Source organism: Stylophora pistillata, chromosome 2 (assembly GCF_964205215.1).
Source record: "Stylophora pistillata chromosome 2, jaStyPist1.2, whole genome shotgun sequence".
NCBI lineage: Eukaryota > Metazoa > Cnidaria > Anthozoa > Scleractinia > Pocilloporidae > Stylophora > Stylophora pistillata.
This window is the reverse complement of record NC_142520.1, coordinates 18,345,478-18,417,566: the sequence shown is the minus strand read 5'-3', so window position 1 is coordinate 18,417,566 and position 72,089 is coordinate 18,345,478. Positions and strand designations below refer to the sequence as shown.

Genomic DNA, 72,089 nt, shown 5'->3' with positions numbered 1-72,089 from the left:
CACCAAAGAAAGCACGAACCCCTGTGGATTATCAAAAATAGGATTGGCCAATGGCTAATACATGTGGCATGGATGAATGTCTGATATATCGGCTCCGCGCGATCAACGAAGTGTAATAATGCAGTGGACTCGCTTGGCTCAAAATATGAATCTCTTGCAGTATCAGTAGCTTTGCCTCTTACCCAAAACATTTCTCACTACTTCAAGGTATTGATGATAACGATCATGCATTTATATCAGCATTGCAGCTGAACGCCCGTTACACAAACTAACTGCCATCATTTGTTGACAGGTACTTGGACAACAACCAGTTGGAGGACTTACCAAAAGAGATATTCATGAAGAATACCATACTAGGAACTCTGTAAGTCAAAAGTGAAGACTATTCTTCCTAATTTCAATCCTGCAGGCAATGTAAAAGGACAATGCACAGGGAAAACGAAAGCGTTGAAGAGATAGTTGTAGTAGTTACTACACTGAAATGATCAGACATTCACCAAAGTTAAAAAAAAATTACTATTGTTTAAAACAGAATATTGATAGATAGGGCCACACTTTGTAGTCGTCAATCCGACAATCGTTATGATATATGTATATCAACCCAGTCCACAGGTTCTTGGCCTAGTTACCTCTCGAGATTTAGGGTGGGAGGAAGAAGGCGGGATATGGAAAGTTGCGTAGCCACTGGAGGCTTATTTCTTGCATCCTAGGGGAGAGGAAACTCGTCCATTTCCGCTTGATTCTGCCGGCGTGAACTCCCTTGCGTCCTTTTCGCGGTAAAAAGCTTTAGGGGTTACAAGGACAAGACATGAAATTAACGATAATCTTCTTTCTGCTGCGAGTTCAAAGTATTTTGTACGGGGCATGGGCGAAGGTTGAAAGGGAAAGAGGCTGTAGCCCAACATCTCTACCAATAAAAAATAGATTACGCTAATCAATAACGCTTCAGATATATTGTGACGAAATATATACGTGAGAAGTAATTGAGTCTTTCAATTCTACAAGAAATCAGGTGACTATGGTAAGAGAATAAATTTGAATTGCATAAACTTATCTGAGACTCGCAGGAGAAGAATATAATTAGTAATATAAGAGATATTGTTTAATAATATTTTCATTTCTGAACTTAAAGTCAGCCCAAGCACATATAATCAGGGTCAATGACACTTACAGTGTATAAATCTGCTGGAATATCATCAAATGTTACAACTTTCATATTATATTAGAGCCGTGATACCGCGTGGGATATTTTTTTTGGTTACAATGGGAACAACTTTTTGAAATATGTTTCCTTACTTGCTAAAAAAAAAAGATATTTAAAGTGATGACCAAAAAACATACAGCGTGAGAAGATTAGTTGTTTTGATATCGGAGTTTTCTGAAGACACGGAAAAAAAGATGACCAATCATTTGGGCTCGACAAACTCGTAAGGGGTGGAAGAGAGGAGTTTTACGGTTGGCAGAGCATAAAAAAGGTAACTTGTTTTAAAAAATAGAATGCAATATAGAGGTCCCCGATAATGCTTGGGCAAAAGAAACGATAGTAGGCAAAAGGAAAACTTCTTGATTACATTTTTTTCACACTCTTCACTTACAGTGTAACAAGAACTTGGTTACCTTGTTTCCTATTATTATGAGTTATTTTGTTGTTTTCCAAGCCTTTTACTTTTAAGTTTTAATTTTGCGCGGGGCGGTGGAAACATTCAACCTATTAAAAGGGTGTTCAATATTAAACCAGAAATATTTTGTTAAGATTCAGGTGTAAACTTAAAGAAAATTGTTCAAAACCAATAGCGGAGAAAAAAAAAAAAGGATTGAACAGAATATGATTGCAGCCTTATTTAAAATATTCAAACTTTCTGCTTATTCTGATTTAGACAAATCCGTGTTCGAATAATCCTTCTTATCGACCCTTAGGAGCGAACATCACTAATCATAAAATATGCAAAGTTTGTGTAATACAGCTTGAATGCAATACTACTATGTCAGGTTTCTTTTGATTTTAAAAGCTTCAGCTGATTCCCAGCAGAGATACAAATTTTATTCCCTCCCTCTGTCTTGCGAAAAAAGCCTGATCGTATCATATGAATCTGTGCGTGCACAATAAAACAGGTTTTATCTAATCTTCAACAAACTATTTTCAGTATGCGTTTTATATGACTATTCCAATATTTTCCCGCTCCAAACCATAGCTGTTAATTTACTCACCCCTTAGCTTAGCATATTAAGCTTGGCTTACTATGAGAACTACAGTACATGACAGTGTGTAATGTAGAGCCTTGTTTAGTACAACAATAACTAATCAAGTTGCTTTCAGAGCTAAAAAAATCGATTTTATCTCAGTTCATATTGTCACAGATTATAGCTTCTTATTCTCTCTGGTGCCTTGAGATGTCAGAGTAAAATGTAAATATCAAATCAATGAGAATATTGGTTTAATGAGGAATAGATTCAAGCACATTTCTTTGCTGAACTTTGTTGTCAGATACTATGTAATTGACAATACATTTACTAAACTTTGACAGGCTGCTGAAAAACAACCATTTAAAGAAACTGCCGTCAGGCATTTTCAGTAACAATACCCAGCTGGAATGGCTGTAAGTCTGGAGACTATCTTAATATTGATGTAAGAGGAACACGTCAAATCCCACCTTCAAAACAGACATTTGAATGCCTGGGTTAAACTGCATATTTTATGTATATCTTTGGTCATGTCCCAATAAGGCGGCACTAAAACATAGACAAAGGGATTTCCTCTGAAACATGCATTGTATTCGTTCGCAAAAATGGATTATCGAAGAAGTATTTGTAATGGAATTTGTTGAGGGATCACTCTAGGGTCAAATGTACCGTTAGACCCTTCCCCTCTTTCTTAAATAGTTTCGTTATCAAGTCAAGAATGTTCTATGTACTTCAGTGTTCAAGGATGTGTTTCAGTGTTTTGTTCATTCTTCCTTGCGCGAACGAACGAATATAAAAAGAATTAAAACACAAAATAAAAACAAGAACAAAAATGAAAATAAAAAAAGCGTTTAGCGACACCTATAATGACAACCCAGTTTAAATGACGCCAGTCATTTAAACTTACAATGCAATAACTGTAAACGACCACTTGAAAATGTGTCAATTCCCTTAATTTCTCTCCAAGAGTCTACGAAACCTTATCACGGTATACGCAAAATTTACAAACTTTGTTGATCTGATAAAAATGTTCAAGACTTTGGAGGGGGGTAGGAATCCTGTGTACTATTCCTTCCTAAATCCAGACCCCACTTTCCTGTGTCTCCGAACCACGTTTCCTCAGCACAATCAAGTAACAAAATACCAGTGGTGAATACCTCAGCTCTTTTCTCTGCACATTATCACAAACTACTGGACGGTGTTAGATTTCTCACGAGCCTCCACGGATTCTTCAAGGCCTTTATAAAGACATCCGGTTTCTTATAACCGTACTTGAATTTGATTACGCAATAAACTGCGGGTTTATTGAGTCGTTCTCAACAGATGGGTTCAGTGAGAGATCCAGTCTTTCCCGACAGTTAATTTTCTTCTGGAGAACTCTAAGCCATTCTTTTGTTTGAAAAAAAAGCAGTCTCCTCTTCAAAAAAAAAAAAAAACAGAAGACACCGTTTTAAGGAGAGGAGAAGTTGCATCCTTTGACAAAAAACACGCCGATCTTTTGTTCTTTTCAAGTTGAAGGATGCATGAGTACGTTTCATCACCACTGCAACTTGTAGTGAAATTTAAAATAGGGAACGCACTGGATTCAAAGCAGATCTGTGAAAGATGGGTCAAGATATGGGGCATGGAAATCATGAATATGGAGCCGCATATCAGTCATTGTAGATAAACTCCTAGCAGCCAAGTAAATGATGGTCGGTTGCCTAGAAAATAGGGTTTTCCTCTCGCAACTCTGAAGCACGCTGGCGCAGAAATCGTCAGCGGCAGTTGGCTCGAAAAGTAAAGGCCCACCTAAAAATGGCAGCAATAAATGACAGCGCGAGCACATTAAACAAACTATGTTTATGGTAATTCGGCATGGAGGATGAAACAGATAGAGGTGACCGGTTTTGGAATACCAACTCCGTAGAGACTACGGGATGAGAGACCTTGATGATGAGATGAGACCACGGGATGAGAGTACGGGATGAGAGAGCTTGATGATCCCTGTAGTGTTTCACGGTCTGTGAAACATTTGGATTCAACTAAATTACGCGCACACAAAACAGATTGAACTCGACACTCGACCATATGCTTTTAACTCCTCTAATTCCTTTCGGCCGTACACAATTACATCATAGGTACTAGAGTCTCTCCTTTTTCCGAATACTTTGTCCAGTCCCGTTCCTTAAACAAAATAACAATACATATTATAACCCTTTCCAAATGGCTCTACTCAACAGAAAAACTCCAACTTCCGAACAAATGTCCTAACAAATGTCTAATATAAACACATAATGACATATTCATAAAGGTGAAATGTCCTTCTTAAGGCAATAAACAAAGTCTTAACCAAGGTTATAATCTTTTAGCCTCTCTGGTTGACGATTGCGCCTGAGCCGCAACACATAATGCTGAGCTGAGACTCTTGGTTCCTTTTCCAGCCTAGCTTTTGGGTCTTTTGGCAATGTCCATTAGGATTACTGCCTGCTGTTTCTTGTGATTTATCCTCCTCATACTTCTGCAGGTGAGCAACGCTTCTTTTTTAGTGGGCACCAGTTGGAGACTTAATTTCCACATAACCTCCTTTTTTGGTCACCACCTCATAGAGTGTGGCTTCAAATGATGGTGACAGCTTGTCTGACCACGGTTTCGGAAGAAGAACTTTGTCTCCTTCTTTCAGGTTAGACTCACAAGCACCTCTCAAATTATCAGTATAGTCTTTGCCCCTTTGCTTTCTTTCACGATCTCTGTCCAAGTCTTCACTGTCATTACTAGCTGAGTGCAACTCTTCTACACCTGGCAGCTTTGAAGGAATCTCTCTTCCAAATAACAATTTAGCAGGACTCACTCCAGTCGTTGTATGTGGCGTGCTTCTGTAACCGAGCAAGAATTTCTGCAATTCTTTCCGCCAATCAAGTCCCTTGCTGTGCGCAACCCGCATTGCTTTTAGCAAACTCCTATTTTGTCTCTTGACTTTACCATTGGCTTGTGGCTACAATGGAGTTGATGTTCTGTGTCCGATGTTGTCGTTTTCGAGGTAGACTTTGAATTCTTCTGCCACAAATTTTGGACCGTTGTCTGTTTTAATTCACAGCGGTAGTCTATGAGTAGCGAACATTGTACCCAGACAGCTAATAATTTTGCTGGATGTCACTGATTTGGTTACAGCTACTTCAACGAATCGGCTAAAGTAATCCACAATCAGCAGTAGATATTCACCCGTTGGAAGGGGTCCTTACAGATCTGCGGCTGGGTCTTGCTAGGGCTGTGTAGAGAGTTGTGTTCTCTTCAATGGTTCTAGGGGCAAGGGTTTACTAACAAGCTGGTAACCATGACATGTTCTGCACCTCTGTTCAGCTTGACGGTCTATGCCAGGCCACCATTGCTTGGTACGGAGTTTTTGCTTGGTGTTAACAATTCCTTGGTGGCCTTCGTGTGCTAGATCTAGTATTTACTTATTTACTTGCGAAGTTTCTTCGGGATTACTGACCTAGTTCCTCTCAACACTAACCTCCCTAGCACAGTAAGCTCGTTTCTTTCAGCTTTAAAGACTGGCTCGCCGACAGTCCAATCATTGGTCTGAACACATTTCCTTAACAGTGCAATTTCTCCATCCTCAGCAGATGTTTTTTTAATGTCCTGGATAGGTATGGCTCTAGGGGCTGCATTCTCCGCAGCGTACCGAATGTATTCTTCTGCCACATTCTTACTTTCATTTGAAACTTCTTGGGTTAGGCAAGACAAAGCCTTAGCTATGTTCTGTGGACCTGGACGATACATCACCGTAAACTCATATGGTTGGAGTCGTAAGACCCATCTTTCAACTCTAGCAGAAGGCTGAGATTTACTTGAATAGATCACTTCAAGTGGTTTGTGATCAGTTTCTAACTCAAAACGTTTTCCATATAGATAAACATGAAACCTTTCACAGGCCCAAACTAAAGCCAAAGCTTCTCTTTCCGTTTGAGAATATCTTCTTTCAACTGTTGTTAGACTTCTGCTTACATCATGGTAGATTGGTCTCCAATTGCCATTTTGTTCTTGAGCAAGAACAGCACCCAGTCGAACCGGACTTGCATCAGCAATGACTCTTGTTTTGGCATCCTTGTAAGCTAAGTTTAGTAAAAAATAGTAAGCTAATGTCTAAGCACTTGCTATTGTTTCCTTCAGAGCTTTGAATGCCTCTTGTTGCTTTCACACCCCACTTACACCTTTTCGTGTCAGCTGTCGAAGTGGCTCTGCAACTGTGGTCAGATTTGGAATGAATTTTGCGCTGAAATTCACAAGTCCCGTAAAACTTCTTACTTTAGCTACAGACTCGGGCTCTCTGGCATTGACTACTGCTTGAACTTTGGATTCTGTTGGTCCGATACCACGTATAGACAATAGGTACTCTATGAATTCAAATTGGGGCATCTGGAACTTGCATTTCTCACGATTCAGGGTCAAACCTCTTTGTTGCAATCTTTCTAACAGCTTCTCAAGCCTCTCATCATGTTGCTGGTCATCTTTAGCATGAAGAATGATATCAGATACAATAAATATATGAAGCTCGTATATTTTGAACTGCGGTATTAGATACGTATGATGCAGGATCCGCGCAGTAGATAGCGCTATTTATGCAATAGCGAAAATCAGACCTGAAAAAAATCAGGCCTGTACGGGACTCGAACCACAGACCTCTGCGATACTAGTGCAGCGCTCTACCAATTGAGCTAACAAGCCAACTGGTAGCAGGCCGTTAAGTTGATTCGTAATAAACCCGTGAAAATGATAAATCAGATACAATGAATATATGAAGCTCATATATTTTGAACTGCGGTATTAGATACGTAAGATGCACGATCCTCGCAGTAGATAGCGCTATTTATGCAATAGCGAAAATCAGTCCTGATTTTTTTCAGGTCTGATTTTCGCTATTGCTTAAATAGCGCTATTTACTGCGAGGATCGTGCATCATACGTATGTAATACCGCAGTTCAAAAATATATGATCTTCATATATTCATTGTATCTCATTTACCACTTTCACGGGTTTATTACGAATCAACTTAACGGCCTGCTCCCAGTTGGCTTCTTAGCTCAATTGGTAGAGCGCTGCACTAGTATCGCAGAGGTCAGTGGCTCGAGTTTCGTACAGGCCTGACTTTTTTTAGGTCTGATTTTCGCTATTGCATAAATAGCGCTATCAACTGCGAGGATCGTGCATCATACGTAAGAATAATATCATAAGATATGTTACACACTCCTTCACATCCATGTACAGCCTGCTGGATAGCATGCTGATATATCTCAGGGGCAGAGGTTATGCCAAACATTAATCTTTTGTACCGATAAAGTCCAGCATGTGTTGAAAATGTTGTGATGTCACGTGATTCTTCACTCAGTTCCAGTTGATGATAGCCCCATTTAAGGTCCAACTTAGAGAACACACTGCTTTGTGTCAGTCCTGGAGGACCGCATCAACAATGGGAATTGGGTGTCGTTCTCTCACAGTAGCTTCATTTTCTTTGCGCATATCAATGCATAATCTAATTTCACCAGAAGGTTTGGGAACTACTACTAATTGAACCTTTTATCTTCTCTATAATATCCAGCTGTTCTAACTCATGCAACTTGCTCTCTACTTTCTATCTCAGATGAAATGGCACTCGCCTGGGATGCTGAGCAACTGGGTTGACTTCTTTAATCACATGGATTTTAACTTGATAGTCAGTCAACTCGCCTACTCCTTCAGAACATGCTTTGTATTTATCAACAAGGTCTGGTGTACTGACAGCATTGACATGTGGTCCCAGTCTTAGTTTATCCATTTCCATCGCTGTCTTCCTGCCTTCTATTGGCCTGCCTTCATTGAAGATGACAATAAATTCAGCTGTGTTATATTTTCCAGCTAGGTTTACTAATGCCTCGAACTTTCCCAGCGTGTCAAGTGGTTCTGAAGTTCCATAAGGATACAATTTCTGATTTGTCTTTTCTGACTTGCACTTTACTCCTTTTTGCGTCAATTCTTCCCATGTCTTCTGATCAATAATATTACAAGATGAGAGTCGATGAGAACTCCACTTAGAGTGACGCCTCCAACTTGTAAGTTGACTATCTCTGATCTACTCCTATCCCATGATTTACCGAATCCCACAGTAAAAGCATATTCAACATCTTCACCATTTTACACAGTTAACTTTTCTCTGTCCACCTTGCTTCCATCTGTTTTTTTTCCTTCCGCTCTTATTTATTCTTTGTTCTGCAGACTGAGGAAAGATATCCTATCATATGACACTTTGTACAGGTTTTAGATCTTGCCGTACAATGCTTGTCACGTGCAAAATGTCCACTTTGTCCACATCGGTAACATTTTAGATTCTTCTGATCTCTTCTTCCATTTCCTTCGGGTTTGTTGTTATCCTTGATGGCATTAACAGACGCTCCCGCATCACCTTCGATCTGCTTGGCTTGGGTCTGAGATAGCTCCAGCGATAGAGCAATCTTCTGCGTTTCTGCCAATGTTAGCTAGTGTCCCTTTTCCAGAAGTTCTCGCCGAAGTTCTGTGGACTTGCACTTATCAATAATTTGATCACGTATTTGCTCATTCTTAGTACCACCAAATTCACAATTCGCAACTTGATTACTGAGCCTTACAACAAATCTATCGACTGTTTCATGCTCCTCTTGCTTCCATTGGCGAAAAATGTGTCGTTCATTTGGAGAAAAATGAGTGTTCGAAGTGCAGCCTTGTATACATCATTTTCTTCTCCTTCAGGTACACCTGTATCCGTTAGGGTTTCAAAGATTTCTTGGACTTCCGCTCCTGCACAATGTAAAAGTAATGCCCTTTTCCGAGCGGCTACTGTGATCCCACGACCATGTACGTAAAATTGAAATGACTTTCGCCATCGCCGTCATCTTGGCCCCACACTCGTGCTATCTCCTCTACAATCAAACCGCCTAATTCCGCGAATTTCATCATTTGTCGCCATAACTGTCCTTCAAACAGACGTGTCCTCTTCTCACTGTATCCTCGTCGCCAATTGTAGTGTTTCACGGTCTGTGAAACACTCGGATTCAACCAAATTACACGCACACAAAACAGATTCGACTCGACACTCGACCATGTGCTTTTAATTCCCCTAGTTCCCTTCGGCCGTACACATTTACATCATAGGTACTACAATCCCGTGTTAGAGGAACTCACAGGAAACAAACTGGAGATTGTGGGTCCATTAGTGGATGGCTTCCCAAAGGAAATCGTGTTCTCTTTTAATGCAAAACTCGCTCGCTCTAAAATGACCGATCTCGTGGCGCCCATCATTCTAGTTATGCCATTTCAAATCTTTAAGCATATCTGGGTTTTAGTACAAGGGTACGGGGGAAGCGCGGAAACAACCAAAAACGGTGGGAAAATCACGCTCAATTTGCAAAGGCTCGATCGACACGGCAGAGAAAATTTAGTCTCCAGCGAGATCTAAGGGAGAGAATTTTTTCAAGATGCGGCACTTAGAGAAAATTCCTTAGGATGGTCGCGTGCTTCAAAGTTACAGCGGCAAGTCAATTGTTGTTGTCACGCAAGCTACGCCGCTTCAAATGATTTCTTCAGTAAAACAACAAAGGTTATCGTCCATATTTTACATGCAGCGCTATGATTGGGGAATTGCAAAGGAATCAAATTTACAAAAGCTATTGAGTATGAAAACGATCTAGCTTGACAGTTAATTAGGTAAGAACAAGACTTGCTAATGTTTTGTAAGACCTTGTCACGAAACTTTCAAGTAGCAAAAGAATGACAACCCTGAATGTAATCTGAAACAGAGTTCTGAAGGAAATGTTTATTAGTATAAGCATATATTTTAAAATTTAATCTATATATCTTGTAGACAGAAATATACTTGAGTAAATAAATAGAAGTATGGTTTTATGTAAACATAACAGCTAAAAGCTTGTTTATTACTTCACTAACAATGATGTTTGAGTCATTTATGAAATTATCCTATCAGTATAGAGAATTAGTGTTAATTAGTGTTTATTCTCAGTGTAGAGAATTATGTGCCTCGATGACAGACTTTTACACCAAAGTGACCACACTCACACCAAACTTTGCCAAGTGCGACCCATGCCTTATTCTTCAACACTGGAACTTGCAACACTAGAAATGTCCTATTTTACCAAACACCGTCAATTTAAAATTACAAACATTGAACATAGTAAGCTTTCACATCATTGCAAAACCGCAATGGGAGTTGTTCTTCACCGCAATACAGCATTAAAAAAGGGTCAAGACCGCAACACCGCAAACCCCAATGTCTTGGCCCTCTTAAAGTGATTGGTTAATTTGTACAATCACACGCACCATGCATGAATACGGAAACTGAAATTTGAAATTTAAAAACAAAATAGATTGTTACCAAAAGGACGTAAAGACAGCAGAGTGACAATAACTCTCAAAAAAGAAACAAGTTTGAGTTTAAATCTACAAGACATGTTTCGACATTCTCATGTCATCTTCAGTTGCAAATGAGCATTTAACTGTTGTACGTTTGAATTTAAATTAAGGTACGTTACAAACTACGTGTCAGGGCTTACGTTACATTTAAATGTTAAAAACGCGAAAGATGTAAATAGCGCGCTTGACTAGATCAAAAAATAAATAGATAAATAAAATAAAATAAATGTAATAATAATAAAAATAAATTAAAAGACCAAGGAATAACATAATTAAAAGGAAAGACACAATTCTACATGTTTCAATTGCTGATTAAGGATAGGTTTTTCCCACTTAATATGCAATGCCTCTTTGATCTTAATTTGGTATTTTGAAGCGGCAGAATCTAAGACCGTGAAACATTCAGTATCACAAGAGTCAAGCCAGGCCCTTGATGATTGCGGGTGCTGGTAAATATGCGAAGTTTTGTCCGACAAGAGGTGCTCACCCACTCGTGTACAAATGTGGCGAGTGGTCTTACCAATATAACTGAAATTACAGCCAGCACATGAAAATTTATATATGACACGCGAACGTAGACCTAGCGGTAGTGAATCTTTCACACTGAACATGTTTCTGAGTTTAAACGTACTGAAGACTAACTTAATATCTAAATCAGCTCTACAATAACGTTTGAGTAGTTGTCTTAACTTAGTCTGAGCGATGTTCGAAAACCGACCAACATAGGGAAGTTTATAATAGTGCGCAGAGGGTTTACCGGAGTTAGAAGAGGCGTTCTACCCAGTAGGAGGATTCTTTTTCTTCGCTAGATACCTGTAAATGATCTTGTCTATGACCCAAGATGGAAAACAATTTTTCCGTAGCAAGAAAATAAGTTTCTTGACATCCAGATGAAAACCAACCCAGGAATTATTGATCTTGTATGCTCTGTCAATCAACGTTCTGACTAAACCTAGTTTGTAAATCAACGGGGCGAGGCTGAGATAATTAGTAAGAAGGCCAGTAAATGTCTTCTTGCGATATACACTAGTGACGATGGATGTATGATTGTTGTCTAACAATATGTCTAGAAACGATAATTTCTTATCAATTTCCTTTTCCATTGTGAAACGAATACTAGGATGCGTGGCGTTGATATAATCAAAGAACACGAGCGCGTCCTCCTCGCTATTGAACAAACAAAAGGTGTCATTAACATAGCGTCTGTAGAACAGAACTTCAGAGAGTGAATAGTTATCTAGCCAGTTTTTTTTCATGATGTCCCATAAAGAGGTTTGCAAGTACTGGAGCAGGTAGGGACCCCATGGCAGCCCCATCTATTTGATCATAAAACACACCTTTAAACAAGAAACCAGTCTCAGCTGTTGCGAAGGTAAAAAGCGTTTTTAGGTCAGCGGCGTTTATCTTAAGACCAGGGTTACCTTGATAAATGTATCTGATCGCCAGATCAATGCATTCATCAAGAGGTATACTAGTGAACAAATTCTCAACATCGAAAGATACCATGAACTTCCCTGAGGTTGATAACTGGTTGATTTCATGTACAAAGGAAAACGTGTCGCGGACGTTGTATTCATGCGGGACATGTGGCTCTAGAAGATTACAAAGAAACTTAGATAAATTGTAATTGTAGGTACCTATTGAAGATACTATGGGTCGAAAAGGAGGAGTTTCATTAGGCTGCCGAGCCTTGTGCATTTTAGGTAGCCCATAAAGATTGTCTACACCTGCCATGATCCAGCTCAAGAAAAGGATTGCGTGGAGCAGACCTACAAAGTTCATCAATTTTTTTTACAATGACGACCATTCAGAGTGCAAAAAAGGCGAAGAACAAAGAAACCATTAAACGACTCGCATGGGTTTATTGCGTTGCAAACACTGTTTGATTTCTTTTCCGACTCTCGAAGTAAACTAGTCATTGCTTATTCTTATTATGTCAAACAGTTTTTGCAACCTAATAAATCTGTTATTGACCAAATCTGTTCAGTCAAGATGGCTGGATATTGGCCTTACTCTTTTTTTTTTTGCGTTTTAATGCATTTCAATTTTGTCTCGGACCACAAAAACGCTTAAAAATAGAAAAGGACGAGGACAATATCCAGCCATCTTGAACGAACAGATTTGGTCACTAATGCATATTTATTGGAATGGTGAGGCAAGCATTCTTAAATTTGTTATTACAATAAGCAGCTACAGTTTTCAAAAACTAATTTGAAACCTTAAACACCGAAAACCCCAACGACAGTTAATTAGGTAAATATCGACAATGGTCTCTTAAACGGCGTCGTCTTTATTGACCTTACTAAGGCATTCGAAACCATTGATCATGAGATAATCTTGCGCAAGATGTCTTACTTGGGTGTCGATCTGGCAGCTATTAAGTGGTTCTCGTCGTACTTGAGTGGCCGAACTCAGAGATGTAGTGTCGGTGGCAAACTATAATCTGCCCGTACCCTAAGTTGCGGCGTGCCGCAAGATAGCATATTGGGTCCTTTGCTATTTTTTAATATACATTAATGATCTTCCCAACTCCCTGCGGGGCGCCGCACCCAAGAATGTTTGCCGATGACACCAATCTTACGATATCTGCTAGGACATCAACAGAGCTTGAGCTAGCTCTAACCTCTGAATTGAATAACCTTAGCTGTTGGCTGAAAGCTAACAAGCTAAGTCTAAATGTTGCTAAAACAGAGTTAATGATTATTGGATCAAGACAATGACTATCTGCCCAATGTAACGACTTCGAAATCAGAATTGATGACCAAATTATCAAGAGAGTCGACAAGACCAAATATTTGGGTCTTACTATAGATGCCCAACTCTCTTGGGGTAGCCACGTTGAAGAGATTTGCAAGAAAGTCTCTTCAGCTGTAGGCGCCCTAGAACGTGTACGGCCCTTTATATCCAAAGAAACTGCAATTCAAATTTATAACGCTTTGATTTGCCTCATTTTGATTACTGCATTCCCGTTTGGGACTGTTTACGTGGCTACTTAAGCGATAAGCTCCAAAAATTACAGAATCGAGCAGCCAGAATTATTACTAAATTACCCTTTGATACGAGCTTAAACCACCTTCTCTCCACCCTCGATTGGGAGAGGCTATCTCTTGGACGAGAGAAACAAAAAGCCCTAATGATGTATAAAATTATAAACAACCTTGCTCCCGATTATCTACAGAGTCTTTTCTCTCAGCGTCACTCTGTGTACGACATAAGAAACTCTGAGGGAAGGCTGGCCTTGTCCAAACCAAACACCAATTATTTGAAACGAAGCTTCTCTTACAGCGGGGCCATGTTATGGAGTAAATTGCCCAAAACCTTAAAAAAGGCCTCATCCATTAACCATTTTAGGCGAAATCTTCACGTAGTCAATTTATAGGATTCCCACACGGCAATCACGTAGAGCAGTTGATTAATCTTAGTTTTTATTATGTAACTGATGATTTTCCATGTTTAAATAAAGATTTACATACATACATACATACATACAAACAGAGATCGTTAACTGCGTTATTATGGGAGGTATAATTAACAATTATTCAACGAGCGCGTGTTGGCTATAATCATCTCATATCCAAAAAGCGCGAGTGGAATAATTGCTTTATTAAAAACGTTAAATTAAGTTATTAAATTTTATTAAATATTTAGCTCCCTTTTAATTTCAAGCTGACACGCACGCTTGCCATATTTGTAGATTATGGCATATTGGCTGATATACCATAATCGCTAAGCCAATAAAAAGTCTTGAATTGCATTATCCAATGATCTAGTTTTTAATAAATAAGAATAACTTCCAAGCATAGCGCGATATTTAAAATACATCATGGGTCATGGGGATAACTTTTCTCAGTTTATAATCTCTTGGTGCGGTGAGCTAAGGGAGTAATCTTTATTTCTGAAGATTTACGCCTTAGTAAGGTTCGAGAGATGATATTTAGGAAAATATTCAAATTGTCGAAAATACCATAAACATAGCAGAATAGAGCAAGGAAATCATCGCAGATGTAGAGAATTGAAATTGGCTGTAACAGACTCATCACAATTTTCAAAGCTCGCAGAAAAAAAGGAAGAGATATAAAAATTCCGCATTTCCAAAAGAAAGATCGAAGGCTTAGAGTCCTGCTTTCGTGCTTTGCAACTCAATTATGCGAATCAGTTGGTTCCAGTGCCGATAATAAAAATAATATGTATCCGTTAACCGTAAATTGGCCAAAATATCATCATAAAAATCATGTGAAAGACATTTGTAAATTAATTGCCAAAATTGCGAAAAAATTATCTCTCCTTCCATTTCATAATGACAAAGAAAAAGCCTCCTTTCCACAGGGTTAGGCTTTTAATTTTGAATTACTGCGCAGCACCTTTTTACGAAAAATTGATACGCTATTTCAAATGCTCCTTGACAAAATGACTGTGTTCTCAGTTCATTTCTTAATGGTAAAGGAAATGCCACCGAAGAAAGCACGAACCTCCTGTGAATTGTCAAAAATAGGATTGGCCAATGGCTAATACATGTTGCATGGATGGATGTCTGATATATCTACTCCGCGCGATCAACGAAATAAAATAATGTAGTGGACACGTTTGCCTCAAAATATGAATCTCTTGCAGTATCAGTAGCTTTGCTTCTTACCCAAAACATTTCTCTCCACTTGAAGGTATTGATAATAACGATAATGGATTTATATCAGCAATGCAGCTGAACGCTTGTTACACAAACTAACTGCCATCATTTGTTGACAGCGACCTGGACAACAACCAGTTGGAGGACTTACCAAAAGAGATATTCATGAAGAATACCAACCTAAGATATCTGTAAGTTAAAAGTAAAGACTATTCCTCCTAATTTTAATTTTGCAGGCAATGTAAAAGGACAATGCACAGGGAAAACGAAAGTGTTGAAGAGATAGTTGTAACAGTTACTACACTGAAATCATCAGACATATTCACCAAAGTTAAAAAAAATGTATTATTGTTTAAAATAGAATATTGATAGACAAGGCCACACTTTATACTCGTCAATCAGACAATCGTTATGATATATGTATATCAACCCAGTCCACAAGTTCTTAGCCTAGTTACCCTTCCAGTTTTAGGGTGGGAGGAAGGAGGCGGGAAGGAAAGTTGCGTAGCCACTGGAGGCATATTTACTTCCATCTTAGGGGGGGGGGAAACTCGTCCCCATCCGCTCGATTCTGCCAGCGCGAAATCCCTGGCGTCCTTTTCGCGGTAAAAAGCTTTACGGGTTACCAGGACAAGACATAAAATGAATAACAATCTTCTTTCGCTTGCTGTGGATTCAAAATATTTCGTAGGGGCCATGGGGGGAAGGTTGAAAGGAAAAGGGGCTGTAGTCCAATAATCTACGAATAAAATATAAATTACTCTAATCAATAACTCTTCAGGTATATTGTGACCAAATATATACAAAAGAAGTACTTGAGTCTTTCAATTCTACAAGAAATAAGGTGACTATGGTAAAAAGAGAATCAATTTAAATTGAATAAACCTATCTGAGACTCGCATGAGAAGAATATAATTAGTAATATAAGAGATATTGTTTAATAACATTTTCATTTCTCAACTTAAAGTCAGCCTAAGCACTTATAATCAGGGACAATGACACTTACAGTGTATATCTCTAGTAGAATATCATCAAATGTTACAAATTTCATATTAGAGCCGTTATACCGCGTGGGATATTTTGTTTTGGTTACAATGTGAACAATTTTTCGAATAATATTTACTTACTTTCTAAAAAAAACATTAAAAGTGATGACAAAAAAATTACAGCGTAACAAGGTTAGTTGTTTTTGGTATCGGAGTTTTCAGAAGACACGAAAAAAAAAGATCACCAATCATTTGGGTAGATAAATTCGTAAGGGGTGAGGAGGGGAGTTTTCAGGTTGGCAGAGCAGAAAAGTGCGATTTTCAAAAAAGAATGTAATATAGTGGCCCCGATAATACTTGGGAAAAAAAAAAACATAGTAGGTAAAAGGAAAGCTTCTGAATAACAGTTTTTTTCCTGACTCTTCGGTTACAGTGTAAGAAGAACTTGGTTGCCTTGTTTCCTTTTATTATAAGTTATTGTGATGTTTCCCAAGTCTTTTACTTTTAAGCTTTGATTTTGCGTGGGAAGGTGGGAACATTCAACATATTTAAAAGGTGTTTAAAATTGAACCAGAAATATTTTGTCAAGACTTAGGTGTAAATTTAAAGAAAACTGTTTAAAACCAACAGCGGAGCTAGCCTTATCTAAAACATTCAAACTTTCTGCTTATTCCGATTTCGAAAAATCTGTGAGCGAATAATCGTACTTATCTACCCTTAAGAGTGGACATTATTAATCATAAAATATGCAAAGTTTGTCTACTACAGCTTGAATGCAAGACTACTATGTCAGGTTTCTTTTGATTTTTAAATTAAAAGCTTGAGCTGACTCCTTAGCAGAGATACATATTTTATTTCCTGTCTCTATCTTGCGAAATAAGCCTGATGTGGGTAATGGGCTCCTGGCCTGATCGTATATGAATCTGTGCGTGCACAATAACATAGGTTTTATGTAATCTTTAAAAAAATTTTTACAAGATATGACTACATCTTTTACAAGATATAATATCTCTTTTGGAAAAATATAAACTTGAATCTATCTAGATTTTGAATATATTGTGTGTTTTTACATTAATTATTTTACATGGTCAAAAAATGGCCTCGTCTTTAAGGTTGTTTTTCCCTTGCCATGATAACCAGTTTAAAACAATAGATTTTTTTCCGAATTTACAAGGCGTTAACGTAAAGTAATACCCTGTTCCGCAGTTCCGAGTTCCGAAACATCTCGTAGTTCATTCGAGATTTCTAAAAGTTGTTTTAAAGGCCTGGCTACACAAACTACAAGGAGCTACAACATAGTCTCCATTTCTGATCAATGCGTTTCAGTTCGCAGTTTAGAAATTCCATTTTTATCGAGGTAAATTATGCCGAAGCTAGAGAAAAACAGTCTTTTTTAAAGCAAGGTATTTCAAATAAGTGTAAAGGGTGTCCAAAAACAAGCGAGAACAGCGGCAAGTGCAGCGAGAGAACGAAGTGTATGTATCACGTTCGTTGGTGAAGATGATGTGGTCAGCGAAATTATTCCACCGTCAGCAATCCCGGTTTCTTCGCGAAAACGTGGTGCTTGTGCTGTTAATACGTCTTCCACGGATGAAATTATTTCAGATGACCGGGAAATTACTCAAGGATATCAATGGAAAGTCTAAGGAAGTTTGTAAACAGAATACATACTCATGGACCGTGTGCCTCAGGTGAGCCTAGTGAAATTTTTGCATAGTGTTACTTATTATGCCGGAAAATTTGAAATCAAATCCATGATTCTCTGATTTATTTCAATTTAAACTAGAAAATTAATTGATTGTTTCCTTTAATTTCTCATCAAGGTAAAGTTGAAGTGTGAGAGAGCACTGTAAACAGAATGGGAATAAGCAGTTCAGTCTTTGTCAAGTGGCAGTCTGTGGCATGACAGAGTTCCTTGCTACGGGTGATCACCCCCCCAATGATACCACTCCAAGAATAAGTCTTGCAAGATGCTGGCCTGGTTATTCCCAAAATGCTAATGGGTCCATCGACTCCCTGGTGGGGAACAAATGTCCCAAACACAAGTGGCATGGCAAAAGGAGAGTGCAGCTGGCTGCTTCGTCAGCTTCCTTACATTACAGTGGTGGTGCTTCTTCGAAGCACGCTGTCATGGAGAAGGTTGGGCTCACTATTAGTGATACTGCTAAGATGGAAGCCAGGAGAAGGGATTCAGAGAGGATTTGACAAACAGAGAAGAGAGTGCAACATCAGCACAAGAGATACAAATTTGCCAGGAGACAGGCTAAATAGTGTAATGAAGATCTGAGGATCCATGGCAAGGGTGTAACATGCAGGCGGGTCTTTTGAAGAAATAGAACCTTGGAATGCACTCAAAAGAGGAAAAATAGTAAGAAGACCAAAAAATAACTTTGGGCATGTTTGTTTTGAAACATTTCAACCAACATGCTGTGTTTTTATTTTGAAAGCCATCTTGGACCCATATTTCCATACACTTTTTCCTTTAAATCACATTTCCCGCAAATATGGATTTTTCATGAAAATCGTGCTGGCCCCTTATATTTCTCAGGATGTATTTGAGCTAACAACACCAAATTTGCCACATTTATTTGAGACATGACATACTACAAACCTATCGAGCAAAATTTAGTTTGACTGAAAAGTGTTGAAGTTTTGAGGAGTTAATCTTTTCTTGGAATGAATTAGTTGCCACGGCAACATTAATGATTGAAACCCGATTTCGACAATAGGTTTGTAGTGCTTTTTAATTAGATCCATGATTCTTAAAACCAGCTCAATTGGATGTATTTTGAGTTTTAAGTTTGAGGGGGCAGAACAACAGTTTAAAATGATAGAGTCTTTGTGCTTGTTAATTATTAACTAGGATTAAACAAATCTGGTCAACTCTACTTGTGGGCTGGTACGTAGGGTCGAGTACTTGCCTCCTGCCAATTTTCAGCAGTTTACTAGAGATGGTTATGATCCTGTGACTGTTCTTGATATGACCTACTTTATTGTTGGATTTCAACCAGAGGGCCCCCTTAAATACGCTCGTGCACGATGCAAAACGTGTCCTTTCATTCACAACACTGATAAAATATCGGGACCTACACGATCCATTAAGATCACCGATCACTTCACGTGCACCTCCGCCAATGTAATCTATTGCATAACTTGCACTTATTGCAAAAAGATATACATCGGCGAAACAGGCAGAAGACTAGGTGACCGATTCCGAGAACACCTTCGAGACGTGGAAAGGAATGACAAGGACACATGGAAACCAGTCGCTAGGCATTTTAATTTACCCAATAATTCTAAGCAACATATGAAAATCTGCGGTATTTCCTTACACTTAGGTAGCACGGAAAGCCGTAAAAATCTTGAACAAAAGCTCATCTTTCAAACCGGAATTCTAAATCCCACAGGGATCAACGAACGCTTTTCATTCCACTAATTTATTATTGTTTTTCTCGTTGCCATGTTCCCACCAATAACGTAGCTCCATTTTCTGCCTTTAAAAGCACACACCATCCACAATTCCTCTATTCGCTCCGACGAAGGGCTAACGCTCGAAACGTCAGCTTTTCTAATCTTTACGGTGGCCAATTTACCATTTCAACTTTGTTGATATATCCAAATTATTTTGTTACCCCCCCCCCCTTCCGACGCAGCCTTAAACAGTTTCTTTCGAAACTATCAGCCTTTATTCACTTTTCCCGAAAGTTACTTTTCTTCTGGAGAATTCTAAGACATCCTTTTGTTTGACAAAAAGCAGCCTCCTCTTCAAGAAAAGAGAGAAGACATCGTTTAAGTAGAGGTGAAGTTGCATCCATTGACAACAAACACATCGATCTATCTTTCTTTTTAAGTTCAAGGATGCGTGAGTACTTTTCAGCACTACTGCATGGTGTAGCGGCGTATACAGTATAGAAAGTGCATATTTATCGAGGAAATTAAAAGCACTCGCTTCTCGACAGGGCAAAGATGCTTTACATTGAAAAAAATCAGGAAGGATCTAGTGCAAAGCCGTATATTGCACGTTCTGAGATTGCAGACTAAAGTGTTCAGGCGTTACCGCAGAGCTGGGAATTGTGATCTTCGAGAAAGACTCCCCGTTTTAGCGCTAAGCAGAAAGCCTTCCTAGAAGAGAAATTTAAATAGGGGAACACACTGGTTTCAAAGCAGATCCGCCACAGGTGGCGCAAGATATGGGGCATGGAAATCATGAATATGAATCCGCGGATCAGTCATTGTAGATGAATTCCTAGCAACCAAGCAAATGATGGTCGGTTGCCTAGGGTTTTCCTTCCGCAACTCTGATGCGCGCTGGCGCAGAAATCGTTAGCGGCAGTTGGCACGAAAGTAAAGGCCTTTTAAACACGAAGGGACGCTATATAAGGAAGTCTTTCCTGGGAAGACCTAGGCTCATTTGTCACTCATCGTTGACGTGTGCGGGTTAAATTTAAATGCTGGTAGACGAACAAAAGGAGCTAATGACATATCTATTAACAACAAACATATGAAACATATGTATGAACTGCGGTTATGAAACGTATATATGCACGATCCTTCGCAATGAAGCACTATTTGAGCAATAGTGAAAGTCAGACCTGAAAAAAAAAATTTCAGGCCTGTACGGGACTCGAACCCCGTACAGGCCTGTTATTGGTGGAAACATGGCAACGAGAAAAACAATAATAAATTAGTGGAATGAAAAGCGTTCGTTGATCCCTGTGGGATTTAGAATTCCGGTTTGAAAGATGAGCTTTTGTTCAAGATTTTTACGGCTTTCCGTGCTACCTAGGTGTAAGGAAATACCGCAGATTGTCATATGTTGCTTAGAATTATTGGGTAAATTAAAATGCCCAGCGACTGGTTTCCATGTGTCCTTGTCATTCCTTTCCACGTCTCGAAGGTGTTCTCGGAATCGGTCACCTAGTCTTCTGCCTGTTTCGCCGATGTATATCTTTTTGCAATAAGTGCAAGTTATGCAATAGATTACATTGGCGGAGGTGCACGTGAAGTGATCGGTGATCTTAATGGATCGTGTAGGTCCCGATATTTTATCAGTGTTGTGAATGAAAGGACACATTTTGCATCGTGCACGAGTGGGGTTCGAATCCCGTACAGGGCTGAATTTTTTTTTTTTCAGGTCTGACTTTCACTATTGCTCAAATAGTGCTTTACTGCGAAGGATCGTGCATATATACGTTTCATAACCGCAGTTCATACATATGTTTCATATGTTTGTTGTTGTTTGATTTATCATCTACGGGTTTATGTCGAATTAATTTGATGGCCTGCTCCCAGTTGGCTTGTTAGCTCAATTGGTAGAGCGCTGCACTAGTATCACAGAGGTCAGTGGTTCGAATCCCGTACAGGCCTGAAATTTTTTTTTCATGTCTGACTTTCACTATTGCTCACATAGTGCTTTACTGCGAAGGATCGTGCATATATACGAGATATCTATTGTTTACTTCCATCAGCATGGTGGCATGAGATAACGTGCGAACCACCTACTTCGATCTCAAATTTACCGCCACAAATAAAGATAGTTTCCATTGGAGAAAGGAAATACAAGTCTCAAAAATTCTTGTATTGTGATGAAGACATAAAATAGTTTTGAGGAATGCCCCCGCTGTTCACTGCTTTGGAGTAGCTGTAGCTCAAGCTGACTTGACTTTAAAAGCTCTACATCACACGACGGTTGATTGATAAATGGTCCAGTGGGACCTAAGGCTCCTTTTATAGCGCGCCTTCTTGTTTAAAAAATTGCGGCAAATGACAGAGCTGAGTAACGTATACGCATGCGCTAGGTTTTGCCGCAGACACACGGATTTTGAGTCGTTCGCATGGTTGATTTCCTATTCTGTTGCTTGGAGGCGTCGTTTTCCTTGCCGCTTTCCTTTTACACTGATAACCTCCAAAAAATTGGTACACCCCCCTAGAAATTTTCAAAAATGAATTTTCTCCATTAAACCTTTGGAAATAGGTAAGTGCCGTCGACGAAAACAGAGTTCCTCGGTTTTAAAGGTCAGCCCTTATCATTTTCCGCTAATTTAAGACCTAGGACACTTGAGCGTTTGCGTTGTTGACCGCATACCCGCTGACGTAGTATTTCATTATTCAGCTCTGTCGCGGCAAATAATAACAGCGCGAGCACATCAAACAAACTATGTCTAAGGCACTTCGGCATGGAGGATGAAACAGAGAGAGGAGACCGGTTTTTGAATACTAGCTCCGTAGAAATGAACTTTACTGCGTAGGGTTGTCAAGGAGGGTTCGTTTTACAGAAAATAACCCCAACTACGGGATAAGACTTTGATCCCGTGTTAGAGGAACTCACAAGCAACAAGCATAGAAAATTTAGTCTCCAGCGAGATTTAAAAAGGGAGAGAGTTTTCACAAGAAGCGGCACCTCGAGAATATTCCTTATGATGGTCGCGTGCTTCAAAGTTTCAGCGGCAAGTCAATTGTTGTTGTCACGCAAACTACGCCACTTCTAATGATCTATTCAGTAAAACAACAAAGAGTAAGGACCATATTTTACGTGCAGCACTATGATCGAGGATTTGCAAAGGACTCAGATTTACGAAAGCTATTGAGTTCGAACACGATCTTGCTTGACAGTTAATTAGGTAACAGCATAACTTTTACCTCAGTGGCATTGCAGAACTTTAAATGACACGACAGTGATAAGTTATCAGCAAAGTGAGTATTGCACTATTTACAGACAATGGGTTTTAGTGCACACAACACTGATTCTGTCACGCCTCTGCTGCTTGCACAAGTCACCAGGTCAATACTAGACAAACAAACTTGACAACTGAGCAAATCATTTTCTTTATTTCCACCACAATTGCAAACATTTGATTGGTAACGGTGTGGTGGAGAACGTCATTGGTAGTGTGAGGTATAAGAAGAGGCCATTCAGGTTGATGTTCTCGGAGGTAAAATTAGCGAACATAATTACTTCGCATTACTTGCAACCATTTACCAGTGGTGGTGCTTACATTTAACCGATTAGTTAAGGTCAAATCTTCCCTCACTCCAGAATGTTTGGCCTCTTTAGCCTGCAAAGAGACAATAATGCCATAACCGACCCTATATTTTGTAAACAGCAACATTGCATGATAGGGAATGGCATATCCAACTGTCCATGTTGTGACATTAACAAAAATGTACCAAACTTGTGGGGTACACTTGAACTCATGTACTTGATAATTGTCCTTAACAAAATCATGTTTTATTCTCCTCCTGGTTTTCACAACGTCTCTCTTAATTTCTGCTCTCACACACAAAAACTAATTTTATCATCTCCCACGCATCTCCTGTTACAACCTCGTGATCGAGCCTACACGTGCTTATGCAACTTTCGCATTGCATCATCTCTAAAAGCGTCTCCTGTGTGCTTACACAACTTCCGTTCAACTGGATGCAAAAAGCAAAGACATGAAGTTAAAATACATACTACACTTTTCTTTCAGTTGTGCAACCTGGGAAGAATTTGTCTCTATTCTATTAAAGAGTGCCCCTTCATTCTTCAGATACTCACCCATCTTACTAAGAGCCAGTTATTGGATTGTTTATGCCTCTGTTTCATCTTCACCTTCTTAAGTGTCAACTAAACAATGGTAATATAGAGCCAATGCAATGGCTTGATTGCCAATAAGCCTAACTAGTAACTTGTTATACCTGTTAGCTTCATCACTAAAGTGTTCTTTTACTCTTGAAGCCAAGTAACCCTGTCCACACCCCGCCCCCCCACTAATTTCTCTTCTGCAGGTATTGCTTTAGGTCCACCTATGATTTCTGCAACATCCTCTGCTTCCTAGCACACTCCCCAACACTGTCTGTACCAGAAACCCTCAAGAGTCTCTATTCCCTATAGGTGCTCCCAGAGCAGAAACAAAAGGATCAAACTTTCCTCTCCCCACTGCCTCTAAGTACAGGAGATCAATATAGTATTGCCAGGCATTGATCTTACAATGCATGGGTTCTGGCCTTAACTTGTCTGGAAAATGCCCAATCCTAGACAGACCAAACAGTCGGATGCCATTTTCAGCCCTGAACTGTAACGTTCTGGAATTTCGATGTTTTATTTGAAAGGTTTGGGGGAAGAGAGGCAAGAAAATTGTTTTTTACCTTTTCAGTATTAGAGGTTCTCATTTCCTTAGTGTAAGGTTTCCAGGTGTCATCTTTACCCATTCCAAAACTACCCATAGTGTTCATGTCTCCTTTATGAACATTTGCATTTGGGGAAGGATATGTAGCTGCCTGGTTGAGTTCATTGGCAGCCCAGCTCTGCCAGGACATGCCTGCTCCTGGCTGAAATTCAACAGTGCACCCTTTATCACAAACAGTAAAAACATTACCTTCAAACATTTTCATCTCTTCAGTGAGCTGCTTCCAGAGGTCATGCATTATTTGATCGTTTCAGGAGCTCCATCATCTGAGAACTGAAAAATTAAGTGATTTTTATTTTCATTGAGCTAGACAGGTTTACAATAAAGATGGGGAACTCTAATATGCAAATCAATAATCATAAACACCAGGCCAGTGAGTGTGCCAGAAACACCTGATGCCCCTGGGATCTGTCTGACACGACCAATGTCTAAACTTTTAACAAACTTGTCAACATTATCATCTGAGAAACTGAGCTTGGGTAATCTTAAGTCAAATCCAATACATTTAATTTTACATAGCAGCCAGATTTCTTTCTCAGTATTAAAAAAATTAACTTTGTGTTTTACAGACAAGATTTATATATTTAAGTGGCACGGACTGTTTCAGTGCATCTTCTGAAAATTGATAATCATTAATGGCTCTCTCAGAAATATCCTGAAGAAATTGGCCCCCCAAAGACCACTTTCATAAATGGATGCGAGATTAATATTATTTTGTTTAAATTTAAATTAGCCTTTCTGGCCTCGTTCTCCAGTACAAAATTCAATAGAATAGATTATCTCCAGCGAGGCCAGAAAGGCTAATTTAAATTTAAAGAAAAGAATATTAATCCGGCAGCCATTTATGAAAGTGGTCCAGGGTTTCATAGCTTGCATTAGCAGCCAAAAAATCCCATGCCCTATCCAATAGTGTACCTATCGTAGACGAGTTGTTTCGTGGAGCAGTCAGTCGAAAAGCCTGATTTTTCTTTCTTCTGCCATGGAAGTGAAAGGCCACAGCCACTCAATTAAAAAAAAAAAAGGTTGGAAAGCTTTATCCAATGTGAAATAAACGACTGCAAAAAGCTCTTTAGTATAGAGAAGCGCATATAGAAAATCACGTGCGACGTTGTAAAGATTATAAGACTTACTGGAGACCTCTAAAGAGGTGTGGGCTCTGGAAAGACCCTGTTTACCAGGCCAGAAAAGTGGAACTGGGGACCAAGTTAATGCAGCGTGGGAAAAGGTGCCCAATTGTGTTATAAAAGGTGAGAGGTCAAGGTTTGCTAACCCTCCAGGCATTCCTTACATGGGGCATAAAAGGGAATAAGGAAATTCTCATACAAATGCCCATGTCAAGGAGAGCAATTATAAATAACAATTGAATAAGTTCAGAAAACATATACACTCAAAAGAAATTAAGAGGTGTAAACCTCAATAAAATTGCATGGAAAGTCCCTTGAGTAATACCTAATACTCATGAATGCTTCACTACTTAGTACCAGCAGTTACTGTAATTATTCTTCCCTGGTTACCTCACATCCTTTACAAGACATTTGGGCTCCCATTTAAAGTTATCACAGGAAGTCAGAATCACTGGTAAGCAGAATGGACATCAGTTATTTAGATTAAAAAAGGTAGATCAGATGGTTTCCCTGAATTTGAATGTTCTTGCAGTAAGCACCCTGAATTCTGCCGGACGATTCGGATGCCTGTCATAATGGTACATCCGCAGAGACAATACTTCTCTATTCACATTTTCATTCTGCAAGAGAAATAAGTCAATAAGAAAGAGTAAGCATAGCATTCAAAAAGTGCCAAAGCAATTGTGCAGAATTAACAACAGCATAAGTCTTTTAACCAATCAAGAATGGCTAGTTCCATGTGCATGTTGGAGGTGTCATCCCCATAATGGATCCGCTTAGCAGCATAAATGAGCATCCCTGAATGGAGAGATTCGATCCAGTAGGTTTCCCTACACTGCAGAAGTTAACAGATTTTGAGTGGCTTTTTCTGTAACTGGAACATGAATTTTTTGCAACTCTTTGAAGGCCTTTACTGCAACATCGGCAATTTGGAAAAGGCAAACTTTTTCATGCAAAGAAACAAAAACAGACAGCAGCATGTGCCAATTAATTACCTGCATGTAATCATACGCATGTCTATATATAGAGGTGCCCATAATGGCTTTCCTATATGAGCTACAGCGTCAGGTTTAGTTAAAACCTTTTGCTTATTAAGTAGCCATTCTGCTTGCACCGTGACTCTGCATGGCAATTGACATGATTTTCCTGAGTCATAAATAAAGAATATTATAGAAATACAAATTAATAGATCACTATTAATAATAGTAAGCATAATGCTTCTGGTTTTCCATTTTTACAGAAAATTGTGTAATCTTTGAGTTCGTGAATTATGCTATGTCTTGTTGGAATTACATAACACAATGTGTTCATAACAACAAAAATTAATAATCATAATTTTGGTTTCGTGAAATCGCTCTTTTAAAGGAGTAACCTGAGAAAAACTCTTTGTACCTTATGACTACTACACATTCTCTCAATAAACAGTGATTCAAATTACCTTATAATGGTCAGCAACAATTAGCAGGTTAGCCTGAAATTCTTGCTCTCTGAGTAGACTGTTCTTCATGCACAAGTACACATGAGAAATAAATAAACAAACAAACAAAAAGAATTACTTTAGTCATATTATAAAGAATTTTTCTGTCCTCCATACTCATATTACATCAATGGTAGGATATTATTGAGGATGCAAATGTATCATACCTTGGGTCTCAGTTACAAAAGTCAGCAGCTCTTTTGTCATAGGGACTTCACGGCTCACTGTTAAGGTTTCACAAGCCCTACTCTAGTTTAGGACTCCTAAAACTTTTTTGTCTTAAACAGAATCAGTAAAAATTAAAATATTTTTAGGAATACCATTGAGTGTATCAAGGTTCAACATATCATACAAAGAGTTCAAAAGCATCTTACGAGAAAGAAAGGGCTGACACCATCATGTGTTCTGCTGATCTACTCGAATCATGCCTTGCATCTGTAATAGGGAGTTTAAGCATATCACTACGGCTGGCGCTGCTACGGCTATCATTGTTGACGAGGCTTGGGGAGAGTACGTCGCCGTAGCCCGCCAAAATTCAACTTTAAGCAACGCAAACTACAAACCTAGTACGGCTGAGATGTTTAAAACCAGTAAATTAGGCGTTTTCGCGGTAGTTTTTGCACGTCTAAAAACTCAAAATGACTTCGTTGAAAGGGACGAGGGATTCCAACGTTTGGAAAAAAAAATTATAAGCGATCCTGTGCACAGTGAATGAGTGAATTAAAATATTTAAGCTTACGTGTTGTAAAATTGCCAGTTTGGAGCTTATAAGCACCAAAGCAAAGTTTCTACACTGTCCCTCATAACCCTCGTCATTCCTCGGCTTCAGCTATTTGAATTTCAAGTAGTCTTTGAGGTTTGAAAAGGCAAAGGTTAGACTTTCTACCTACGCATTTCACCTTGCGTTCGCTGCGTTCTCCATGTGCACACTGCTTCGATCCTTCGACAAACCCGGCGGCAAAAATAAAGGCAGATTCGCTCGGTAAGGGACAGTAAGCTTGAAAAATATTCCCGATAAGCTATTTTTAAAGATGCTAGGTGTATTTCAATAGTTAAAATTGCTCAGGAGAATGTATAAAGCGAAGAAAGAAGCGACATAAGTTCACGTACCTCAGACTACGTCAAAACCTTCCCACTCCCCACTCGCGTAGAAGGATTTCCCGCTACGGCTGGATGGGAACCACTGACACGCGCAATGACTCGTTTCTGGAAAATTTTACTTCCGGTAGCCGTAGGAGCGCCAGCCGTAGTGATTTGCTGAAAATCCCTAATAACACACTGCAGGAAGAAATGGCAGATATCAAAACCTAACATTGAACACATTTCTGTACTCACAAATCTCTCAGGGTTTACAATTTGATATCAGATATTGTATGTTTAGATGTGCTAGTCAGCAGAACTCTGCAGAAGTCTACTAGATCCCATACATCAAACTGACTGCTTGTGGAGATCCTGGCTTGCAAAAAGGAACAATTGAACAAAACTCATGCATGCACCTCCCATACTCTAAGACTGGTGTATAAGTTTGTGGCCAAAGACAAAATAAAATTGAAATCAACTTGTACCTCTCCATTTACAACATAACCACGAGCACTTTTCACTTCTTCCTGGGCAGCAGACAGGTACTCATTGCAAACCCTATTCACAATGGTTGCATAACAATGCTTTTTCAAGACTGCTGAAGTCATTAAAAAAGAGGTATTTTAGAATTCAGGTAAGAGAGAAACCAAATAAAAAACTGCTCAGTCCATTTGAGATATTTTGGTGGAGAGATCATCATTTGGCTTCCTGTAAACTGCTGTTAACAGCCATTTGCTTGCAAGAAGAAATACAACATGAGGTTAGGAGCATTAGAGAAAGTGCATTGCTAACCCGCATCAAAGGTTTTTTCTTCCTCTGACCCAATGTTGGCTCCTCGAGAGAAACTTGTGTACTGTGTCTCTGTCACGCCACAAAACAATACTCCATGAATCGATCTGTGAAAAAGAGAGGCAGATAAGTGACCAGTTACAACAAAACTCAAGAATACTGAGAGAGCGAGTTTCAGAAAATTTCCGGCTGAAAACGAAAAGGTACTTACCTCAAATTTACGTAGTACTATGGAGGAGATCCTTCCATGATAGAGGAGGAGAGCCACTTGAATGAATCTCCACATACATATGAAACTGTTACAAACACAACATGACTTTGTCGATTGAAGAGTAGCGAATCGCCATCGATGAGTTTTCCACAACAACAGCATTCTGTGGAGAGAGTGTTACCAAAAAAAAGAATACAAAGTTCGCAGAGCTCCCTCGGTGCAGAGATATATGGGGTCGTTCGCTGCTAAAGGCGCAGTGATCTACATTCCTAGTGGTGTATGTTCTGCATGTGGAGGGAAAATGGGAGAAACTGGATCAGAGAAAGGCAAAGAAATACGCGAAGATAAAGTGGAAGACGCTAAAGGAAAAGAAAAGCGTGTGATAGATTGTGTAGAAACAAGAAAGGGGTCCGGACTAGCTGAGCTTCCAGTTGATGATAAGCTCAGTTGGCTCCATGCAAGTCCTTTCCTCTCCATTTTCTCCTCAAAAGCTAACAGAAGAGCCTCCATCATGCCCACAGTATGTGTACTTGAGGTCGCTTTTGTTAGATTTTTCGCGCATTTTGCCATTTTGACGCGGTCTTTGATGCCAAGAAGTCTAGTCTACTCTCTTGAGTTCGAGGAAGCTCTCTGTTGAAAGAGAACCGAAGAGCTCGATCTGTTGGACGCTTTTTCTTTGGCATATATGGGTTATTTCCGTCAGCCATAACGCACAAATTCCACAATAAATATCCTTCGAGCAGTGTCAGCTAAGAATGTTGCCGAACAACCACTAGAGTTGTGAAATTCTGGCTGCTAATCGCACTTACTTGTGAACTTATTCATTCTTTAGCTGTATTGTCACAGACAATATTGCGCATGCAGTATTTATGACGCCGCTAGTTTCAATGGGAATATTCTGAAGGCTCAGCCAACCGATGTATACAAGGGGCTTGGGGATGTAAGCCGAAGCTACACGGCGCGAACTTTGAAAAGACAACTGTACGACTGCATAGTCCACCGTAGATCGCACTTTGAACGGCCGAACGATGTGTTGGTGCCAAATAAAATCAAAATAAGCTAAATTGTGGGAATGAGAGTCAACAAGACTCTATATCTTCTAATTTTTGACCCAAAATAATACCTTTACAGCGTCTTCCATGCACACCGTTTCACTAAAGGTGGGACCGTTGGTCGCAATATTGCATGATTCTTTCATTTGAGCTGAAATCAAGGGGCGGACCCAACCTATTTACAGCGCGCCTTCGTGTTTGAATCTGCTCAAGCCGTGAATGCCTCGTCACGTGAACTCTAACTCTAAGATAGTAACGTGAGGAATTTACCTTGCAACGACCATCGTATTTATATCATTAATAAATTAAATAATTAATTGAACAAAGATTATTTTTACTACTTTATATCTGCAACGATTACGATATTTCCGGATGAGAATTCTGAAAATTATTCCAATCTGCTTTTTTTTCTTTCTTTCTCTGTTTTTTTTCTTTTTTTTTTCTCACACCAATATCTTTTAAGCAGAAAAGCTCACAAATAAAATAGAGAGCGGGATAGTACGAATGTGCACGGTGTGCGAAATATGAAACATTTATGCATTTTTTTTTTTCAGTGTTTCCTTACTCGGAACTAGTCAGCTAAGACGACCACCACAAACCGTATAATATTATCCAAACTTTAATGATTATTCGATCTGAGAGAAATACATTTGTAATTCGAAATCAGAAAACGCAAATTTAGTCTTAGTCTCATGGCCAAATTTAAGAAAACATGACTGGAAACTTACCTCTGTGGCGCGTCGTAAAAGCAGGTTTCTCACTTCAGGTTAGCAGATTCGGGTAAGCGAACAGATACAAAAATCGACTTCTCTCTCTAACTGATTCTTCTGAAAAACTGGTTTAAATCAGACGACAAGCTATCATTTTATATCGTTGTGAGGAATTAATGTCAATCACGAGTTGTGTTAATTAAATTATATCTATCATCATAGGCAACGCCTATTTACTAAACGAAACATTCAGAATTTATCCTAATTGCACACCGTTCACCGTCCCCCATTCAACTCTACATTTTAAAAATCCCTGTGGTATTTAGTAAATAAACCCCTTCGGGCGGCTGGTATGTCGGCTGATAATGTCCGCGGCTGAGAGATTGCCCGAAAAATGAAAACTTAGCCGAGAAGCGAAACTTCGATGGCAAATATGAAATTTTGAGGATAATCTCTCAGCCAACGACATTATCAGACGACATACCAGCAAGCCAGAACGTGGTTTATTTGTTTCATAACCTTCCCATGATTAATTTCCATTAATTTTTTAGCAAGAGAGTGCAGGCGCGAGCCTGAGTACGCGTACGGTAATCCTCCGCAGCTTTTTAATCTCTTTCGCCATCTGATTCTGTGACTATGCTGACAGGAATTAAGATAATGTTTGGATCTAACAATTGTCAAGGGTCTTTGACTTAGGCCTCAATGCATTTCTCCAGAGAAAGGCTTGATCTGAAAATTACTGGAGAAATGATTTATGTTAAAAAACAGAAAGTTTTGATATCTTCCTAATAAAAGTCAACCGTCAAGGACCTAGAATTAAACCATCAACCATTGAAATAGAGAACGACTCATCGTAAATTGTTAAAGTTAACATCGTCTCCCCCTTAATTACAACTCTTTGATACATTCTGTCACCTAAAGAAAAACTCCGTGAAATATTTACATTTGTACTACAAAGACGAATGGATTCCACAGGACTTTGTTGTCTGTGAGGACGCAAAGTAATAAAGTTTACTTAAATCAATTACGGTTCAAGCAATCATAAATCCTAAGGGAAAAATAAGGCGATGTCCACAGGTATCCGGAAAAGATACGATATCCTTATCCGGAAATGATACTTTGGAAAGGAATCTAAAGGCACCAAGTTTAGTATCAATATTGCTCTTAAACTTGTCGAAGATTCGATCTACAAGATCGACGATAAGTTCTAATTAACAATTATTCGCCGAAGGCGAGGTGAATATCGTCGAATAATCTCCGAGACGAAGTCGAGGGGATTATTCGACAATATTCACCGAACCTGTGGCGAATAATTGTTTTAGTATAATTTCAGAACTGAACAACAGATAAATTTCTAAAATCATAACATTTTAGTAACATTTATTAACATTTTCCTTTAACATTTTATATAAACCGCGCGGAGCGGTTTATATAGCGTCATATAAGGAAACGCTCGACCTATCAGATTGCTGGAAACTTTTTGCTCAGCTCCGTAATTATACTAAACCGTAATAGCTTCTCCGCGGGGTCATTCAAATGTGCTCACCTCCAGATGTATCGCCAGCAGCTGGGTTCATTTTATAAGGGTAAGAATTATCGTAACCGTATACACTATCTTTAAATCTACAAACCTGGGGTGAACACTCTTGCACATGATCTCTTTATCTACTTGATCAAATTACAACTCACTGTTAGAATGTGTAATAAATTCTCGTCAGGAAATATAAGAAAATACACTTGCATAAATGTGCACTCCGACGAAAGGAAAATTTATATTCTAGATACATGTACGCCTCAATAAAACTCACTGTGTTTACTCTCCGGATTGATATATCAAGGAAATATCATACAAAATTGAAAAGAAAAATCATTTTCGCTGCTAATGTTTCTTTTGAAGCTGGAATTGAATCTCGATTCCTGGGTTGATACACACACGTGCGATAGACCGTGAAACCAAGGATCTTTCTCTCTTTCTTTCTTATCCTATTCTTTGGAACGTTCTTATATCAAAGCAGAGAACTGGAATCTATACTTGAAGAAAGTACCAGAGTATTGTGCAAACATATATAGTATAATACACCGCGGTTAAATTGAAAACCGTTTACTCATGTCCTTTACACACTTACTCTTAACCAATAAAGAACTACTGCAATAAATTAAATACATGCTACATATATACATGCAAATCCGTGGGTCCCGAGTGTATTACATCCCTTGTATTCGTTTCCACACGTGAATACTACTATATACTACACATAGATTTAGAAATAGTCTCAACTTTGGAAAAGAACACGTGACAATTAAAGGAACCAAAAGAAAGGTAAAGTGTCGCTTTGAATCAGTATGTGACATAATCATCAACTAATTTATTGCTTACTCAGATACAATGAATTATATGAAGTTCATATATTTTGAACTGCGGTATTAGATACGTATGATGCACGATCCTCGCAGTAGATAGCGCTATTTAAGCAATAGCGAAAATCAGACCTGAAAAAAATTCAGGCCTGTACGGGATTCGAACCACTGACCTCTGCGATACTAGTGCAGCGCTCTACCAATTGAGCTAACAAGCCAACTGGGAGCAGGCCGTTAAGTTGATTCGTAATAAACCCGTGAAAGTGATAAATCAGATACAATGAAATATATGAAGTTCATATATTTTGAACTGCGGTATTAGATACGTATGATGCACGATCCTCGCAGTAGATAGCGCTATTTAAGCAATAGCGAAAATTAGACCTGGCCTGCTCCCAGTTGGCTTGTTAGCTCAATTGGTAGAGCGCTGCACTAGTATCGCAGAGGTCAGTGGTTCGAATCCCGTACAGGCCTGATTCTTTTCAGGTCTGATTTTCGCTATTGTTTAAATAGCGCTATCTACTGCGAGGATCGTGCATCATACTTATTGCTTACTGTTGCCCGTGGGTCTTGATTACTTTATCGAGAATTACGGTCTAAACTTGTCTTTATTCCAAAAAGGAACTTCATTACACGGGGTCTTATCCGGAATTAAAACTTTAACTATAATTTATGAAAAAGCACTAACTAAACACGGCGGTGTCAATTTAACCAAACTATCAAGAGACCAAAACGCGATTAGTAAAGTAACCCGCTCATTCGGCTTAAATAAAAACCCCCAAAACCTCATAAAACTCTAAATTAAGGGATAACAAATTGGCGTAAACGAAAAGTCAAAAGGAAAAAAAGAAACCAAACTAACTCCGTAATAATAGTAATAATAATAAAAAAAACCACAACAACAATAACAACAATCAAGAAACGCGGTAAACGTCCACGTCAGTTTCAATGTCAAGGTTAAAGTTCTTTAACGGAGGGGAACATGGGGGGCTCTTAATACCACAACACCGCAAACAAAATAGACTCTATTCTGTTTGCGGTGTTCAGATCCCCCATTTGTTCGGAACAAACACCGCATCTCCGCAAGGGATATTATCAACACGCCGACAGTATGATATACTCACAGGTTTTACCTGATCCGGTTTCAATCATCGTTACCACGCGCTGGTCTTTGGCTGGTCCATAATGTGTGTTGTAGTGGTCCAGAGGTCAAGTAAGATGTTGACGAACACAATCTAGGGTTAATCAGCCAACGTTTATTAAAGATTAGCTCGTTTTCTTCGATAATTAACTACAGGTTAAAAAGTCTAACGAAGTTAGTCTTCAACACTGGAACTTGCAATACTACTGGAAATGTTCTATTTTACCGAACATCGTCAATTTCAAATTACAAACATTGTACATCGTAAGCTTTGAGATCACTGTAAAACCGCAATGTGAGTTGTTCTTCACCGCAATACAGCATTAAAAAAGGGTCAACACCGCAACGCCGCAAACCCCAATGTCTCGGCCCTCTGAAAGTGATTGGTTAATTTGTAAAATCACACGCACCGTGCATGAATACGGAAATTTAAATTTGAAATTTAAAAAGAAAAGAGATTGTCTACACCTGCCATGATCCAGCTCAAGGAAAGGATTGCGTGGAGCGGACCTACAAAGTTCATGATTTTTTTTTTTTTGCAATGACGACCACTCAGAGTGCAAGAAAGGCGAAGAACAAAGAAAACATTAAACATCCATAATGGGTTTATTGCGTTTCAAACACTGTTTGACTTCTTTACCGGCTCTCGAAGTAAACAAGTAATTGCTTATTCTTATTATGTTGAACACTTTTTTCAACCTAACAAATCCGTTATTGACCAAACCTGTTCGGTTAAGATGGCTGGATATTGGCCTTATTCTTTTTTTCGCGTTTTAATGGATTTCAATTTTGTCTCGGACCACAAAAACGCAAGAAATAAAAAAGGACGAGGCCAATATCCAGCCATCTTGAACGAACAGATTTAGTCAAGAATGCATGTGTATTCGAATGGTGAGGCAAGCATTTTTAAATTTGTTATCACAATGAGCCGTTACAGTTTTTAAAAATTAATTTGAAACCTTAAACACCGAAAACCCCAAAGACAGATTATAGCGAGATCATTAACTGCGTAAATAAACATTCCGTATTTCCAAAAAAAAGATCGAAGGCTTAGAGTCCTTATTTCGTGCTTTCCAACTCAATTATGCGAATCATTTAGTTCCAGTGCCGACAATGAAAATAATATGTATTCGTTTACCGTAAATTGGCCAAAATATCATCATAGAAATCAAGTGAAAGACATTTGTAAATTTATTGCCAAAATTGCGAAAAAATTATCTCTCCTTGTATTTCATAATGACAAAGAAAAAGCCTCCTCTCCACAGGGTTAGGCTTCTGATTTTGCTTTACTGCGCAGCACCTCTTTACGAAAAATTGATACGCTATTTCAAATGCTCCTGGAAAAAATGACTGTGTCCTGAGTTCATTTCTTAATGGTAAAGGAAATGCCACCAAAGAAAGAAGGAACGCCGTGTGGATTCTCAGAAATAGGATTGGCCAATGGCTAATACATGTTGCATGGATGGATGTCTGATATATCGGCTCCGCACGATCAACGAAATGTAATAATGCAGTGGACACATTCTCAAAATATGAATCTCTTGCAGTATCAGTAGCTTTGCTTCTTACCCAAAACATATCTCGCCACTTGAAGGTATTAAGGACAACGATAATGCATTTATATCAGTAATGCAGCTGAACGCCCGTTACACAAACTAACTGCCATTATTTGTTGACAGGTTCTTGGACAACAACCTGTTGGAGGACTTACCAAAAGAGATATTCATGAAGAATACCAACCTAAGAGTTCTGTAAGTCAAAAGTGAAGACTATTCCTCCTATTTTTAATCCTGCAGGCAATGTAAAAGGACAATGCACAGGGAAAACGAAAGTGTTGAAGAGATAGTTGTAATAGTTACTACACTGAAACGATCAGACATATTCACCAAAGTTAAAAAAAAATGTACTATTGTTTAAAATAGAAAATTGATAGACAGGGCCAAACTTTGTAGTCGTTAATCAGACAATCGTTATGATATATGTATATCAACCCAGTCCACAGTTTCTTAGCCTAGTTACCATGTACTGTAAGTACCATGTACTGGTACTTACAGTCAGAAAATACATTCTGCTGCATAAAATTGCCTTATGGGTACATAAATCTCAGTACACCGGACACCCCTCTAAACTGGACATTTCCTCCGGTCCCAAGGGCGTCGGGTTTTGAGGGGTTCCACTGTAATAACTCATTATTAGAATGTGTAAGAAAGTTTCGTCAGGAAATATAAAAGAATACACTTGCATACTGATGTGCCCTCAGACATTTAAAATACATGATGAGTCGCGGGGATAAGTTTCCTCATTTTATGATATCTTGGTGTGGTGTGTCAGGGGAGTAATCATCATTTGTGAAGATTTACGCCTTAGTAAGGTTCGAGAGATAATATTTAGGAAAATATTCAAAATTATTGGAAATACTAGAACGCAGCAGAATAGAGCAAGGAAATCATCGAAAATATAGAGACTTGAGATCGGCTGTAATAAACTCATTACAATTTTCAACGCTCACGCAAAAAGAAAGGAAAAAAAAAAGAACCTTCTTCCGTATTTCCAAAAGAAAATGGAAAGATTAGAGTCCTTATTTCGTACTTTGCAACTCAATTATGCGAGATAATATGGTTCTGATGCTAAAAATGAAAAAAAAAAGCTATCCCGCTAACCATGAGTTTGTCAAAATATCAACCGTTAGCCGTAAAAGCCATCACCCCTTATAGCCACTCTTTAAAAAGGAACTTCGCATTAGGGGTTACGTAAATATCCCCCGGATCGAAAAATTCAATTATGGACAATTTAGTTTGAAAAGGGAATGAGGTTTCGTTTAATTTTAATGTAGGAAAGATTCATGGGCAAAGTTTAACGAAATCGATTCTTGGACTCGAAATGACCCGGACCACTTCTTCTAACTGGGTGGATTGTACATCTTTATAAAGCCGCACCTACACTTAAAACTAGGAAATTCTAAAAACCATGCAGTAGCTCAGGAAAACTCGTTGGCTACATACATCATTATAGAAAAGAGATGAAAGATGTTTGTAAATTAATTGCAAAAGTTGGGAAAAAATGATCTTTCTTTATATTTCACTATGGCAAAGAAAAAGCCTCCTTTCCACATGGTTAAGCTTTTTATTTTGCATCAAAGCACCTTACGAAAACTGTCTACGCTATTTCAAAGGATCCTTGACAAAATGAAAGGAAAAAAGGAAAGCTTCTGAATTACATTTTTTTTCTGACTCTTCAGTTACAGTGTAACCAGAACTTGGTTACCTTGTTTCCTTTTGTTACAAGTTATTTTGAAGTTTTCTAAGCTTTTTACTTCAAAGTTTTAATTTTGCGTGGGACGGTGGGAACATTCAACGTATTAAGAAGGTGTTCAATCTTGAACCAGAATTATTTTGTTCAGATTTAGGTAAAATGTTTAAGAAAATTGTTTAAAACCAATAGCGGAAAGAATAGGATAGAATGGAATATGGTAGCAGCCTTATCTAAAACATTTAAACTTTCAGCTTATTCCGATTTAGACAAATCAGTGTGCGAATAATACTACTTATCCACCCTTAAGAATGAACATCGCTAATCATAAGATATGCAAAGTTTGTCTAATACAGCTTGAATGCAAGACTACTATGTTAGGTTTCTTTTGATTTTTAAAAGCTTCAGCTGATTCCTCAACAGATACAGATTTTATTCCGGCATCCCTGTCTTTCGAAATAAGACTGATCGTATCATATGAATCTGTGCGTGCAAAATAAAACAGGTTTTATGTAATCTTCAACAAACTATTTTCAATATACGTTTTATATGACTAATACAATATTTCCTGCTCCAAACCATTGCTGTTAATTTACTCACCCCTTATCCTCTACGCGAAATTTAGAAATCTTGTTGAATCGAAAAAAATGTTCAAGACTTTGGAGGAGGTACGAGTCCCGTGTAATAGTCCTTCCTAAATCCAGACCCCATATTCTAGTGTCTCTGAACCACGTTTCTTTATCTCAATTAAGTAACAAAATACCAGTGGTGAACACCTCAGCTCTTTTCTCTGCACATTATCACAAAATACAGGAAGGTGTTAGATAACTCATGAACCCCCACGAATTCTCTAAGGCCTTTATAGAGGACATCTTTTTCCTTATAACCGTACTTAAATTTTATCATTTACTGTTTTTTATATTTCTGTTAAACTGGATTAAGGGGTGCGCTACAATTAGGGTGCAATAGGGGTCTGGTGCGTCGTTTCCATTTCGTCCTTTTTCCAAGTATTCTAGTAGGAAATTGTTTTAAAATCCGATAGAAATATTTTGTGGATGAGAAAAGTGTACAACATTGAACAGGAAGAAGCTCTTTTTTTCAGAAATTAGAAATAAAATAGCACCATTCTAAAAAATCTTTGACATGGTGAGCGACTTTAGCCGAATTTTTTCGTAGATCAAATTAAACTTAATTACTTAAGAGCGGCCCTCCCTAAATAGCGCTTGGAGATGTGCAATACGAAAAATTGAAAATCCCCTAGCTTTGGCAGAATATAAGTCTGAATGCATTCTTTTTAGACAAAATACTTTAAGTTCCATTGCATTTTGATTTTACGCGAACAGCGGTAAAATGGATTTGGTGGCTCTCATGTCAGCTTCACTAGGACTAGATAACCAGTAATTTGAACGTCGCTTGAGAATAAACCAAACGATAAATGTGACCAACGATTTTCGCAATGGAAAGAACACGTATTTACGAACAGTCTGAAGCTCCCTTTGTCTAATTCCGTCGCGAACTAAGTTTTTGGGCGATTTTTGTTGTTTTTCATTATTCCAGCCATTTAGGCGGACAAAGAAATGGCTAAATTGAGTTGATCAAATCGCACCTTGGTACATGGCATGGGGTTATACCAATTTAATCCAGCGAGGAACAAGGCTTCTTATTCACAAAAATTAAATGCAATTTTTGGGCTACTCAAGACTACGAAATTTAAGGACCCCAAATAAAACTGACAAAGGTGTCAAAATACGCCATTCCTTGTCACGCAATTGGAGGTGAAAAATCAACAATTCGCGCGTTGAAAAGACACCAGGCCATTTTGGAGCAAAAAATCGTTTCTACACTCGATAGAAAGCAAATTTAGTTCAACTTTCGTCGTTTCTGTTCCTCAGGTTACCTGATGTTCAAAATGTTAGCGGTTATCTTACAAACAAAACAAGCCAATGTGCAACCGCCTCCCGGTTAGCTCAATGGATAGAGCGCTGGACTGTAGTGCGGGAGGTCGAGGGTTCGAGCCCCGGCCGGACCAACACTCAAGGTCTTAAAATAACTGAGAAGAATTTGCTACCTTTCTATAACATCAAGAAATGGTTAGCTATTCTAGTCTTCTCGGATAGGGATGAATAAATGGAGGTCCCGTTTCCTGCAGGGTTAGGGCAGGAGACGTTAATTTCCCACACACGAGATTACTGTGTGATGGATGTCCTCCCATAGGGTGAGATGGGTGGGTTAGGACAGCAGATCCACATCAGCTATTACAGCTGCCAATTAATCAACCTGCTTAAACAAATAAATGAACTTCAACAACTTCAACAAAAAAAGCGTCCTGTACGATACGGATACAATTTGAAACTGGTAACGAACCGTAAAATCAATATGTTTGCCATATTTACACTTTAATTTTAGCATTGTTAATGAATTTGTACATACCATGCATTAGCGCCAAACATAGATTGCGCATTCGCTTCACGAAATGCTGTCGTGACCTGCCTTCTGCTTCTCTCGGATTACACGACATGCGGACCCCCATGTCCTGGGCCACAATTGCAAAGCAAACGTCAGTTACCACAAACACTGGCATTCTTTCCTTATAATTCTTGCTCACTTTTACCAAATGTTTATTTCTCACGCGCGTTATTTATAGTAATTTTTTATGGCCATCTTTTTATCCTCTCTTTTTTTTTTGTACAAACTGATGGTTTTAGAGAGGGATTCAGTCTTTCCCGACAGTTATTTTTCTTTTGGAGAATTCTAAGACATCCTTTTGTTTGAGAAAAAGCAGTCTCCTCTTCAAGAAAAGACAGAAGACATGGTTTAAGAAGAGAAGTTGCATCCATTGCCAACAAACACGCCCATCTTTTTTTCTTTTTAAGTTGAAGGATGCGTGAGTACTTTTCAGCACCACTGCAAAGACGGTTGCGGCGTTTACAGTACGGCAAGTGTATATTTACAGAGGAAAGGCACTCGCTTCTCGACAAGGCAAAGATGCCTTTGAAAAACACTAAGAAGGATCTAGTGCACAGACCTATATTGCCACTTCTGAAATTGCAGAGTAAAGAATTCAGGCGTTACCGCAGAGCTGGGCATTGCGATCTTCGAGAAAGGCTTTCCATTTTAGTGCTAAGCAGAAGGTCCTGAGTGTATTACAAGTTGTTGCTTATTGTTGCTCGCGGATCGTGATTACCTGATCGAGAATTACGATCTAAACTTGTCTTTCATTCGAAAAAGGATCATGATTACACGGTGTCTTATCCTGGACTAAAACTCTAACTATAATTTTCTTTCTAAAAAGCACTAACTAAACACGGAGACGTCAATCTAACCAAACTATCAAGAGACCAGAAAGCGATTAGTAAAGTAACCAGATCATTCGGCTTAAATGAAAACCCCGAGAACTTCTTAAAGTTCTAAATTAAGGGATAACAAACTGGCGTAAACGAAATGTGAAAACAAAAATATATTATCAACACACCGACACCGTGATGTATTCACAGGTTCTAACTGATCTAGTTTCAGTCATCGTTACCACGCGCTGGTCTTTGGCTGGCCCATAATGACATTTGTAAATTAATTGAAAAAATTACAAAAATTACGAAAAAAATATCTCTCCTTACATTTCATAATGGCAAAGAAAAAGCTTCCTTTCCACAAGGTTAGGCTTTTAATTTTGCATTACTGCGCAGCACCATATTACGAAAAAATTGGTACACTGTTTCAAATGCTCCTCGACAAAACGACTGTGTTCTCAGTTCATTTCTTAATGGTAAAGGAAATGTCACCAAAGAAAGAAGGAACGCCGTGTGGATTCTCAGAAATAGGATTGGCCAATGGCTAATACATGTTGCATGGATGGATGTCTGATATATCGGCTCCGCACGATCAACGAAATGTAATAATGCAGTGGACACATTCTCAAAATATGAATCTCTTGCAGTATCAGTAGCTTTGCTTCTTACCCAAAACATATCTCGCCACTTGAAGGTATTAAGGACAACGATAATGCATTTATATCAGTAATGCAGCTGAACGCCCGTTACACAAACTAACTGCCATTATTTGTTGACAGGTTCTTGGACAACAACCTGTTGGAGGACTTACCAAAAGAGATATTCATGAAGAATACCAACCTAAGAGTTCTGTAAGTCAAAAGTGAAGACTATTCCTCCTATTTTTAATCCTGCAGGCAATGTAAAAGGACAATGCACAGGGAAAACGAAAGTGTTGAAGAGATAGTTGTAATAGTTACTACGCTGAAATGATCACACATATTCACCAAAGTTGAAAAAAAAATGTACTATTGTTTAAAATAGAATATTGATGGACAAGGCCACACTTTGTAGTCGTCAATCAGACAATCGTTATGATATATGTATATCAACCCGGTCCACAGCTTCTTAGGCTAGTTACCTTCGATTTTAGGGTGGGAGGAAGGAGGCTGGATATGGAAAGTTGCGTAGCCACTGGAAGCTTATTTCTTCCATCCTAGGGGGGAGGAAACTCGTCCACTTCCGCTTGATACTGTCGGCGTGAACTCCCTAGCGTCCTTTTCGCGATAAAAAGCTTTACGGGTTACCAGGCCAAGAAATTAAATGAATGATAACCTTCTTTCTGCTGTGGATTCAAAGTATATTTGAGGGAGCATGGGCGGAGGGTTGAAAGGAATAGAGGCTGTAGCCCAATATCCCTACCAATAAAAATTAAATTACGCTAATCAATAACGCTTCAGATATATTGTGACGAAAAATATACGTAAGAAGTACTTGAGTCTTTCAATTCTACAAGAAATAAGGTGACTATGGTAAAAAGAGAATCAATTTAATTGAATAAACCTATCTGAGACTCGCAGGAGAAGGATATAATTAGTAAGATAAGAGATATTGTTTAATAACATTTTCATTTCTCAACTTAAAGTCAGCCCAAGGACATATAATCAGGGACAATGACACTTACAGTGTATATATCTAGTAGAGTATCATCAAATGTAGCAACTTTCATATTATATTAGAGCCGTGATACCGCGTGGGGTATTTTGTTTTGGTTACAATGCGAACAATTTTTCCAATATTTCCTTACTTGCTAAAAAAAATATTTAAAGTGATGACCGAAAGAAATACAGCGTGAGAAGATTAGTTGTGTTTGGTATCGGAGTTTTCAGAAGACACGGAAAAAAAGATCACCAATCATTTGGGCTCGACAAACTCGTAAGGGGTGGAGGAGGGGAGTTTTAAGGTTGACAGAGCAGAAAAAGGTGACTTGTTTTCAAAAAAGAATGCAACATAGTGGCCCCGATAATGCTCGGGCAAAAGAAACGATAGTAGGCAAAAGGAAAGCCTCCAGATTACACTTTTTTCAGACTCTTAACTTACTGTGTAAGAAGAACTTGGTTACCTTGTTTCCTTTTATTATCAGTTATTTTGTTGTTTTCCAAGCCTTTTACTTTTAAGTTTTAATTTTGCGTGGGGCGGTAGAAACATTCAACGTATTAAAAAGGTGATCAATATTGAACCAGAAATATTTTGTTAAGATTCAGTTGTAAATTTAAAGAAAATTGTTCAAAACCAATAGCGAAAAAAAAAAGCCCAGGATAGAAGAAAATATGATAGCAGCCATATTTAAAACATTTGAACTCTCTGCTTGTTCTGAATTAGACGGATCCGTGTTCGAATTATCTTCTTATCCACCCTTAGAGCGGACATCACTAATTATAAAATATGCAAAGTTTGTCTAGTACAGCTTGAATGCAAGACTACTATGTCAGGTCTCTTTTCATTTTAAAAGCTTCAGGTAAGTTGGCAGAGATACAAATTTTATTCCCTCCCTCTGTCTTTCGAAAGAAGCCTGATCGTATCATATGAATATGTGCGTGCGCATGCACAATAAAACAGGTTTTATTTAATCTTCGACAAACTATTTTCAGTATACGTTTCATATGACTATTCCAATATTTCCCGCTTCAAACCATTGCTGTTAATTTACCCACCCCTTATCGCCTACTCAGTGTTGCTTGGATTATTATGAGAACTACAATACATGAAAATGATGCCTCATTTGTACAGAGGAACGTTGATGATACTCTTGTAAGAATGTCAAATACTGATGCTGCCACTAAGTTTCTTACTACCTTGAATGGCCTACATCCCACTTTACTGTTCACGATGGAGCTTCCTGTTGATGATAGGATTCCTTTCATCGGCATTGATATCATCAAGAATGGAACAAAACTTGAAACTAAAGTCTATAGAAAGCCAACTAATATTGGCTTGCTTTTACATTTCCACAGTCATACTAACAAACGCAATAAAGACTCTTTATTTAAGACAATGTTACATCCCGCTTATGCGCTATCCTCCACAATAGAGGCTTTTAATGAAGAATGCGCCAAATTGCGCTCTATTTTTAGCCGTCTTGATTACCCTTGTAGTCTTATAGATTCTGTTAGGTCCGATTTTGTTTCTCGTAAACCTTCTGCAGGCACAGCCGAGGGAAATGCTGACGAGAGCAACATAGTCAGAATAAATCTACCATTCAATGATCAGGTTTCAGCTAATTCTGTTCGGAGACAGCTGTGTGATCTCAGTAATAAGATTGGCCTCGTTTTGCGGCCAGTTTTTGTAAGCAAGATATTAGAACAAGACCTAAAACCTAAAGAACCCAAGCCGTCAATTGTAGATCAGCGATGCGTTGTTTATCATTTTGTATGTGATCTGTGCGATGCAGATTATGTCGGCTATACGGCCCGACACTTTATTCAACGTGTTGCTGAACACAAAAATTCGGCAATTGGCAAGCATTTTCATGAGGCGCATGGTAGGAGGGATCGTTTGAATGAAAGTCATCTCAAGACTCTCAGAAAGTGTCAAAGCAAATTTGTGTGTTTAGTGTTTGAAATGCTTTATATTAAGAAATCCAAACCTAATCTGAACATGCAAACGGACTCCATACGTGCTAAACTTTTTGTTTAACCCGCAAATTATTTTTTCTTGTTGTTCGTTTTTAGTATTTATAGAACTTATTTTTATACATTCTTGACTTGATAATGACGTTATGTCAACGTCGAAACGTCGTCGATTTTAGCCTTCTATAGCTTTTTATCGTTTTTAAATTTTACAATGTTATCAAGCAATGTTTTGTCGCAAGTTTTTATCGTCAAATGTTATTCCGCTCATTTAGGCGGACAAAGGAATGGCAGAATTGAGAGGGTGAAATCGTACCTTGGTACATAGCATGGGGTTATACCAAGTTAATTCAGCGAAGAACAAGGCTTCTTATTCACAAAAATCCAATACAATTTTTGGCCTACTCAAGACTACGAAATTTTAGGACCCCAAAGAGAAGTAACACAGAGATCAAACTACGCCATTCCTTGTTACGCAATTCGAGGTTAAAGATCAACAACGCGCACGTTCAAAAGACGTCAGGCAGTACTGGGGTGAGAAATCGTCTCAACACTCTGGATAGAAAGCTAATTTAGTTCAACTTTCGTTGTTTCTGTTGTTCAGGTTACCTCATATTTAAAATGTTAGCGGTTATTTTCCAAACAAAACAAGCCAAAATGCAAAATCGTCCTTTACGATACGGATACAATTTGAAACTGGTAATGAACCATACAATAAATATGTTAGCCATATTTACACTTTAATTTGAGTATTTCTCATGAATTTGTACATACCATGCATTAGCGCCAAACATGGATTATGCATTGGCTTCACAAGTTACTGCCGTGAACTGCCCCCTGCTGTTCTCGGATTGCATGACATGGAGACCCACAAGTCCTGGGCCACAATTTTACAAACAATGGTATTCTTTCCTTATAATTCTTGCTCACTTTGACCAAATGTTAATTTCTCACGCACGTAATTTATAGTCATCTTTTATAGCCATCTTTTTATCCTCTCTTTTTTTTGTTCAAACTGATGGTGTTCAGGAGAACGTGACGTTGTGTTACACGTACCGTATTTAGAAATGAGTGACAGGGATCAAATGTCCAGTACCTTTACTTAGTTCCAGGAGTTTCGCCCTTTTGTTCAGACCGAGTATTCGCCACGTAGGTGTTTTTTCCTATTCAAAATAAAGTAAAACGTTGAGTTTGACCGCGGGTTTATTGAGTCGTTCTCTACAGATGGGTTCAGTGAGAGATCCAGTCTTTCCCGACAGTTACTTTTCTTTTGGAGAATTCTAAGCCATCCTTTTGTTTGGAAAAAAGCAGTGTCCTCTTCGAAAAAGACAGAAGACATCGTTTAAGGAGAGGAGAAGTTACATCCATTGACTACAAACACGCTGATCTTTCGTTCTTTTCAAGTTGAAGGATACGTGAGTACTTTTCAGCACCACTGCAACGTGTAATGGCGTATACAGTATGGGAAGTATATTATATAGAGGAAAGGCACTCGCTTCTCGACAAGGCAAAGATGCTTTACATTGAAAAACATCAGGAATGATCTAGTGCACAACCCAAATTGCCCCTTCTGAGATTTCAGAGTAAAGTGTTCAGGCGTTACCCCAGAGCTGGGCATTGCGATCTTCGAGAAAGACTGCCCGTCCGCCGTGGCTAAGCAGAAGGCCCTCCTAGAAGAGAAATTTAAAAGAGGAAAGCACACTGGATTCAAAGCAGATCTGTCACAGATGGCTCAAAATATGGGGCATGGAAATCATGAATATGGAGCCGCACATCAGTCATTGTAGATATTTTCCTAGCAACCAAGCAAATGATGGTTGGTTGCCTGAAAAATAGGGTTTTCTTCCCGCAGCTCTGAAGCACGCTGGCGCAGAAATCGTCAGTGGCAGTTGGCCCGAAAAGTAAGGGCCCATTCAAAAATGACAGCAAATAATAACAGCGCGAGCACATCAAACAAACTATGTTTAAGGCCCTTCAGCATGGAGGATGAAACAGAGAGAGGTGACCAGTTTTGGAACACCAACTCCGTAGAGACTACGGGATGAGAGACCTTGATGATGGGATGAGACTACGGGATGAGAGTACGGGATGAGAGACCTTGATGATCCCTGTAGTGTTTCACGGTCTGTGAATCATTCGGTTTCAACCAAATTACACGCACACAAAACAGATTCAACTCGACACTCGACCATGTGCTTTTAATTCCCCTAGTTCCTTTCAGCCGTACACAATTGCATCATAGGTACTACAATCCCGTGTTAGAGGAACTCAGTGGCAACAAGCTGGAGCTTATGGGTCCCTTGGTGGATGGCTTCCTAAAGGAAACCGGGCCCTCTATTAATGCAAAACTCGCTCGCTCTAAAATGACCGATCTCATGGCGCCCATCCATCTAGTGATGCTATTTCAAATCTTTAAGCATATCTGGGTTTTAGTACAAGGCTACTGTGGAAGCGTGGAAACAAACAAGAACGGTGAGAAAATTAGCTCAATTTGCAAAGGCTCGACGCGGCAGAGAAAATTTAGTCTCCAGCGAGATTTAAGGGAGAGAATTTTCTCAAGATGCGGCACTTCGAGAAAATTCCTGAGGATGGTCGCGTGCTTCAAAGTTACAGCGGCAAGTCAATTGTTGTTGTCACGCAAACTACGCCGCTTCAAATAATTTATTCAGTAAAACAACAAAGGGTAACAACCACATTTTACATGCAGCGCTATGATCGATAGCTCTGCAGCCCTACAGAACATTCGCACTTTGTGTCCTATTATCTCAGTCTTTGCAATCAACACCTACAGGATTCCTGCTTGGTTATTCATCACCGGAGGCAAGGAAATTATTTTAGCAGAAGGAACTACTCAATGGGACTCTCAGGACTCTAGAAATACCGAAATCACAACGGTTACGTTGACGTTTTGGCTTCTGAAAACTCGTTGTTAGCCGATAGCGTACCTATCTTAGATGGGTCGTTTCGTGGAGCAGTCAGTCGAATAGCCTCATCTTTCTTTCCTCTGCCATAGACGTAAAAGGCCATAGCCACTCAATATGAAAAAAAAAAAAAAAAAAAAAAAAAAGGTCGGGAAGCATTATCCAATGTGAAATAAACGACTGAAAAGTGCTCTTTAGCTTGACGCCTAAATCTGCTCAAACTGTGAACGCGTCGTCATGTGACCTCTAACATGGCAACTGGAGGAATTTACATAGCAACCGGCCATCGTATTCATACAATTAGTTAATTAATTAAAGAAAAATGATATTTACTTCTTTATATGTGCAATTCCTCATTTTAAAAATCCCTGTGGTATAAGTCTTTCAGCAGCCATTTCGTTTTTGGTATTATTATTATTATTATTATTATTATTATTATTATTATAATTATCATTATTATACAGCGCCACAACGAACTTAGAGACTTAAAAGCTGAGGTTTTAGGAATTGCATGCAAAGATGTGGAAATCGAACCCCAACTCCAAGACACGGCAGGAGAGCAATTAGACAGTGGTTCCAACATGGCGCAAGATGCAAGGCTAGACATTCATGCTCGTGGTTTTTGGGAACACAATCGATCTGCATTTTTCGATATTCGAGTTTGTCACCCAAACGCTGAATCGTACAGAAATCTGGAACCGCAGCAGATTTACCGCATGCATGAGAATGAGAGGAAACGTTCCTACTCAAGACGTGTTCTGGACATCGAACATGGTTCATTTCTAAATCTAAATCTAAATATCGTTATGTCGGCAAAATCGTTTAGGACATCACGCCAACTCTAAGGTAATAATAAGTGAAGCTATGCTAAATATACAACACTATTAAAAACTATTTAAAACTACCGATAACTAAATTTAAGTTAGTTTGCTTTTAAAAACACGGAGGGATTGGCTGGAAACAGTTTGTTTTGAGAGTTTGTTCCATTCAGTTATTGCCCTGGGGAAAAAAGAAAATCTAAAAATATCTTTATGTCCTTTCGGTACAATAAATTTAAAATCATGGCCTCCTTGGGTTCTCCTTTCTTTGTTTGTTATCAAATAATCCCCCCAATCCCCATCTAGGAGGCCGTGGCACATCTTGTACATAGTGGAGAGCCTTGCATGTCTTCTCATTGTTTCAAGCGTGTCCCACTGTAGGTCTTGCAGCATTTCCGTCACGCTCGTTGTTCGATCGTAATTTCCAGTGACAAAGCGGGCTGCTTTCTGCTGTACCCTTTCCAGAGCGGCTCTATCTTTCTGGTAATGTGGGTCCCATGCGCTACAGGCATACTGGAGTTTTGGCCTCACAAGTGTCATATACGTGGTTTCTTTCACTGACTTTGGACAATTCCACGGGTTTCACTTGATAAGTCCCAGGACCTTATTTGCCCTAGATGTGATTGTTTCAATGTGTGGTGACCACCTCATTTTGTTATCGAGCATTACCCCCAGATGAGGGTGAGATTCCACTTCTTCTAGGATTTGTCCACAGAATACGTATTCTCGCTTTGGTAGATCTCTCTTGGTTGTAAAACACATGATCTTACACTTTGAAGGATTAAATTCCATCTTCCACGTTTGTTGCCAGTCTTCTAATCCATACAAGTCCTCTTGGAGATCGGCTGTGTCCTCATCACAACAAATTGTCCCATATAACAATGCATCATCAGCAAAAAGTCTAACAGTAGATTTAAGAGTATCCGGTAAGTCATTTATATACATTAAGAACAGTAGCGGTCCTAAGACTGTTCCTTGGGGAACACCAGATCTCGTAACTACAGGGGCAGATGATGCCCCCTCGATTACCACTGATTGGTTAAGCTGTGTTTGGAACGATTCAAACCAGTTAAATAGTGGGCCACGAATTCCGCAATAATCAAGTTTCTTCAAGAGTCGGCGATAGGGAACTTTGTCGAATGCTTTTGAAAAATCGTGGATTGCGGCGTGAATTGTTTTGTTAGACTGGATAGCACTTGCTATGTCATGAATGGTACATATGAGCTGTGTTTCTGTTGATCGTTTCGCTCTAAAGCCATGTTGACAATCAGTGAGCAACCTATATCGTGAAAGATGCTTCATAACATGGCTATGTACAATATGCTTAAGTACCTTTGATGCAATGCAGGTAAGTGACACGGGCCTATAACTTGAGGGATCCGATTTCTTTCCTTTCTTGTGAATAGCGCATACGTTGGCGTGTTTCCATTGGATAGGCAAAGTTCCGGTATGAATACAATCTTGATGAATGTCACTAAGGACCTGTGATATTTCATGGACATTTTCCTTTAAAAACCAGGGTGGAAATCCATCAGGGCCATACGCTTTATCTACCTTCAACCCGCTAAGTTGCTTTTCAACTCCACGAGTTGTGATTTTTATTGTTCCAATAGTCGGGATAGGGCTTTCGCCAAGGTCTGCGATATTCTCTATTTCTTCGTTGTTGAAAACACTGGAGAACTGGCTATTTAGCACTTCGGCCTTAGCTCATGGTTCGATAAACACCTCATTTCTAACTTTGAGGTCCTGGGTATCTGTACCCTCTTTTCCTAGTTTTCTGATGTGTGACCAAAAAGCCTTCGGGTTTGTTTTATGGTATCACCGAGAAAGTCAAAAAGATAATTGTTCCTGGACTCATTCAAGTTCTTGTGTAATTGTTTCCTGGCTAATTTGAATTTATTCCAATCGGATTGGCTTCCAGATTTCTTCGCTCTGTTTTATAGCATTTGCTTTTTCCCTGTCTGTCTTCTCAGGTTACGATTAAACCACGGTAGGTTAGAGCGTGAGGTAGTAAACTTGTGTGGTATACAGGTGTTCATAATTCCTGTGAGTCTTTGTTGAAATATATTCCACTTTGTGTCTACGGATTCGTTCTTCATTTCTACAAAGTCGTTCGCAAAGTTGTGTAATTCTTTCTTTATACGGATGGTATCTGCCCTTTTCCTCATATAAATCTTGCGTCTCACCGGCTTTTTCTTTCTACATGCCAGGTTCACTTCAAAAAGAAGCATATCGTGATCGCTTATTCCCGGGACTACCCTAACATTGTTAATGATATTGACATTATTTGTCGACACAAGTTCGCCTCTCGTGTTCACTTTGACTAGTGGAATGGGCCAAGAATGTTTGACATATCACAGTCGCCTTGCAGAACTCATTGCAGACAAGAAAGGAGAACACTATTCAAAGACAATTTCCTGGATCAGGGCAAACTTAATTCGTTTGCATTATTAACATACACCCTAATCTGCCTAAGAGGATCCAGAATATTAGAAGGCCCAAATTGGATTTTACTAATGCACTGACCCAGATCTTTAAAGTTCAGAGGCTGCCATTTGTTAGTTAGTTTCTTTTTTTTTTAGATAATTTGTTAGTCGACATTTTCATCTATTTTTCGATTTTGAAGGATTTTATCTTTATTTTTTTCTAAATATTTTTGATGATTAGAGTGAATTATCGTTATCATAGTGTGTGTCCTCTAGTGTTTCTTACATTTTCATTAGACATTTTAACACATGTATTTCGATTTTCAAACATTTTTGTGATTATGGTGAATAAATGATTATTATTTTCAATTATTATTATTATTATTATTATCATTATTATTTTTCTTATCATCAATTTCGTTTTTCATATAAATTATTATTATTATTATCATTATTATTATTGCTATTATCACAATTTATTTCGATATTCTTTCTTTTTTTTGATCCTCCGCAGCTTTGTAATCTCTTTCGTCATCTGACTCCGTAATTATGCTGTCCGGAATTAAGATATCGTTTGGATATAAGAATTGTCAAAGGTCTCCGAATTAGCTACGCTTCAATGTATTTCTCCAGAGAAAGGCTAGATCTGAAAATCATTGCACAAAATATTCATGTTAAAAAAACAAAATGTTTTGATATCTTCCTAATAAAAGTCAACCGACAAGGACCTAGAATTAAGCCCTCAACCATCAAAATCAAGAACGATTCATCGTAAATAATTAATTTTCAAAGTAAACATCGTCCCCCCATCCTCCCCCCCCTTAGTTAAAACTCTTTGATACATTTTGTCACCCAAAGAACTTGGAACTTGGTGAAATATTTACATTTGTACTACAAAGACGATAGGATTTCACAGAACTTGGTTGTCTATTAGGACGCAAAGTAATAAAGTTTACCTGAATCAATCACGCGCCAAGCAATCATAAATCTGGTGGGAAAGACACATGGTAAAGAGGCTGGAAGAAAGTGGGGTGGGGTTACGGGCGTACAAGAGATACGTGGATGACATAAATGTGGTTATGAACGCTTCCACGGCTAGTATCAGATTTGAGGTGGGAAGTTTTACCCAAGGTGAGAACTTTGCACAAATAGAGCAAAACCTCAAGCCAGATAATCGATGCATGCAGTTGTTTCAGTCGATTGGAAACAGCATACACCCTTCTATAAGTTTAGAGGTCGACTACCCGTCGCGACGTGGGGATGGAAAACTACTCATACTAGATTTAAAAGTCTGGATGGAGAGGAGAAAGCGTGTAGGTGATGATGGGCAAGACCGTGATATACAGGTCGTGTTACATGAGTTCTACTACAAAGATTTTGCCTCCAGATCTGTGATAAATGCAAGATCGGCCTTACCGTGGAGTTTCAAGAGAACAATACTTACGCAGGAAGTGTTAAGGATTCTACTCAACTGTAGCAGGGAGTTACCCTGGGAGGTTGTTGTTGCTCACGTCAACCACATGATGTTACGTCTTCAATATTCTGGTTACGATCAGAAGTTCCGAAAAGAAGTAGTACAGTCAGCGTTGGCTGCCTACAACCGACTAGTGGAACTGGATGCGAATGGTGAGAGGCCGTTGTACAGGCCACGGGGGTGGAAGGCGCACGAACGGGCACGAGAGAGAACGAAGAGACGTGACAACTGGTTTAGAAAGGGTGGTTATGAAACAGTGATTTTCGTCCCAGCAACGCCTGGTTCCCAGATTAAACGTAGGTACATGAGAGAGATCAAAGCCACAGAGTTTAAGATCAAAGTTGTTGAGCAATCTGCCAAAACCCTTAAAGCAATGCTCCAAAAATCAGACCCTTTCAAACAGAGGCGATGCACCAATGCTTACTGCCTTCTCTGCCGGACTGACGGAAAGGGATCATGCCGAAGTACGGGTATTACATATGAGTTGGTTTGCCGTACTTGTAAATCGAAATATGTAGGAGAGACGTCCAGAAGTGTGTATACTCGTGGTAGAGAACACTTCCATGCTTTAGAACGGCGAGAAGAGAGCTCTCTTCTGTGGAGACATTGTTGTGAAAGGCATAGTGGAAATGAAGTGGGCTTTGTAATGAATGTAACGGGGGTTTTTCGTGACGATGCAATGTTGAGTCAGAAAACGGAATCTGTACTGATATAATAAGGTTGAAGAGGGCAAGTCAATCAATTCCAAAAGCGAGTGGAATTATATCAACGTCCCTGAGGCAGTTATGGCAATGTGACAGTTCTAGAGACCTGGTTCCAAGCGGCTACTTTTCGTGTGTTACTACACGACTCGCGCGTGTTTTCAAAATTTTTCAAATTTTTAGTTTTTTGTTTGTCATCAACTAACGAGGTCGTAGACGAAACTAGTTTTGAAGTTTTCGCAGTAGGGTGTTGAAAGTGGAAGTGAGTTGGAGTTTGTTCACTTACATGGTTAATATGGCAATCATAAATCCTTAGAGAAAAATAAGGCGATGTCCACAGGTATGCGGAAATGATACCATATTCTTGTCCGGAAATGATACTTTGGAAAGGGGTATTGCTCTTAAAGGCATCAAGTTTAGTATCAGTATTGCTTCTTAACTTGTCAAAGATTTGATATATAAGATCGGCGATAAGGTCTGAACCGTAAGAGCTTCTCCGCGGGATTATTCGAATGTGCTCACCTCCAGATGTATCGCCAGCAGCTGGGATTATATTACAAGGGTAGAAATTATCGTAACCGTATACGCTATCTTAAATCTGCAATCCTGGGGAGAACACTCTTAGCTTGCACATGACCTCTATATGTACTTGGTCAAATTACAAGTACAGTCTAACCCTTCTAAACCAGACCCTCATTAAACCGGAATCCTCTCTATACCGGACCTTTTTTTCGGCACCAAAATCTCTTTCATACATTTTCTCTATTTTTAACCTAAATAAACCGGAACCCCCCTTTCCGGAAACCGGACGCCTTTTTCAGTTTGTAATCACATACTGACAAAGAAATTGACCTCGATAAATCGAACGTGAAGGTTTTAAGCTTGCCGGCAAAACTGTCATATTGCGGGTGAAATCACTTGCGAAAAAAAACAAAGTAACAACCATCACTATGTTTGAGAGACTAGCGAAACGCCAAAGAATCGAATTATCGTAACAGAAGAGTACTAGTATTGAGTTGATCAAATGCACGGAAACGGTGCCTTAACCTACACTGAAGGCTCCAAGCGGTAAATTTGGGATCGGCAAATCAACTGTAGGTGATATTTTAAAGAAGAAACATAGTAGAGGGAGCTGGTTAGGAAGCTCGGGCGAACTTCAAAGAGCGCTGCTATTGTCCCTCATCCATGCGTGACTGTGCGCACAGACTTTGCCAACGTGGCGGATAGTACGGACTTTAGCGAACTCTATATCTTTGGAGATGGTTTTGATGCGATCTTAAGTATTTTGGAAGAAGATGATGACCTAGAAAGTCATTTTACTGATGCTGCTGTTGAAGTAAGGTCAAAATGTGTCTCAGTTAAGTAATAATTTAGCTAAAAACTGTGGTGTTTTGACTGCAGATTTATCTATGTCGTATTACAGTGCAGCGTTGTGTTGCGATGTAGTACTAACCCCGATTTATGCTACAGTTAGAAGTCAAATGGATCTTTATATAGGCAATTGCAATACTTAAAGGATATTGATGGTTTTCAGGTTGAACCAGAAACTATCTCGTGTGAATTTTGACAGGAAATTTGCAAAAGTAAGGCTGGCTTGAAACGTCACATCACTGTCAAGCACCCAGCTGAAAAGTCAGGTGATCGCGAAAATACCGAATAACAACGGTATTTAACCCCGGAAATCTACACTCGAATCATGGGAAAGGCGAAAGAAAAGATATTGATGAGTAAAATCTACACAGCAAAGATGAAATAACAAGTAAACACTTTCTCAAGTCATGTAAACACCGCAAGTGGTGAATTTACTCTAATCCAAACCCTAATCCAACAACCGTACGAACCGGAAACGCAGAAAAATTAAATGCTGAATTTTACCTCCACCGTTGTCTATAATTCAGATACCTATGTTGTCAATTTGTCAAAAAACATTGCTACATTTCTGTCAACAAAAGTCGCTGACTGTCTACTGGTACACAGCAAAGAAAGCAAGGATATACAAGTCAAGAAAAATGAAATTGCAAACAGAAGCTCTCTAATACTGAGATATCAGGTCTACGATATGTTGGTGGTTATGTTCTTCAAAAAACTATCTCAAGCAAAGGTCAAAACTCCTGAAAATGAGCAGGCAATGTCCATTCTAAAAGCTGGAAAAGCAGGTGACAAGTTAGAAAACCACAAGCTTATTAGCAGTCTGAATCGTGGTGGTCTATGGGCTGTAACTAGAGGGGCTCAACTTATTTTCCAAAGAAGTGAACATTATTTTAGACTTGTTTCTTCTGATTGGACAACACATAAAATCGATTGTAGTAGTGTTGCTTCTAAAACTGTAGTTGATGTGGATGTTGTCACTGCATATAGTAACTGACTATCCAATAGTGAACTCGAAATCCCCAGCAATGTCGGCAAAGATATGTTACACAACATAGTATGGCTGTATACAAGGGTGCGGTCTTATTCATTTGCTAAGGATATTATACAAAAACACAAGGTCAGAGCAAAGCAGCTGAAAAGCAAGGGTCTCCGCAAAGAAATTAGCCGAGCTTCCCACGCTTATAATAATGAGCAAGAACGACAAGATTAAAGAGCATGTCAATGTAACTTTACTTTCAATTAATAGTTTCTATGTACATAGTACAGTGATAATATAATCACATTATGTTTCAGTTAGAATGAGTGAGAGTGGTTTTGCCTTACAGTAACTGTGAAAAATGGTGAACAGCATGGTCAAATGATACTCATTTAATTCATTGCTTTCTTGTCTCTATTTGTGTCTATTTTGTCTCTACAGTGCAAATAATATATCTTTGAAATAGTAAGACTCATAAAGAGACAACAATTGAATCATCTTGATCTAATTATTTGCATTCTGTTGCATATTAAGTTATACAATTTGAGGGTTTTATTGTTATCGGTCATTGCAATGATTTGCAGTATAATAACAGTAACTAGTATAGATGTTTCCAGTTTTGAATATTTTGTATTACAGTTTAAGTTAAACATATGGATTCATTTATGTAATGCTTGCTTGTAGCGAAGTACTTTTCTAGAACTATATACAATACTGTACGATAAAGTCATTAAAGAGACATTTATTATCTCACGATAGATTTCCTTTGATACACACCATTGGATGTGGACAACGTTTCACAAAATGGTTGAGATGACTAATCGAATTACAGTAAACTTATTACTGCGAGTTTTCGTTTCGATAAAACTCTTGTGCCTCCACACTCAAGCGAAATGCACAGTAAGACTTTTCAACCCTAAAGAGGCTTTCCTCCATGACATGATGGCAGCTGTGACAGGGAACTTTCAAGATTGGGAATGTTTCTCATGATTCAATTTATTCCAAATTACTTTGTTTTTGCCTTATTATGTCATGATTGCCACCATGTGATGGGGCAACACCTCTACTATTAACTGAAAAGAGGAATTAATTCTTTAACAACATTTTCAACCCTAATTACACATAGCACTAGTGCCCCCAGTTTAGAAGCTTTAGAGTATATGGAATGTGTTTTGAGATATCGTTTCTGTTAATAATAGATGTTTTGCCCCATATGATGAACCAGTGCACAAAAGACCTGCCGAAAAGAAAATTAGTTATTGACTAATTTAATTTAATTATTAACTAATTGCGTTTTTTGGCTAACCTTTTGCGCACTGGTTCATCGCATACATTTACCCGAGCTTTTCTTTTATCTTTTCTTCCACGTGTGTTCCCACTTTGGCACGAATATTAGTGTGACAGCTTGACGATTTCCAGAGAGCTTTCAAGGAATCATTTGGGGACTCTTTTGACGAGTTTCGGAGAACTGACTGGTACTGAGTAAATTGGATAGAGGGAGGACAAATATTAAGACCAAATTTATTGCTTTCTAGGAAAGCATTGCTCGGTGTTCCAGATATCGGAATATCAAGCTATTTTCGGATGTAGCCATTCACTACAGAGTCGAGATGTTGCGTTATCCAGGTTTTGGATATATTTGCTTTGGTGAAATGCCATGATAACTTCGATAGGACATAGCGGCTGTACAGAAGAAGTTTGTGTTTAGGATGCAGTGGCTTTATATCGATATCATTCATCAAGATTTGTAGAAGAGAAGACAATTCAGATCTGTGATAATAATAATAATAATAATAATAATAATAATAATAATGACCTTTATTAGTAAACTTCCACATTGTGGCTTTTCGCTACTAATATATTTATAGGCATGTTTTGGTATGGTAGGGCGCCAAGCTTCGGTTTTTTCTTTGTCAACTTTGTAGATTTAACTTCAAAAGGAATAATAATAATTTAGATAATGTATTGATGTTTCGATCGATAAAACAAGCTAGTTATTTTTAGTGTATAGGCGCCTATGATTGTGGGTGACATCTACATTAACTTAAGGCAAAACAAGGCCAAATACAAATTTCAATGTCTTCTGGCTTGAAATGCTTTTCACATGTAAATACTTTACCATTATCAATTTGGTTTTGAAAATCTTTATCAGTGACTCGATATTTGGTCATCTTTTTTAGCCAAGCTTCGCTCCATTTTCGAAAGTCATCATTGAGAGGAGCGGGTAGTTTCCAGATGCCGATTTCTTTGGTTCTACGGCACGAACCACATCTAAAGACAGAAAAATTGTCTACAGGCATTGTAGAGAGATCAACTAGCGAGAATCGAACTTACAAATTGCGTAGTTTGCGTCTAAAAACACATTTTTAATCAAGGAACATGATGCAGCCTAAATCTCGTCACGTCATGTTTGTTTCGAGTGTGCACGGTCGTGTAACGTCATAGTTCATAAATCTGAACAAAGAGTTACTTCTTTGAAGCTCGCCGCGTTTCCTAATCAGCTCCCTCTACTAACTATGGAAGAAAGAAGTCTAATAATGAATTAAAATCGGCGATCATAGTACCCTGTGTAATACTGAATTTTTTTGATAGATTAAACAAAATGACGTTAAAAAGCTTCCTCGTGATCCATGTTGTCATTTCCTTTACTGATGTGCTTTATTAGTGCTCGTGTACCATGTACTGGTACTTACAGCCAGAAAATACATTATGCTGGATAAAATTGCCCTATGGGTAAAACCTCAGTACACCGGACACCCCTCTAAACCGGACAGTTTCTGCGGTCCGAAGGGCGTCAGGTTTTGAGGGGTTCCACTGTAATTGCTCATTATTAGAATGAGTAAGAAATTTTCCTCAGGAAATATATGAAAATACACTTGCATAAATGTGCCCTCCTACATTTAAAATACATCATGGGTCGCGGGGATAAGTTTCCTCGTTTTATGATCTCTTGGTGTGGTGTGTCTGGGGAGTAATCATCATTTGTGAAGATTTACGCCTTAGTGAGGTTCGAGAGATGATATTTAGGAAAATATTCAAATTATTGAAAATACTATAACGTAGCAGAATAGAGCAAGGAAATCATCGAAGATGTAGAGATCGGCTGTAATAAACTCATTACAATTTTCAACGCTCACGCAAAAGGAAAGGAAAAAAAAAACAGAACCTTCTTCCGTATTTCCAAAAGAAAAATCGAAAGGTTAGAGTCCTTATTTCGTGGTTTGCAACTCAATTATGCGAATTAATATGGTTCTGGTGCTAAAAATGAAAAAAAAAAATTATTTCGTTAACCATAAATTAGTCAAAATATCAACCGTTAGCCGTAAAAGCCATCACCCTAAATAGCCACTCTTAAAAATGGACCTTCGCATTAGGGGTTAAGAGAATATCGCCCGGAAAAAAAAAAATTCAATTATGCACAATTCAGTTTGAAAAGCCAATGAGGTTTCGATTAACTTTAAAGTAGGAAAGATTCATGCGCAAAGTTTTAACGAAATCGATTTTTGGACTCGAAATGACCCGGGCTACTTCTTTTAACTGGGTGGATTGTACATATTTATAAAGCCGCACCTACACTTAAAACTAGGAAATTCTAAAAACATGCAATAGCTAAGAAAAATTCGTTTGCGACATACATCATCATAGAAAACATATGAAAGACATTTGTAAATTAATTGCAAAAATTGCGAAAAAATTATCTTTCCTTACATTTCATAATGGTAAAGAAAAAGCCTCCTTTCCACAGGTTAAGCTTTTTATTTTGCATGACTGCACAGCACCTTATTACGAAAAATTGTTAGACTATTTCAAAGGCTCCTTGACAAAATGAAAATAAAAAAGGAAAGCTTCTGAATTACATTTTTTTTCTGACTCTTAAGTTACAGCGTAACCAGAACTTGGTACCTTGTTTCCTTTTGTTTCAAGTTATTTTGAAGTTTTCTAAGCTTTTTACTTCTAATTTTTAATTTTGCGTGGGACGGTGGGAACATTCAACGTATTAAAAGGGTGTTCATTATTGAACCAGAAATATTTTGCGAAGATTTAGGTGAAAAGTTTAAGAAAATTGTTTATAACCAATAGCGGAAAGAATAAGATAGAATAGCATATGGTAGCAGCCTTATCTAAAACATTCAAACTTTCAGCTTATTCCGATTTAGACAAATCCGTGTACCAATAGTCCTACTTATCCACCCTTAAAAATGAACATCACTAATCATAAGATATGCAAAGTTTGTCTAATACAGCTTCAATACAAGACTACTATGTCAGGTTTCTTTTGATTTTTGAAAGCTTCAGCTGATTCCTCAACAGAGATACAGATTTTATTCCGGCCTCCCTGTCTTGCTAAATAAGCCTGATTGTATCATATGAATCTGTGCGTGCACATTAAAACCGGTTTTATGTAATCTTCAACAAACTATTTTCAATATACGTTTTATATGACTAATCCAATATTTCCCGCTCCAAACATTGCTGTTAGTTTACTCACCCCTTATCCCCTATTAAGTGTTGCTTTGATTATTATGAGGACTACAATACATGACAGTGTGTAATGTCAAGCCTTATGTATTACAACAATAGGTAATAGGAAGAGGGTGCAAAAACATTTGTAAGAATCAAGTTGTTTTCAGAGCTAAAAAAACCCAATTTATCTCAATTCATATTGTCACAGGTTATAGCTTGTTATCCTCTCTGGTGCCGTGAGATGTTAGACTAAAATGGAGATATCAAATCAGTGACAACATTGGTTTGATGAAGTGTATGTTTTAGGCCCTCGTATCAGTACATGAGGAATAGATTCAAGCATATTTATTCTCCGACCTTTGTTGTCAAATACTATGTAATGTATACTAAATAGACTAAACTTTGGCAGGTGGCTGCCCAACAACCAGTTGAAGAAATTACCATCAGGCATTTTCTGTCACAATACCCAGCTGAGAGGGCTGTAAGTTCCCCTATTCAATCTTTCTTAATATTGGTGTAAGAGGAAGAAGTCAAATCCCACCTTCAAAACAGACATTCGAATGCGTGGGTTATATTGCATATTTCATGTATATCATTGCTTATGTCCCAACAAAGCCGCATTAAAATATAGACTAAGAGACTTTCTCTAAAACATGAATAGTATTCGTTCGCAAAAATGGATTATCAAAGAAAAATGTGTAAGGGAATTTGTTAGACTCTTCTCCTCTTCTTTAAGTAGTCTCGTTATCAAGTCAAGAATGTTCTATGTAGTTTAGTGTTCAAGGCTGTGTTTCAGTCTTCTTCTGTTTATTCTTCTTTGCACGAACGAACGAACGAATGAAAAAACAAACAAACAAACAAAAAAAACAAAAACAAAACAAAAACAAGAAACAGCTTTGTGACACCTATACTGACAATTCAGCTTAAATGAGCCAGTCATTTAAACTTACAGTGCAATAACTGTAAACATCATCACGGTCTATCAGAAATCTGAGGTGATAACTTCGGATATAAATACAAAGAAAGTAATAAAATAGCATCATTCTAAACAAACTTTTACATGGTGAGCGACTTTGGCCGAATTTTTTCGTAGATCAAATTAAACTTAATTACTTAAGAGCGGCCCTCCATAAATAACGCTTGGAGATGTGCAATATGAACAATTGAAAATCCCCAAGCTTTGGCAGAATATACGTCTGAATGAATTCTTCTTAGGCAAAATACTTTAAGTTCCATTGCGTTTTGATTTTACGCGAACAGAGGTAAAATGGATTTTGTGGCTCTCATGTCAGCTTCACTACGACTAGATAACCAGTAATTTGAACGTCGCTTGAGAATAAACCAAACGATAAATGTGACCAACGATTTTCTCAATGGAAAGAACACGTATTTGCGAACAGTCTCAAGCGTTATTTGTCCAATTCCGTCGCGAACTAAGTTTTTGGGCAATTTTTGTTTTTTTTCATTATTCCACTCATTTAGGCGGACAAAGAAATGGCTAAATTGAGTTCATCAAATCGCACCTTGCTACATGGCATGGGGTTATACCAAGTTAATCCAGCGAGGAACAAGGCTTCTTACTCACAAAAATCCAATAGAATTCATGGGCTACTCAAGACTACGAGATTTTAGGACCCCAAATAAAACTGACACGGGGGTCAAAATACGCCATCATTTGTCACGCAATTGGAGGTGAAAAATCAACAATTCGCGCGTTGAAAAGACACCAGGCCGTTTGGGGGCGAAAAATCGTTTCTACACTCGATAGAAAGCTAATTTAGTTCAACTTTCGTCGTTTCTGTTGGTCAGGTTACCTGATATTCAAAATGTTAGCGGTTATTTCACAAACAAAACAAGCCAAAGTGCAAAAGTGTCCTTTACGATACGGATACAATTTGAAACTGGTAACGAACCGTAAAATCAATATGTTTGCCATATTTACAATTTAATTTTAGTATTGTTAATGAGTTTGTACATACCATGCATTAGCGCCAAACATAGATTGCGCACTCGCTTCACGAAATGCTGTCGTGAACTGCCTTCTGCTTCTCTCGGATTACACGACATGCGGACCCCCATGTCCTGGGCCACAATTGCAAAGCAAACGTCAGGTACCACAAAGATTGGCATTCTTCCCTTATAATTCTTGCTCACTTTTAGCAAATGTTAATTTCTCACGCGCGTTATTTGTAGTCATTTTTTATGGCCATCTTTTTATCCTCTCTTTTTTTATTGTACAAACTGATGGGTTCAGAGAGGGATTCAGACTTTCCCGACAGTTATTTTTCTTTTGGATAATTCTAAGACCTCACATCTTTTACAAGACATTTGGGCTCCCATTTAAAGTTATCGCAAGAAGTCAGAATCACTGGTAAGCAGAATGGACATCAGCTATTTAGATTAAAAAAGGTAGACCTAATGGTTTCCCTGAATTTGAATGTTTTTGCAGTAAGCACCCTGATCTCTGCCAGACGATTCGGATTCCTGGCAAGTTGGTACATCTGCAAAGACAATACTTCTCTATTCACATTTTCATTCTGCAAGAGAAATAAGTCAATAAGAAAGAGTAAGCATAGCATTTAAAAAGTGCCAAAGCAATTGTGCAGAATTAACAACAGCATAAGTCTTAATTATGGCTAGTTCCATGTGCATGTTGGAGGTGTCATCCCCATAATGGATCCGCTTAGCAGCAGAAATGAGCATCACTGAATGGAGAGATTCAATCCAGTAGGTTTCCCTACACTGCAGAAGGTAACAGATTTTGAGTGGCTTTTACTGTAACTGGAATTTGAATTTTTTGCAACTCTTTCAAGGCCTTAACTGCAACGTCGCTAATTTGGAAAAGGCAAACTTTTTCATACAAAGAAACAAACACATACAGTAGCATGTGCCCATTAATTACCCGCATGTAATCATATGCATGTGTATATATTGAGGTGCCCAGAATGGCTTTCCTATATGCAGCTACAGCTTCAGGTTTAATTAAAACCTTTTGCTCATTAGGTAGCCATTCTACTTGCACCGTGACTCTTAATGGCAATTGACACGGTTTCCCTGAGTCATAAATAAAGAAAATGATAAAAAAACAAATTAATAGATCAGTGCAGTAAATGACGTTTCGACAACCTGTGCGGAAGTCATCATCAGAGTCAAGTGAATGATTGTTTTCAGTAGAATATTCTCATTACAGTTCGTGTGAAATGATCGGTTGGTTTTGCCGTGATGTTATTGGCTGTAAGACTTAAGTTACGTAAGTCGGTCGTGATGATGACTTCCGCACAGGTTATCGAAACGTCAGTCACTACCAACGACAACAGTCCTTCTCAGGACTACACTCATCCGGACGATCAGACTACGCCTTCACATAATAGATCAGTATTAATAATAGTAAGTAAAATGCTTCTGGTTTTCCATTTTTACAGAAAATTGTGTAATCTTCAAGTTCATGAATTATGCTATGTCTTGTTGGAATTACATAACACAATGTGTTCATAACAAAAAAAATTAATAATGAATAATTTTGTTTTCGTGAAATTGTTCTTTTGAAGGAGTAACCTGAGAAAAACTCTTTGTACCTTCTGACTACTACGCATTCTATCAAAAAAGAGTCATTCAAATCACCTGATAATGGTCAGCAACAATCAGCAGATTAGCCTGAGATTCTTCCTCACTGAGTGGACTGTTCTTCCTGCAGAAGTACAAATGAGAAATAAATAGACAAACAAAAACAAAAGAATTACTTCAGTCACACTATAAAGGATTTTTCTGTCCTCCATACTCATATTACATCAATGGTAGCATATTATTGAGGATGCAAATGTTCATACCTTGGGTCTCAGTTAGAAAAGTCAACAGATCTTTTGTCATAGGGACTTCACGGCTCACTGTTGAAGTTTCACTAGCCCTACTCCAGTTTACAACTCCTAAAACTTTTTTGGTCCTAAACAGAAACAGTAAAAATAAAAGTAGTTTTAGGAATAGCATTGAGTGTATCAAGGTTCAACATATCATACAAAGCATCTTACTAGAAAGAAAGGGCTGACACCGTCGTGTGTGCTGCTGATCTGCTCGAATCATTCCTTGCATCTGTAATAACACACTAGAGGAAGAAATGGTAGATATCAAAACATAACATTGAACACATTTCTGCACTCATAAACCTCTCAGGGTTTACAATTTGATATCAGATATTGTATGCTTAGATGTGCTAGTCAGCAGAACTTTGCAGAAGTCTACTAGATCCCATGCATCAAATTGACTGCTTGCAGAGATGCTGGCTTGCAAAAAGGAACAGTTGAACAAAACTCAAGCATGCACCTCCCATACTCTAAGACTGGTGTATAAGTATGTGGCCAAAGACAAAATAAAATTGAAATCAACTTGTACTTCTCCATTTACAACATAACCAGGGGTGTTTTTCACTTCTTCCTGGGCAGCAGACATGGACTCATTACAAACCCTATTCACAATGGTTGCATAACAATGGTTTTTTAAGACTGTTGAAGTAATTAAAAAAAAGAGGTATTTTAGAATTCAGGTAAAAGAGAAACCATATAAAAAACTGCTCAGTTCATATGAAGTATTTTGGTGCATGGAGAGATCATCATTGAACTTCCTGTAAACTGTTGTTGACAGCCATTTGCCTGCTTGAAGAAATACAACATAGGAGCATTAGAGAAAGTGCATTGCCAATCTATGAAAAACAGAGGCAGATAAGTGATCAGTTACAACAAAACTCAAGAATACAGAGAGAGCGAATTTCAGAACATTTCCAGCTGGAAACGAAAAGGTACTTACCTCAAATTTACATAGTACTTTGGTGGAGATCCTGCCATGATAGAGGAGGAGAGCCACCTCAATGAATCTCCAGTACACGTGAAACTGTTACGGGCTCAACGTGACTTTGTCGATTAAAGATTTTTTAAATCGCAATCAATGAGTTTTCCATAGTAACAGCATGCTGTGGAGAGAGAGTTCCAAAAAAAAAAAAGAATACAGAGTTCGCAGAGCTCCCCCGCTGCAGAGATAATTATGGGGTCGTTCTCTGCTGAAGGCGCAGTGATCTGCATTCTTTGTGGTTTATCGTTTGCATGTGGAGGGGAAATTGGAGAAACAGAATCAGTGAAAGGTAAAGAAATACACGAAGATGGAGTGGAAGACGCTAAAGGAAAAGAAAACCGTGTGGTAGATGGTGTAGAAACAAGAGAGGGGTCCGGACTAGCTGTGCCTCCAGTTGATGATAAGCTCAGTTGGCTCGATGTCAGTCCTTTCCTCTCCATTTTCTCCTCAACAACCAACAGAAGAGCCTCCATCAGATCCGCATTCTGTGTATTTGAGTTCGCTTTTGTTAGATTTAACGCGCCTATTGCCATTTTCACGCGGTCTTTGATGCCAAGAAGTCTGCTCTCTTTAGGAAGCTCTCTGTTGAAAGAGAACTGCTGAAGACCTCGATCTGTTGGACGCTTTTTCTTGGGCATAGATGGGTTATTTCCGTCAGCCATAACGCACAAAATTCACAATAAATATCCTTCGAGCAGCGACAGCTAAGAGTGTTGCCGAACAACCACTAAAGTTCTGAAATTCTGGCTGCTAGTCGCACCTACTTAGAGGCATTATCAGCGATAATATTGCGCTTGCAGTATTTATGACGCCGCTAGTTGCAATGGAAATAATCTGAAGGCTCTGTTAACCGATGTGTATGAGGGGCTTGGGGATGTAAGCCAAAGTTACACGGCGCGAATTTTGAAAAGACAACTGTACGACTGCATAGTCGACCGTAGATCGCACTTTGAACTGCCGAACGATATGTTGGTGCCAAATAAAATGCATAGAAGCTAAATTATGGGAATGAGAGTCAACACGACTAAATATCTTTTAATTGTTGACCCAAAATAGTACTTTTACAGCGTCTTCCATGCACACCGTTTCACTTATGGTCAGACCGTTGGTCGCAATATTGGATGACTCTTTCATTTGAGCTAAGATAAAGGGGCGGAGCCAACCTATTTATAGCGCGCCCTCCTGTTTAAATCTGCTCAAATCGTGAACGCGTTGTCACGTGACCTTTAAGATGGTAACGGGAGGAATTTACATATCAACCGGCCATAGTATTTATATGATTAATTAATTAACTAACTAATTGTACAAACATGACTTTATTTCATCTTTACATGCTCACTTTGGAGGCTGGTTCGCTGCCTGTGATGCTTTAATGCATGTGATGCTTTAATGTGACAGCGTGATGCTGTTAGTGAGCTTCTATGCGCTAGCTGATGTTTGGCTGTGTGGCCGTGTGAAGCGGTTCCAGTCAATCCTTAGGTTTCACCCACGTGACTAATACCTTAGCAACGGTTACTATCCGCCATCTTGGTGTCCCTCGAGCGTAAACAAACCGTATCTAACGAAGAGTTCATGTGAAAAAGAAGGGATGGTTTTCTGCATTATTGTTGGCTGTTCGAGCAAAAGTGGAAAGCATAAAGACTAAGGATTTTTTCGTATAATAATTTAATAATTTTATTATTTCTATAGCGCAAAACTCATTATATATATGATCTAATGCGCTATACCTAAGATCATCACAAATCAAGGGGAAGAACAGGAGGAACTAGAAGTTTTTGTACTGTTCGAGGCTTGCGGCTGTTGTAGATCCTCGACTTTTTGGTCGAGCTTTTCTTTGAGCTTCTTAGCCGATGAGAAATCGATGTCTTTAGCCCTCGCATACGGCACTTCCTTGACCTATGTCGGCAAAATCCATGAGCATTTTACTTGAGTGCAAGTAAGCTTAGGGTGTCACGAAAACTCACACCCCGAAAACTCAGACCTCAGACCTCAGACCCCGAAAACTCAGACTCCTCGAAAATTCAAGAGATAAGCACGACTCATGATCACTCCTGGTAATCCCGCGTGTATTTTGACCTTTTGGGTCTTCATCCAGCTGAAGCAGCAAAAGCAAGGCCGCAAGCTGCACGTTTCGCAAAATCGTCCGATGGTTGAGTATTAAAACATTTTAGAGTGACACAAGACTTCATTTAGCTTAGATTTCCTCCATTTTTCCCGTTAATTTTGAACTTTTCATTCACAGTTAACGGGATCAAATGCGCTCGCTCAAACACCAAATTCTTAAAATGTGGCGTGATTTTGACGAGCCGAAAGGGACGTTTGTTTCCCTTTTTGTACTTCGTGGCACAGATCCTTGTTGTCGCTCTCTTAAAATTTTTAAATATTTCGCGATAATAATGGATACAAACAGAGACTCGGCCCACCAGTCCCAAAACGAAGACAATTTTGCGACCCTTGGGCTAGAGTTCTTAATTGAGGCAGAAAGAGAAAAACAACGCGAAAGAAGACTCGGCATCAGCGCCGTCACGATTCGCCTCACTGAAGAATCACTCTTGATATTGTTGTCCGTCTTTCGCGTCGGATTTTTTGCATTATTCCACCGGTTATATTATAAAAAAAATTGGTTCATGCTTGATGCTATGCACTATCGAATTATGGAGCACTTCGGAAGCTTGGAGAACACTTCGAGGGACCTGAGTTTTCGGTGTCTGAGTTTTCGTGACTCCCAGCGACCTTGCCATGAATTCTAGTAGTTGCCTCTAACATAAATAAAACACTCGCGATATGTGAGCATGACTCAGCCAGTCCAGCTTTGCATCCCAAGCAATGGGCTGGCAAAATAGTCCCATCGTTTTCGGAAATGACCCAAATGTTCACTAAAGGATCATTCATATGCTGTGAATGCCAAACTCGTGCTCTCACGGCATACTTGCCGGCGATTACTTTGCCTACAACTGAGGTTACAGATCCCGACACCATTTGATTAAACGCCTCTAGACTCTTGAACGCCTTGAACTGCTTCTTGGTGTAGAAGCTGGTCTGAAGAACAAGGTAACTCAGCAAGTCCGACGCTTGCACAGGAGGCAAGCATTTTGGACTGAACTTCTCGGCTGGTATGCTTGCAGGGTCAACCCCAATGACCGAGATCTTTTGCAAACATCTTTCCTTCCAACTCTCTAAGCTTTCGGCATACGCAGAGAGCACTGGGATACCTTAAGATGAATGCCAGATACTTTTATCGCTTTTTTCTTCCTGGATATTCATGTAGTTGGCGAAATAATACGGCGATAAGAGGGAGGGCTTCACTATAGAAATCGACTAATTATTCATAAATTTGACACCCGAGGGACACCAACATGGCGGACACTAACTTCAGCAAAGCTTGTGACGTCACCTGAAACCCAACCATACCCACTAATTGACCCTTGCTCACCATAGAGTCTCCTGTAGCTTAGTGGTTAGAGCATCCGACTAGATCACGGAGGGTCGTGGGTACAATTCTAATCTGGAAACTCGATTTCTTAATTGTTTATTTCATCTTTACATGTTCAAAAATGACTTTTACTACTTTATATCTGCAACGTTTACAATATTTCCGGGTGCAGATTCTGAAAACCATTCCAATCTTTTTTCTTTTTTTTTTTGACACCAATTTCATTTAAGCGCAAAAGGTCACGAATAAAATAGATACCGGGATAGTATGAGAATGCACGGTGCGCGTAATATGAAACATTTATGCATTTTCTTTCCAGAATTTATCATAATTGTGCACCGTTCACCGTCCCTCATTCAATTCTTCATTTTAAAAATCCCTGTGCTATTTAGTCGTTAAACCTCTTCTGGCCGGCGGCTGGTACGTCGGCTGATAATGTCCGCGGCTGAGAAATTGTCCGAAAAATGAATATTTAGCCGAGAAGCAAAGTTTCGAGGGCAAATATCAAATTTTTAGGATAATCTCTCAGCCAAGGTCATTATCATCAGACATACCAGCAAGCCAGAACGGGGTTTATTTATTTTTCAACCCTCCCATTAATTTCCAATTAATTTTTGAGCAGGAGAGTGCAGGCGCGAGCCTGTGTTCACGTACGGTAATCCTCCCCAGCTTTTTAATCTCTTTCGTCATCTGATTCTGTGACTATGCTTTCGGGAATTAAGATATTATTTGGATCTAACAATTGTCAAAGGTCTTCGACTTAAGCCTCAATGAATTTCTCCAGAGAAATGCTTGATCTGAAAATCGCTGGAGAAATTATTTATGTTAAAAAACAGAAAGTTTTGATATCTTCCTACTAAAAGTCAACTGTCAAGGACCTAGAACTAAACAATCAAACATCAAAATCGAGAACGATTCATCGTAAATTGTCAAAGTTAACATCGTCTCTCCACCCCCCCCCCCCCTTAAGTACAACAGTTTCATACAATTTGTCACCCAAAGAAAAACTCGGTAAAATATTTCCATTTGTACTACAAAGTACAAAGACGATAGGATTCCACAGAACTTGGTTGTCTATGAAGATGCAAAGTAATAAAGTTTACCTAAATCAATTACGGGTCAAGCAATCATAAATCCTTAGGAAAAATAAGGCCATGTCCACAGGTAAGCGGAAAGGATACGATATCCTTATCCGGAAATGATACTTTGAAAATGAATACTGCTCTTAAAGGCACCAAGTTTAGTATAAATATTGCTTATTAACTTGTCAAAGACTCGATCTACAAGATCGGCGATAAGTTCTGAACGGTAAGAGCTTCTCCGCGGGATTATTCGAATGTGCTCGCCTCCAGTTGTATCGCCAGCAGCTGGGTTCATATTACAAGGGTAGAAGTTATCGTAACCGTATGTGCTATCTTAAATCTGCAAACTTGGGGTGAACACTCTTGCACATGACCTCTTTATCTATCTGGTCAAATTACAAATAATTGCTCATTATTAGAATATGTATTAAATTATCGTCAGGAAATATAAGAAAATACACTTGCATAAATGTGCCCTTCGACCAAAGGAAAATTTATATTCTAGATTTATATTCTAGATACATGTAGGCCTGAAATAAAACTCACTGTAGTTTCAGTACTTTCCGGATTGATATATCAAGGAAATATCATACAAAAGTTAAGAGAAAAAGTATTTTTGCTGCAAATGTTTTTTTTCAAGTTAGAATTGAATCTCGATTCCTGGGTTGATATACGCATATGCGATAGACCGTCGAACAAAGAATCTTTCTCTCTTTCTTTTTTATCCTATTCTTTGGAGCGGTCTTATATCAAAGCGGAGAACTGGAATCTATACTTGAAGAAATTACCAAAGTATTTGGCGAACATAGTGTAGTACACCGCGGTTAAATTGAAAAGCGTTTACTCACGTCCGTTACACACTTACTCTTTACCAAAACAAAAAAAAAACTGCATATCCTAGAGCAAATGAAATATATGCGATATATATGCATGCAAATCCGTAGGTCCTGAGTGTATTACAAGTTGTTGCTTACTGTTGCTCGCGGATCGTGATTACTAGCTTTATCGAGAATTACGATCTAGACTTGTCTTTTATTCCAAAAAGGATCATGATTACACGGTGTCTTATCCTGGACTAAAACACTAACTATTTTTTTTTTTATCTAAAAAGCACTAGCTAACTAAACAAGGAGAAGTCAATCTAACCAAACTATTAAGAAACCAAAAAGCGATTAGTAAAGTAACCAGATCATTCGGCTTAAATGAAAAGCCCGAAAATCTCTTAAAGCTCTACTTTAAGGGTTAACAAATTGGCGTAAACGAAATGTCAAAACAAAAATATACTATCAACACACCGACACTGTGATGTTTTCACAGGTTCTACCTTATCTGGTTTGGGTCATCGTTACCACGCGCTGGTCTTTGGCTGGCCCATAATTACATCTGAAAATTAATTGCAAAAATTACAAAAATTGCGAAAAAATTATCTCTCCTTACATTTCATAATGGCAAAGAAAAGCTTCCTTTCTACAAAGTTAGGCTTTTAATTCTGCATTACTGCGCAGCACCTTATTACGAAAAATTGATACACTGTTTCAAATGCTCCTTGACAAAACGACTGTGTTCTCAGTTCATTTCTTAATGGTAAAGGAAATGCCACCAAAGAAAGCACGAACGCCCTGTGGATTCTCAAAAATAGGATTGGCCAATGGCTAATACATGTTACATGGATGGATGTCTGATATATGGGCTCCGCGGGATCAACGAAATGTAATATTGCAGTGGACACGTTTGGCTCACAATAGGAATCTCTTGCAGTATCAGTAGCTTTGCTTCTTCCCCAAAACATTTTTCACAACTTGAAGGTATTGATGATAACGATAATGTATTTATATCAGCAATGCAGCTGAACGCTCGTTACACAAACTAAATGCCATCATTTTTTGACAGGTACTTGCACAACAACCAGTTGGAGGACTTGCCAAAAGAGATATTCATGAACAATACCAACCTACAGTACCTGTGAGTCAAAAACAAAGCCTATTCCTCCTAATTTTAATCCTACAGGCAATGTAAAAGGACAATGCACAGGGAAAACGAAAGTGTTAAAGAGATAGTTGTAACAGTTATTACACTGAAATGATCAGACATATTCACCAAAGTTAAAAAAATATATATACTATTGTTTAAAATAGAATACTGATATATAAGGCCACACTTCGTAGTCGTCAATCAGACAATCGTTATGATATAAGTATATCAACCCAGTCCAAAGGTTCTTAGCCTAGTTACCCTTCGAGTTTTAGGGTTGGAGGAAGGAGGTGGGATGGAAAGTTGCGCAGCCACTGGAGGCTTATTTCTTCCATCTTAGGGGGGAGGAAACTCGTCCACTTCCGCTTGATTCTGCCGGCGTGAACTCCCTAGCGTCCTTTTCGCGGTAGAAAGCCTTACGGGTTACCAGGACAAGACATGAAATGAATGATAATCTTCTTTCTGCTGTGAATCCAAAGTATTTTGTAGGGGGCATGGCCGGAAGGTTGAAAGGAAAAGAGGCTGTAGTCCAATATCTCTACCAATAAAAAAATAAATTACGCTAATCAATAACGCTTCAGATATATTGTGGCGAAATATATACGTAAGAAGTACTTAAGTCTTTCAATTCTACAAGAAATAAGGTGACTATGGTAAAAAGAGAATCAATTTAAATTGAATAAACCTATCTGAGAGTCGCATGAGAAGAGTATGATTTTTAACATAAGAGATGTTGTTTAAAAACATTTTCATTCCTCAACTTAAAGTCAGCCGAAGCACATATAATCAGGGAAAATGGCACAGACAGTGTATATATCTAGTAGAATATCATCAAATGTTACAACTTTCATATTAGAGCCGTTAGACCACGAGGGATATTTTGTTCTGGTTACAATGCGAACAGTTTTTGCAATAATATATGCTTACTTGCCATAAAAAAATATTTAAAGTGATGACAAAAAAATACAGCTTAAGAATAATTTTTTCTTACTCTTCAGTTACAGTGTAACAAGAACGTGGTTACCTTGTTTCCTTTTATTATAAGTTATTTTGATGTTTTCCAAGCCTTATACTTTTTAATTTAGTATGGGGTGGTGGAAACATTCTACCTATTAAAGAGGTTTTTAATATTGAACCAGAAATATTTTGT

The 72,089-nt window shown here is 38.6% G+C and overlaps 5 pseudogenes; 2 read left to right on the top strand and 3 right to left on the bottom strand.

Annotated features, from left to right (window-relative positions):
- Positions 1-9,860, top strand: part of LOC148737535 (uncharacterized) — a 20,758-nt pseudogene extending 10,898 nt beyond the window's left edge.
- A 12,525-nt stretch (positions 9,861-22,385) lies between these two features.
- LOC148737532 (uncharacterized) lies at positions 22,386-47,185 on the top strand (annotated as a pseudogene).
- LOC148737534 (uncharacterized) lies at positions 23,118-25,912 on the bottom strand (annotated as a pseudogene).
- LOC148737533 (uncharacterized) lies at positions 25,972-27,023 on the bottom strand (annotated as a pseudogene).
- Positions 47,186-62,001: 14,816 nt separating the features above from the next.
- Positions 62,002-65,587, bottom strand: LOC148737531 (uncharacterized; annotated as a pseudogene).
- Positions 65,588-72,089: the final 6,502 nt, after the last annotated feature.